The sequence below is a fragment of the Adiantum capillus-veneris genome, chromosome 8, assembly GCF_014529385.1.
Source record: "Adiantum capillus-veneris isolate H3 chromosome 8, ASM1452938v2, whole genome shotgun sequence".
NCBI classification, from domain to species: Eukaryota; Viridiplantae; Streptophyta; class Polypodiopsida; order Polypodiales; family Pteridaceae; genus Adiantum; species Adiantum capillus-veneris.
Genome location: NC_140938.1, coordinates 40333965 through 40406053, shown reverse-complemented (window position 1 = coordinate 40406053; position 72089 = coordinate 40333965). Strand labels below are relative to the sequence as shown.

The window sequence follows — 72089 nt, the reverse complement described above, 5'->3', positions numbered from 1 at the left end:
CAGACAACGAGTCAACGGACAATTCAAGCGGAAACGAAGAAACTATAACGGATGTCCGATTTTATGATTTTCCGAACCAAACTAAACAACGCCAGAAACGCTATAGAGCAAAGAGAAAAACAAAGTGGGTTAGAACCAATCCGATGCCTAGAATAAGAGGAAAAAATCAATTCCTAATGCTAGTAAAGGCGGAAGATTGTGTTAAGGACAAGGTTTCTGGAAGAATGAGAGGCAATGATCAAAAGAGCTTACGAAAAGACAAAAAAGGCTCAAGAAATCAAGTTCAAAGGAATGGAACGAAAACTGAAACAGAAAAATCAGAAAAGAACAAGCGCAACAGAGAACACACGGAGTCCAAGCTAGAACGTAGAAACAAGTACAGAGAGCTCAAGAAAACTCTGAAAGAAGTTTGGACGACAAAATTGAGAGTGGAGAGGACGAAAACGCCAAAATCAAGGAAAACATGGATGTTCCCTCTCACTATAGGAAATTCACAATAGAGGATAGGAAGGTGGTATTAACCCAACCTATTCGAGAGAGAAAGGAGAACGAATCTTATGACGGACCGGAGGATGCAAAAAAAGTTGATTTAGCAGCTCCAGGTGAGCCACCTAGACCGGTGTACATAGCCACAGATTTGTCTCCAGGCGAGGAAGAGAGACTTTTGAGTCTTCTCAGAGAGTATAGGGATGTGTTTGCATGGTCTTATAAGGACTTAAAGGGAGTTGACCCATCGATATGCCAACACACAATCCCACTGAAACAAGACGCAAAGCCTAGCAGACAGAGACCATACACATATAATGATACTTTTGCTAAGCGAATCAAAGAAGAGATAGATAAGCTAATGGAAGCTGAATTCATATACGAGATTGAACACACCGATTGGGTATCTCCAATTGTGGTGGTACCCAAGAAGAACGGAAAACTCCGAGTGTGTGTCAACTTAAAGAAAGTGAATGCTGCAACAATCAGGGACAATTATCCCTTGCCGATAACTGATCATGTTCTAGAGCGTGTATCAGGGAAAACAGCATACTCTTTCTTGATGGTTTTTCAGGATATAACCAGCTAGCCATAGCACTGGAAGATCAACATAAAACAGCTTTTGCAACGGAGTGGGGAATTTATGCTTATCGGGTTATGCCTTTTGGTCTAACCAATGCTCCCGCAACCTTCCAGAGGCTGATGACGCATGCTTTCAAAGAATACTTAAGGTTGTTTCTAGAAATATACATGGATGACTTATGTGTACATTCTCTTCTGAGAGATGAGCATCTAGAACACCTAAGAAAAGTATTTGAGAAATGTAGGACATATCGCATTTGTCTCAATCCTGAGAAATGTGTGTTTATGGTCCGACAGGGCAGAATTCTGGGACATATTGTCTCACAAAACGGAATATCCACGGATTTAGAGAAGATAAAAGTTATAGTGGATATGCCTAGACCAACCAATGCGAAACAAGTACAGAGCTTTATGGGACATTGCGGATATTATAGACGATTCATTTACATGTACGCTATAATAGGCCAACCACTTTACAGGCTAATAGTGAACTTTGAATGGACAGAGGAGTGTGAGGAATCGTTCAAGAAATTGAAAGAGGCACTCATTACTGCTCCAGTTTGAAATCACCAGATTGGGAGAAGATATTCCATGTGCATATAGATGCTTCGGCATATGCAATAGGATGCATTCTGGCTCAGCCAGAAGAAGGAAACATGGATTTTCCTATCTGTTACGCCAGTCGACAGCTCAACAATGCAGAGAAGAATTACACCACAACAGAGCGAGAAGGATTAGGAATGATATATGCTGTGAGAAATTTCGGCATTATCTTCTAGCCAACAAGTTTGTGTTTTTTACGGATCACCAAGCCTTGCTCTACCTAGTGAATAAACCATGCAATACCGGGAGAATAGTGAGATGGTTCATTATCTTACTGGAATTCGACTTCACGGTAGTAGTAAAGAAAGGAAAAACACATCTTAGAGCTGATCATCTTTCGCGATTGACGAATGGAGAAGACCCTATAGGAGTAGATGACGACATGCCAGACGCGTACTTGTTCAACATAGAAATGATACCGAAGTGGTCTCAAAATGTCGTTAACCTATTAACCTATGGAGGAGAGTTCGATAGAAGAGAATACAACCTGAAACATATTGCTATTCAGCAATCCAAGAATCTTCAATTGGTTGCAGGAAGGTTGTATCAATTGGGAAATGATCATGTTTTACGACTATGCATCAATCCTGAGGAATATAATATATATCTGCGCGAAGCACATGTTCAGGAATGTGCATTTCATTGTTCAAGAAGGAACACATATAGGAATTTGTTACAATTGGGAGTCTATTGGCCAGGAATGAAAGAAAGCGTACATGAATATGTCACTGTATGTATTGTATGTTCATCAAAACCGCCAGCAGAGTATTCGACATTATATCAGATAATGATCGCTCCAGAATGGAGTCAGTATATTGTTGAATATCTCACAAATAGAACTTTCCCAGAAGGAACGTCAAAAGCTCGTCAGAAATCTGTAGAGACAGAAGCTAGAGATTACGCTTTAATAGGAGATCAACTCTATAAGAGAGGTAAAGACAACCAGCTTAGGATTTGCGCATCAGAGTCTGAGTATGTGATAATCCTGGAGCAAGCTCATGGAGGAGTAGGTGGAGGCCATTTCTCAGGTGATAAGACAGCAAAACTTGTCTTAGCCGCAGGAATATGGTGGCCAACATTACATATGGACGCTGAGGAATACGTTAAACGGTGTGATGACTGTCAGCGGACCAAAGTACCACTTAAAAGAGATGATATGCCGCTTAGACCAATGATGGGGGCAAGAGCTTTTGCAAAATGGGGGATTGATTATGTCGGACCCATTTCACCTCCTGCATATAAGACTCATGCACAATACATCATTGTGGCTACAGACTATCTAACAAAGTGGGTCGAAGCAAAGGCAACTCAAAAAGCAGATGCCAGGACCACGGCACAATTTCTGTATGAATACGTCTTTGTACGATATGGATTGCCAATAGAAATTGTGAGTGATTGAGGCACACATTTTATAAATGAAGTGATAAAGATCCTTCTAGATGAATTCATGGTAATCCATAGGAAATCAGCCCCGTATCATCCACAAGCAAACGGACAAGCTGAAGCAACAAACAAAACCATATGCACGGTCCTTACGAAGATTGTATCTGAGTCGAGAACTGACTGGGACCAGAAGTTGCATTCAATATTATGGGCATATAGGGTAGCATATAAAACATCAATAGGAACGACCCCATATAACATGGTTTTTGGGCTAAATGCTATCTTACCAATAGAATTCTTGATTTCAACCTTAAGGGTGGCTAAGGATCTAGAGTGGACAGGGCACGAGCTTTCTGATAGAATAGATGACCTGGAAAAGCTAGATGAGCTTCGCCTAAAAGCAATAGCTTCTATCTACGCTCAAAAAAGGCGACAAAAGGAATTTTTTGATAAGCATGTGCGGACTAAAGAGTTTAAGGTTGGGGACTATGTCCTCGGTTACACTCTGAAAGCGCAAGCCGAGGCGAAGGAAAGAATGGAGAAAAGAAGACTACTGCGTCAGAAACAGCGCAATGAAGGAGCAATACGAATAAACGCAGTCAGTATAACAGAAATGGATAATGACAAAGAAGAACCCATCATTGAATGCAAAGTAGGAACCAACCAAATCAAAGCCAGAGCACTATTGGATTCAGGAGCTCAAGCTAACCTACTTTCACTCAGTTTGTATAGACAATTGACAAATGACACTAAACTACAAACTGCCAAGCAAGAGTTAAAGAGTTACTCTGAGAATTCAATCAAAACTGTCGGATGCACAATTTTACATATACAGATTAACCAATATGTGTATCCTCATATGTTTTACGTGGTTGAAGACCAAGCTACACAACATCCATTATTGCTAGGACAACCATGGCAGAAACAATACAATGCAATGATTGACTGGAGTTCTATGCAGTGCTTGACTGGAGTTCTAAATCAGTGCTTATCAAATACGAAGGTGAAAGTCAATCAGTTAAGTTCACCAAAGGAGCAGAGCCAACTCCAAAGGACGAATCCAAAGACAAAGGTAAACAACAACCCGAGAAAAAGAAGAAGCAATGGCGACCAAAAGTTTCTTTACAATCGGATTACTCTTCGACGAGGAATTCTCAACAGTGGATAAGGAAGACAAGCAATAATATAACAGCTCAACCTTGGGAAAAAACAGAGTCAAAGTTGGTATGGAGACCAAAAAAGGTTGTGCCAGAGAACACAAAGGTGGAAAACAGAGTCTTCAATACCAGACAACAGAGTGATTCCAGACAATCAAGGACAGTGAAACAGATCTGGATTCCAAAGAAGTTCATGACGGCACAAAGCTATAGCAAGCAAATTTGGATCCCAAAGATTTGTAAACAGGAACTCCCTTCAGTACAATCAACGGAAACTCCTAGGTATTTCAAGGCGAGGAAATCACCACAAAGGACAAAGCAGGTTTGGGTCGCAAAGAGTTTGTGGCAAGCACAAGCGAAGCGGAAGCAGATTTGGATTGTGCAAAAGAACAACAAGGTAAAGATGAATCCATCTACTGATTCTACTACCGAAGTATCACCAACCCAAAACCCGACCATCAATCCTTCAATCAAACAAAGAGCAGCTTTATTGGAAAGGCTGTTGTATCATCGCTCTGCAATTGCATTGGGAACTTATGACCAAAACAACTACAATGCTTCGCCCACAGACACTTCATAGTCGTCCGGGAGGACTCAGACTAGGAAGGGGGGAGGTATACAGGTATACAGGAGTTACAAAGCAGCTACAAGCGCCAAAAACAAAGAAAAAACAAAAATTATATTACAAGGACAGTGTCTTACATGATTTTGCAATTTTTATGTTTGATTGCGGATATTGATAATATTTATGCCCTTATATACCTTGTTTTGCAACAAGAAGAGATCAAATGATGAATTTGGGTCTCTAGCCGTGTAAATATCACTAAATAAGAGTGTTTTTGGAGCAAAAAGTGAAAAAAAGTGGTAATCCAAGACCAGAAATCACAAATAAGTGTATATTCATATACACAGGGTTACCAGCTATTTATCGTGTATGTTTGGAATTTTTTGGCTTCAATTTGCTATTTTCCTTTATTTTTTATGATTTTCTTGATAAAAGTAAAAGAAAAATAAAAAAAGCAGGTGAAATGAGATCGAAAAAAAGAAAAGAATAGACGGTGATGGTCCTAATGACAAGGGCAACCCATGGTAAAAATTGGGTACAATTCTGAAAAAGTTACGGAAAGCCCGAAATGACAGAATTTTGGCAAAGTGGACAGATTTCTCAGAAAGGAGTTCAAATTGAGAAATTTCAAATCCTAAAGTGCATTTCACGACGAGATAGGAGCACATGTCAAATTTGGTAACAAGTGATCCGGGAAGTCCGAAGTTAAGTATTTTTCACTTCACTTTCAAGCTCATTTCCACTATTACCTTCTTGGAGAGAGCAAAGAGCACACAGGAGCATCCGACCTTCTACCGCCTTCTACGACTGCTACGAGAGCTCAGAGGACACCAGACATGAGAGGTAGACTCGTTGCCATAAGCTTTTGATGCTTATCGTTAACTTTTGTCGCGAAAACTGACCAAAACCAAGAAACAAGAGCAGACGGGGAATGGGGAGGAACGCTAGGTAGGGGAACAAAGGCCTAGCCAAACCTTGCAAGAACTTAGAGGTGGGTTACCCTAACATAGAAGATGGGTTTCTAACACTCAAAGCTCGAGAAAGAACGACTTGAAAAACCCTAGGTCAACAGAGCCTGTAAGAGGCAAACAAAAAAAAGTTGTCGAAACGACACAAAACTTCTCAGGAAGCTTAACAACATCGAGGGCAATGCAACCATGGAGTATCTCCGGGTTTGGATCACCAAAAGTAGGTCGGAACAACCGATTCGGCTGCGGACACACAAAGCGTCATTTTGGCATAACGGCTAAAATTGACGACGAAATGACATGAAACTTCACAAGCAGCTTCAAATATACATGGATGACTTATGTTGGCAAGCAAAACCCAAAAGAAAGCTGATTCACTTACCGATGGTGAAAAAGACGCTTTCGGGCAACCAAATGGAGAAAGATGGAGAACGGGGAGCCAAAGTCAAGCTCAACCAAATAGGTGGCTTCACAACATATCCAATGAGCTGGAAATGCAACTCTCGAGAAGAAAAGTTGAAGAAATTCAACTCCAAGGCAAAAAGACGACTTCGGAGACTGAAATGCCTATAAGGGGGCTTTTTAGCTAAACTAATGACTTTTTAAGTTGAAAACTAGTAAGCAGAGCTTAGGGCACTAGCACAAAGCATTCTTTGCACAAAAAGACCAACATTTCAAGAAAAGACATCATACGCGTATGATGTCTCACAGCATGATTTTCACATCCATTTCAACATTTGAGTGCATAGCCTCATTCCACATGTTAATCACATCCTATGAACCAAGTATCATGAGAATTGGAGTTAGAAAACCCAAGGAAAACCAAAAAGACGCAAAGTAGGCCATAAAATTGATTTTTGGTCCTAATTTTGTCAAAATAACTCCAAACTCATTGAAACTTTGTAGGATTGTTGATTAACACATCTATAAGCTATCTGGAACCAAAAAGCACCATTTTGACACAAAAGATATCATACGCGTATGATGTCTATTTGCACTTACAGAGCCAAAACTGCTCATTTGACATCATACATCCATTATATATATCTAATACATGCTACATATGAAATTTGGAACCATTTGGTCAAGTGGATCACCCCATTAGCCCAATTGAGGGAAAATCCTTCATCCAAAGCCTATTTTAGCCCAAATCCAACATACTCAAGTCCAAACCAAGATTTGAGTAGAGACAGTCCTTCATTAGTACATGGGGAGTCCACAGAATCAATCCCATGAAAAATTGATGAAAAAGACATCATACGCGTATGATGTCTCCAGAGCCATTTTTAGCCCAAAATCTATCCAAAATTCATAAATCCACTGAATAAGCCTATCTAAAGCCATATCCAAGCTTATAGAGAAATTTGGTCCAAAAATACACTAAAAGACATCATACGCGTATGATGTCTCACTATGTGATTTTGGCACCTCAGGGCTTCAACCACCAAACAGAAGTGATCTACATGCCATTTGAAGGTGAATCACCAAGTTTTATCCAATTTGGATCATAAAATCCAATTCCCTCTCAAAATTTTGCCAAGAGCCTGATCTGGACTAAACTGGCCAAAACTTGACCAAATGGGATCCAAACTCAAATCCAAGCATATGATACTCATGTATACACTATCAACTACAAGCACAACCAATATGAAGTCATTTTGACACAAAAGACATCATACACGTATGATGTCTCCAGCATGATTCTGAGCCCAATTTGCATATTTTTTCACCTACCCTGCATCCTTAGGCCCTGAATAGCTCATGTTTCAATTTTCAAGTCATTTGGATAGTTAAAAGCTTCATTTCGGCTTTCAGTACTAAAAAGACGCTAAATTCTGAAATTGGAGTTACAGGATCCATGGATTCCGCCAAGTAATCGGCAACGAAGAGAAAAAGACCGACAATCAAAGATGCTCTTGCAGAAGCGGAACCCTTTGACATTCCAGCAGAAACCCTCAAGCCAACCAAAACTTGGGTGGAGGAAGCAGTATTGGAGAAAGAGGGAATAAAGATCTACCAGGGGACTTTCAGAGATCCTCAAGGGCAAGCGGTGGATATACCGATGATCCCACGAGAATTGGTGGATTATAGCAGGTCAGAGAACATCAGCAGGTACCTGGAAAGGGCAGACTTGCACAGATTCTTCACCTCGAGACCATCAGGTGTAGATACAAGAAGAGTGTATGAGTTGGCAACCTCCATTCAGAAGGATGGGAAAGCCACATTGACAGCAATAGATGGAGAGAAAGTAGAGGTACAGATCACTCCACAGCTCATTGCGGATGCATTGAAGCTGAACAACAAAGGGAGCTCTGTCAGGGAAATAAGGGAGGCTATAGAGGTTTATGGGTCCAAGAAACAAAATGCAACTTATGGAGATATGGCAGACCAAAGAGCGGCAACCCTTTGCCGACTGTACAACCAATTTCTCCATATTTGCAGTAAAAGACCGCAAAAGTATACGACACCGCCCCATGCCATTGCAACTACCATCACATGGGCATTGAAGAGCAATATGCCAAAAGAGGTGAATTATGCTCAACACATCCACGAGCAAGTAATTGCCATGCACAACGAGAAGCCAAAGTATATAGGAGGAGCTGAAGTTCTGACAAGAATAGCTTATGAAGCTATTGGAGCCAGAGATCAATGGCCAAAGGTTCCCTCCCAGAATGAGTGGCTTAGAGAAGCCGATGAGGAGGAAGAACCGCCTGAAGTATCCAAGAGGGCGTCCACAAGAGCACGCAGGAAACTAGAAATAGTTTCAGAACCTGAAGAGAATGTGGATGAGCCGATTATGAAGAAAGCAAAGAAGAAGGTTGCTCCCAAGCAAACCAAAAGTCAGAAAGCGGCAAGAATGGAAAGACTGGTGGAGCAGTTTAGAGCGGAAAGAGCTCTAAAGGGGGACTTTGAAGAAAAGTGGGTTCCAGACCCCACTAAAGTCGGAACTAGCTCAGCCAGGCCACATGTTGATCAATATGATCAATATATTAGAGCTTATGAGGAGTCAGAGGCTATACTGGAGCAGCAACCTGTCGAGCCATACACTGAAGAGGAAGTACAGCTTTTAAAAGCTGAGCTGAAAAAGGACGACAAGGGGAAGAAGAAAGTAGATGAGTCTACTGAACCTCAAGAGAAAGACGGGCAAGCAAACAAAGGGAAAGCCAAGATGACTGAGGACAATCAGCCCTCCTTTACTGATGTACCCAGCCCGAAGAAGACGGAAATCATTGTGGAAGAGACCACAGTAGAGATGGACACGGCTGGTATGGAAAAGCCGGAGGCCGGGACCAAGGAAAAGGAGATAGATCCAATTTAGCAAAAGAAAAACGATTATGAGGATCTGGTAACGATAGGGTACACTGAAGAAGAGGCCCTTGAGGCGGTTTATGGGATCACCCTACAAAAACGAGATGATCGGAGAGGGACAGAGGAAAATACAAAGAGTACAAAAGAAAGTGATGAAAAACTGGACGAGCAGAACGTACTAGAAGAGCCGAAGCCAGTGGAGGTGGTGGCCAAAAAAGCTTTAGAGTTGACAGATGAAGATGAAAAAGACATGCACATGGTGCATGAACTGCTCAACAAGATCAAAGAAAGATCCAAGGCAAAGGAAGTGGAGATTGAGACAGCCAAACAAAGGGAAGCCGAGTTGCAGAGGAAATTAGAGGATGCTATGATTGAATCTGAAAGTCATAAAGCATCACTCTACGACGCGGAAAACGAGAGAGACGGCTTGATACTCCAGCTAGCCGAGGCTTCAAGAGAAGTAATAAATGCACAGGAAGCAAGGGAGCGGATGGAAGACGACTTGGAGGCGGCTAAAGATGAGCTCATTGAGCTGAGGGAAAGAGTCGAGCTCCAAGAAAGAACAATCACTAGACTCAGGACTACTCCTAGAGCTAGCAGAGCAGGAACCGATTAAGAGGGAGCTCTTGTACCAGCTCTGGAAGACCAGGTCCGAAGCTTACAAAGAGAGCTAAGATTAGAGCAAGTGCAAAGGTTGCACATTGCGGAGGGATCATTGGCAGCAGAGGAGAGGCTCACTTTAGAAAATCAAACACTAAGAACAGAGAATGAGACCCTCCGCAAACAGCTCCAAGATCTACAAGAGCAACAAAGAAGAGAGACAGAGACACCACAAGAAGAATCAGGTGGAGCAGCCATAGAGCTACTAGAAACTGGAGAGGCAACCACAATTGAAGATCCAGCCCCAGTTCAAGAGGTGACCTCAACTTCAGGAATCTCTGAAGAAGAAGAACAAAGGCTCCATGACCAAATAGAAAAGTCAACAGAGGAGAGTGCCAAGGCGGAAATGGAATGGGAGAGGAGACTCCTAATTTCCATTAGACTTCAGGGACTAAACACAAAAGTGCTCCATGAAGAGTGGATGCAACCCAGCCTACCTTTCCCTTTGATGAAGTTTGAAGTGATAAAAACAAAAAAGAGAATAGAGGAGGAGCAGTATGTCGCTCTTTACGAAGGCGACATCACAAAGGAGGAACATTCAAAGAAGATAGTAGATTCACAACCTAGATGGAGGAAAGGTTGGCTGAACAAATACCCAGCCTACCTCATCTACTTGGTGGAGGTACCAAAGGAGATTCGGGAGAATGCAACCTTCTGCCCTGTGCCAAGAGTCAGAAACTGGAAAGAGCATGGCAAGATTGCAGAAAAGAAGCCAAATTGGCTTAATTATCCCAGGATGCCAAGACCAAAGGCAGGAGAGAGAATAGGTAAAACCTACATGGTGAAAACCCTAACGGGCACCATCAAGCTCTTTATTGGCTCTCCTAACCTTTCGTGTCAGATGCTCAAGAAAATCTGCAGGACTCTCTTAGCTTGCATTGAAGTGTTCGAGCCAGATAAAGCCACGACCTCGAGTCTACTATCGACGGCCGACACAGTGACTGATATGATATATGATCTTTCATTGCAGCCTTCTCCAAAAGTGTTGCACCTCCTATACCAGAGGATTATGTTTTTGCCTAGCTTCCACATGCAAACATTCGAAGAATCTTTCTACACCGGCTTTTTCACCCACGAAAGCAAAATATTCGGCCCAACCTTGACCATCGGCAACCTACGATACGAATCACATTTGCAGATGCTCAAGACGACAGGAATTTATTGACCAAGCATAAAAGTCATGTCAGGGACGACATGAACGCGGAGGGGGGGAGTGTTCAGCCAGCAGAGAATCACACCCACATTTTTGCTCACACTCATCATTTTTGTAACCATTGATTGTAATAAATGTCTTTCCGACATTGATTTTGATTGGAGCCATTCATTAAGTAACGGGACTCAATTGAGTTTCCAGCTTGTAATTTCGAAGTAATTTCACTTGCCGATGTAATTAGTTAGAGATGTTCTCACCTCCAAGGCTGAGGTATATAAGCCAAAGTTTTGTAACCTAAAGGAGATTCAGTTTTAATCAAAGTGAGTTTTTGAGCGCCGTGACTTTGTCTGAGAGAGAGTGAGAGAGAGAGAGTCTTATCTACTTGCTACGCGAGCTACGGAGCCGCCATTGGAGAAGCGACACCGCCATTGTGTTAGCAACGGTGAGAGCTACGCACTGATACCAAGAGTGCGCGCTATCGGCTTCTATGTGTGGTAAGTTCCTACGAGCTTCGGTGTGAGTTTTCTTCCAACTCGTGTGTCGGAATAGAGCGTGCAGCATATCTATAGAACCACAACGAGTAGAGCTACACATTGGTACCATTGGGGTCAAGTTTCGATCACCAATATTTTTCGGCCTGTCTTCATACGCGTTTACCGCACGGAGTGGTTATGGGTTGATTTTGCAGTTCAAGTCTTTAGGGTGTTGTTCTTACCTAGTGCATAGACTTTCCCTTGAGTTTGAGATCGATTCAATGATTCTAGATCCTGTTTCGTATAGCATTCGTTCGTAGTACGGATTTCAGTCACTTGCGTATTTTAGAACTTAGATTTGATTTCCTTAGTAGTGATTGTCATTAGAAGGTCGAGTAGGTGATTTGACACCCACCTAGTTGTTTCCATGCGCCTGCGGGTCAAGCTTCGTCCTCGTCTGACAAATTCTGTTGTTGGTTGAGTTCTCGCTATTTAGCTTCCGCTAGCGGCGTAACCGCCTTAACAATATGCTTTGTGAGACACAGACATGCTTCTGTGTCTCTTTTTTGTACAGACAGTTATTGTTCAGACAGTTATTGTTTCCCTTATGGTTATGATTATTGTCATTGTCATTGTATAGACATGGTTATTTCTCCTATTCTTGTATAGACATAGTTATGGTTCAGGTTTTGTTAATGGTTATGTTTAACTTTCTGGTTATGCTTATGGTTATTGTTAATTTTGTTTATGGTTATGGTTATCTGCATTATGGTTATGCTTTTAAGTTATGGTTATGGTTCGTTATGGTTATGCTTTTAAGTTATGGTTATGGTTCGTTATGATTATGCTTTTCAGTTGGTACGGTACTTGTCTTTCATTGGCCTTAAATCTCATGTGAGATCCTACATGGATAGCATGTAGGAGGCGTATACATGATATGGTTTTTTTTTAAAGTTTATGTAAAAACAAAGGAAACCCTGTTGAAATTTTTGCACGCGGGAGCATGGTTGATTTTGGTGCTGCTCGCTTTCTTGGGCAAAGGGCAGGAAGTCTGGCTGTGGTTGTGTCCATCTTTTAACTAGGCACAGGCCAGGCTACCTGCCCTCTGCCCAAGAATTTTTTTTTCTGTTATGGTCATCGCTATCTGCGTCTATATCTGCGTCACAAATAGCGACTGGTTCACAGGGACGCGGATATCGACGCACATAGTGACGCAGTGCGTCGATATCTGCGTCGATGACACCTTTTTTTGTTGTAGTGTAATTTGGGTAGTGTTTCTAAACAAGTGATTTACAATGAGAGGATTGCAAGCAAAGGCCAACCAAATATGTACTTTGGAGCATGTTGTAAATTATTGCCCCAATGCATTATTGAGACAAGTTGGTAACATCATCACGACTACAAACTACTTAACAAAGATCTATAACGTAGCACAAGAGATAAAGCATGGGTCTTAACAAGCATAGTCAACAAAGATAGATTGATACACAAAGGAAGCTTAACAATAGAGATATGTAGCTAATGATGTTATATTCTATGTGAGAGAGAAATCCGCTAAAGTGGGCGAGGAGTAGGATCTTGATGGGCTAGCTTGTACAAAAGTTTGAGAATTCTCCCACAAGGGTCCCTTCATTAGCCTCAAGATCGGTGCTTCAAAGTGTCATTGTTGATCCCACTACCTCGGGGTCTTGTGGGACTTATATATATATATATATATATATATATATATAGAGAGAGAGAGAGAGAGAGAGAGAGAGCTTTGATGCCATTGGGCACACTCAAAGTGGGGGTGGCTAACCACGAGACTAATTGACACCCTTTTCCCAATAGGGATCAACGGTGTGCATGTAAGCTGTATCCAGGGCCGTCCAATGGACAAGGGGAATGATTTTAAAGAATCTAAAGCCACCCAGGTGGGGCACTTTGGGTTCGAACTCACTACCTCGAGCTTGTTGATCCAATGCCTTACCAATAAGCTATTCACGACTTGATAAGTGATGCATAAATGAAACTTTTAAAGAAAATCTCAGATTTTGAAGTTTTCGTGGGTCACTCAAGGATCACACTCCATATGTAGCTCACATGGTGATCACGTTGTGATTATAACAAAATCACAATGTGATCACATCACATAATGATCAGGTTGTGATCACAATCGAGCACATCCACTATCTGATGATGGCGTAGGAGAGTGCCGACCGAGCCTTTGGATAGGGACCATTGAATCCCAATGGGGCCCTTAGTCGAGTGGGGTGCCCATCCAACGTTTACCCTTCCACTGACAGCGAGACGCCTTTCAACTAGGGCTCTAGAAAAGATAGGTTCGCTTTATCCAAAGCCTGTTCAAAATGAAAAAATAGCCGGCTCAAGTTTGGGCAAGAAGGTTCTCGGGCCGGTTCAAATTATGAAACTTTTAGTTATAATATGAGATTTTTAGTGTGATTATCCCTCTCAAATTTAGAGTTAGCCTGTTCATATGCGTGTGAAAAGGTTCCAAAGCCTTGTCCAAAGCCGGATCCACAAAAAATGTTTCCCGAGCCCTGCTTTCAACTGTTTTTCAAAATTGTCATTTTCTTGCGAGAGAGAGAGAGAGAGAGAGAGAGAGAGATGGGGGTGGTGGTAGTGCAGGTGGGGCAAGGAGGCAACCAGTTTGGGCTTAGCTTGTTCGAGGCGCTGTTCTCTCTCACCACCTCCCTCGTCCCTGACTTCTTCAGGGAGCCCCGTCGTTCAGCTGACCTTCCTCGTGCACGTGCGGTCCTCGTCGACACCGAACCCAAGGTCACTTTGCTTCTGAAGCCCTTTTCATTGCATGCGAATGGATTTTGAAAGCCTTTTGTTTTGCCTCTTTGAGAGTGGCTCTCTGTGCATGAAAGAAAGCTTTTTGTTACGTAGGTTGTTGCTGGTGTTAAGAGGCGTTCAGCTGCAGGATTTTGGACATATGGTTTGCATAGCTCATTCACGCAGGAGTCTGGTTCAGGAAACAATTGGGCTAAAGGGTTCTGCAAACTTGGTCCATCGTGTCAAGATTCCGTCATGGATATCGTGCGGCGAGAGGTGAATAATATTCATCGAGTCCCGTGCTGCATCAACTAGAAACCTTGCCCATTTATTTATTTGTTTGCTTTTGCTAATTGGTTAAAATGGGGTCAGATTACTTAGTGTATTGTATGTTAGTGTGTGTAGATAATGGATATATATTATCTATATGTGTCGTATCCATATGTGTTCCTGCACACATATGGATACACCACACCAGCTAATGTCACTCCATTGTTGTCTACTATGGATAGTCACACAAATGGCATTCAGTCCGGCCTAAAACAACTTGTTTTCTTGTTTGTTTCATCACCTTTACGTACTCTTTGGCACTAATGACGTGAGTAGGGATGTCATAGCTGTTGCTTAGGCTATACATGGTAAAGGTGACAATCGTATTTTTCCTGTTTGGACAAGCAATGAAGTGAAGGTCGCATGTTGCCAACTTTTCATCATGTACTAGTTTGTTTATGTTTTGATAAATTATAGGTTAGTATGAAGTAGTTTCTCATTTTAGTCTTTAGCATACATTAGGATTTAAGAATTTGTTCTTTTGTCATTGCATAGAATTCCCTCAGCTCCATCAAAGCTTATTGGGACTTGTATAGATGGAGGCAGGGAATGGATCTAGCTAACCTTGGCAAGGGTCTAGTAGTTTTTCCAGATTTCCAAGACTATTGCATGATTTCTAACAACATATTATAGAGATTGATAGTAGTCTTGGTGTTGTTTTAAGCAAGGGTAGTGCGTTGTCCAATGATGTTTAGACCCCACAGTTAGGTTGATTCTTTACCCCTCTCGTGTGAAGAATCCGCCTCGATTAATCTCTCTCCTTACTATACACGGAGGAGATATACAACACATAATTTTTTATTGGCATGGCGGGACACTAGTTTGTATACGTGAGATCCGGGCCATTAGGTGCTAGGAGGTTAAGAGGCTGAGAGAGCTAGGAGGAGAGAAGCAAAGAAGAGAAGAAGGTGGCAAAGACTCATGAGAGGATCCTCCATAGGATCCACCTCTTCAGGCTTGCTCTCCTTTGGCAGAGAAACCACCTACTTCTTAACTTGAAAGGGGCCTTGAGAATAATGTTGCTCCTTCATGGAGTTCTGATAGAGATGATGTTACTCATGATGTGCTCATTTCATAGCATGAAGAGAGCTTTCCCCTCTTGAATCACAAAAGGAAAAACTGCCTATTGGCTTGTTTTTTATACTTTTTCTAAACATGGGCCAACTTATTCTTCCTTAATCTGAAGAAGAACTACTTGCAATTCGAGTACAAGCTAATTTGCTAATGCAACCTTGTGTTGCAAAGCAAAGTTTGTAGAGATTAACGGATTGTGACCATAAGCTACTCGAAAAGAAGTCATTTCTATTGCCAATGAGATTTGTTGTAAGCAAATTTCACTAAAGGTGAGTATTTATCCCAAGAAGAAAGGTGAATCTAGATGTAGTGTCGCAAAATTTTCTCCAAAATTCAATTCACGCTTCTTGTCTGTCCATCAATTTGTGGATGATAAGCTTTAACTAAACAAGAGTTTTGTATTCATCATGACCATCAACATCACATAATACATCATCTCAAAACATACGGGAATACAATCACATGAGGGCTATTGATGTGTACAATGATGTATACAATGGTGATCACCCCATGAACTCTCTCATGGGTCTCTGCAACATGGCCTCAATGTCCTCCATAGTTAGCTTTCTTGACTTCTCAATGTTGCTCAACAATGCTCCATAGCCTCCGATGTAGACCTCTTCTACGATGCGAAGATCCTTGCATCCTACAGCGACTTGAGCGGCCAAGGTGGGTAACATGTGGTGGGCCATCCAGAGGAGTCCCTCTGTAAAAAGTAGTGAACTGCCTCTGTATGGATCCTCTATTTGTAGGTCCTCTACTCCTAAGGGTAGTCTCCTTGAGTCTATGGATCTCCAGCAAGTAGAGACCTAGGCACCTCTGATCATAGTAATCCATGATGCGGGATAAGGGGCCAAAGCTCTCTCTGAATAAGCAATGAAAATGCTCACGGATCTCATAGTATGCTGTTGTGCATTGGCAGATTTAATGTCTATCTGTCTCTGGCTCTCTCTAGAAAATCTGGCATAATCTCTCCTCTGGGGGTTATACCTCTGTATCCGCAAGTCTTTATCTCCAACCGGTGAGATGAGGTGTGTAGTTGACCAATAACACATCTAATGCCATGAGATAGGTGGGTGTCCATATACCTGGGACGTAAGATAAACCCATCATTTGTTGTGCGGAGGAGATGGTCTCGGTCAAAAGCAAGACTTGTGTTGTTGGTCATGTGATTGGTTTCAACGCGGCTGGCTGGTCTGCCTCGCCCTCTAGCAAGCCAAGTCATGGTGATGTAACATGCTTAAACACCCAAGCAAGAAAATCACTAGCAACACACGAGCATAAACTACAACAATTGAACTTGAAGAGAGAGAGAGAGAGAGAGAGAGAGAGAGAGAGAGAGAGAGAGAGAGAGAGAGAGAGAGAGAGAGAGAGAGAGAGAGAGAGAGAGAGAGATATGATATGATATGATATGATATATTAACGTCTTCAAAAGGCCAAAATGACCTATGAGACCAGCTGATACAAAGTGGTGAAACTAGTACAATGTCTGAATACAAAAGTACAAAGGTACTGAATGCAAAAAATAAAAAAGAGAAGTGAGTAGTGACAGTGAAAATGAAGTGTAGAGTAAGTTCTCAATGACACTCCGGATGGCGTGCTAGGATGTCCTTGATCCTCTGCTGAAGTCTCCGTCGATGGAGTGTGCTCCTGTGTCTCGGTCGTGATCGCCTCGATCTCCCAAGCTCAATCGCCCTGTCAATGAGGGTGCCTCTGGTATGCACGCGGGCACAACTCTGCGCTGGTGGCTGCTCTCCTGGCTTTCCCGATCCAAGGAAATCTGTGATTGGTCTCTGTGATTGTCGTGTCCCATGTTTCCTCAACAGACCATCCCTATGCCGCTGTAGCTCAAGTAGATATAAGCCAAGGCATCTCTGATCCTCATACTTCATGACTCTATCTAGGGGTCCAAAGCCCTCCCTGAATAAGCAATGGAAGCGCCCTCGTATCTCATAATACACAGTGCAGTGGCATATGTAATGTAACTCTGTCTCTGTCTCTGTCTCTGGCTCTGTACCGCATAATTTACATATCCTGCTCTCCGGTGGTATCCCTCTAAATCTGCCCGTCTCAATCTCCAAATGGTGCGAGGATGTGCGGATCTGACCTATAGCGCATCGCAAACTATAAGATAGATGAGTGTCCATGTAGCTCGGACGAATCACAAACCCATCTCTCGAGAGTTGGAGAAGATGCTCCTTGTAGAAAGCCATCTTCGTGCCCAACTCCTGCACTGGCTCTACCCATGTCCTCCTGGTGTCCAACTGTATAAGATCCTGACGAATAAGTCTAGTGATCTCCGTCCGTGTGACTGGTAGTGAAGGTGCATCCACGGAATATTGAAAAGGAGGCAGTCTATCTAGGTTGTAACCATGCCTCTGAAACCAAGAGGTCATCTGCGCATACCAACATGATGTGTCTCCTTGCGTCGCTAACTGTCTAGAAGACTCCAGAGCCAATCTAGCGTATCTGCCTCCACGTGTATCCCATAGGCTGTGCAAAAAGGACACTGATCTGGTAATAGCCTCAATCTCTATAGGAGGGGCTGCTAGCTCCGCTCGAATAATCGCATGTGGTACGGAGGACTTGGATCTAATCATCTGAGAGATCATAGATACCAAGGGCCTCTCCATGTTCCTCCACCTGCCATGATCCACAGATGGTCCCCACACCTGTACCCCATAAAGCATAGCTGAAGTAACCAAAGTATCAAAAAGCCATAGCTTTGTTCGTGGTTCCTGAAACTGAACCTGCGAACACATCCTCTCTAGCCCTCTGCTCTAGACAGTCTAGTCTCTGCTGCTCTCCTCAGAGCAAACCTCGGTCCCGAGAATACCACCCCAAGATATGTATATGCATCTGTGTATTCCACAGTGTCCTGACCATATACGAGTGTAGGTGCCGATCTCCTGACCCAATGCGGAGTAGTGTTAAACACCATAACCTTGGTTTTACCAAGGTTCATAGACAATCTACTATCCTCCGCAAAGCTGTGTCTCTGCATGCCCTCTGGTGACTCTGATATCAACACAATATCATCAGCATATAGTAACAAAGGGATCCATGTCCCTGCTAGCTGAGCACCTCTGTCGCCTTCTCTGTCAATGTAGTCAGAAACCTCATCTACATACATACCAAATAGTGTAGGGCACAGAGGACACCCCTGCTTCACACCAATAGTGGAATGCACAATGTCAGAAATCCCCTCATGAGTGCGTACATGGCCAATAAAGCCATGATCCCCCAAATGATCTCTGTGGGCACTCTCAACTCCTGTAACCTGCGCATCAATCTGGCTCTCGGAACTGTGTCGAATGCTTTGCGGAAATCCACAAAGCAACAATACATCCGTATCCCATGTGCCCTACCCTCCTCAATAATGGCTCTGAGTGTAAGAATATGGTCCAAGGTGGAAAAACCCCTCCTGAATCCAGCGTGTCCTACTACTCGTATGCCCTCATTTTCTGCCCATTTACTCAGTTGCTGCTCTAGGATGGACGCATACAACCGTGCTAATGTGTGCCCTACCATAATAGTACGGTAATTCCGTGGTACCTTGGGATCCCCTGCTCTAAAGAGATGTACAATAGTAGATAAACTCCAAGACCTGGGCAGTCCCTCACACATGACCCGGTTAAACAACCGCGCAAGAACCTCTGACAATAAATCTCTAGCATGTATCAAGTGCTCTGCCACCAAACCATCATGATCATATTCTCTCCTAGTCTTCATCCTGTCAATGGCCTTCTTCACCATCTCAGTGGTAAAGAAGGTATTGGTGTCTGGGCATGGCTCCGGGGAGTCTGGTAGAGGCGGTTGCCCCGGTATTGTATATAATGATGCTGCATACTGATCCCAAATTTCGGGAGAAGTAATCACTGGAGGGGGGGAGTGCTCATGGAAGAAACGCCAGGCCTCCCCTGAATCTCGACTCAAAAAGAGCTGATACAAATCACGTTCCAACTGGGCTAAAAAGGCCCGCTTCTTCCGTTGTACTAGACGCCGAAGAGCAATCCGAGACTGTTTATATGTGATCACCCAAGTTCAAGCTCGCGCTGAATCTGAGCTCTCATCTCTCTGCACTCATCATCATACCAACTATTTTGAGGTATGCTCCCAGAACGTCTTCTCTGATCTGGTCGAGTATGTGGGTATGCCTCTGTTGCTGCCCCATGCAAGATCTCAGTCAATAGAGTAGTAATCTCCTCCACAATATAAACTGGCTCGTCTGTCCACATCCGTCTGTAAATCTCCTCTACGTATACCGAGTCGGTCTTTGGTGTAAAAGCATATCGTGTGTGTGTAATCCTTTGTGGTGTCTGAGAAGCACTGTACTGGAAGGAGACTGAAAAAGTCAAAAGAGCATGGTCCACTGCTATTCCAACAGGTCTAGATCCCACACTAAGATCCTGAATACTAGAAATGAAGCTCGGTGAAGTCATGACATAATCCACTGTACTAGCCCCATGTCTGTGTGGAAAGCATGTAAATCCCCCAGAAGAAGGAAAAATCTCTATTCCATTAAGTGTGGCCAAACCATGCATAGCCGTCATCTCCATGAGATATCTCCCATACTCTGTATGCTCCCTATTTGTTGAGTGTCTGTCAAGCCCCATCTCCGAAATATCCACTTCTCTGAGTATCTCCTCTGAGGTATCATAGAATACCGTTTGGGAGTTGGCCGTCTTGGCATTAAAGTCTCCCAGGAGAATGATATCTCCATCTCTAGAAAACTCCCATATGTCATCATCAAGTATAGAGAAAGGAGATTGTCCTCTGGGTGAGGCATAGACTGAAGTACTAGGGGGAAAGTAACATATAGCAATATATAAGGAGAGAGAGAGAGAGAGAGAGAGAGAGAGAGAGAGAGAGAGAGAGAGAGTACTAGGGGGAAAGTAACATATAGCAATATATAAGGAGAGAGAGAGAGAGAGAGAGAGAGAGAGAGAGAGAGAGAGAGAGAGAGAGAGAGAGAGAGAGAGAGAGACCAAAGTTGACACAAAGTGGCGAAGTTCCACTTCCAAATGCACTAGCCCCAAAGACTGGTGCTCCTTGTGGTATTTCTTTCTTGAATTAATGCTTCATAAATGTACAAGGCTGGGATGCTTTTCTTTACAGTTGCTTCCAAGCTAATCTGCTGAAGAGAGACCCCAAGGCAATATTTTGTAGGATTACCTAGGCCCCTAAAAACAGTTCACCTAGATAGCTTTTTGACTGCCAAAAGCTTCATGTGAAGAGATCCTCTAGTTTCTCACGTGAAAATAGTCCTAGATCTGGTTGTACGGACTGCCATGTTGCACGATTTTCATTGGGCGGCTCTCTATTTGCAAATTGATATCTTGTTTTTTTTAAAAATGCGTGGCCAAGTTGGCCAACTTTAGTGGGGTCCCTAGGTGCCGATAGGGTCATGCCACGTCACCTCACTTATGACATACCCACCTCTTGAAGGAAGAGTAATTGCCCTCGATTACTCTTGCAAAATAGACAAAGGACATAAACTAGCTTGGCAGACATCGACCTCATGTACCCATGCACCAGACTACACACATCTGACACTTGCACAAAGACGACAGTCATTGATCAATCACTTTACATTCACATCATTATCTCCATGGAGATCTCAGATAAGAATCATTTGTAAGTTATTTAGCAATCGTATCCAAACCATGTTGATAGTAACTTAGGAGAATTCGATAAGTTCTCCTCCTCTATCCACTTTGCATCAAGAGCTGGATAATTCTTGAACTTGGCCAAATATCGACAAACAAGCTTACCTTTTACTTTCTGTAATGTACCCAATATTTTTCAATAAAAGTATTTCATTTACTTTACAAATATTTAAGGTTTGTATTTTATTACGTCAAGGAGCATTCTAATGGAACGATTGGATTGAAAATCGGACTTTAGGACTACTAATTATGACCCTTATTCACTTGAAAACAATAGGTTGATTGAAAACTTAAGCCTCAAGACTGTATATAAAAATAAGAGTTGACCTTTTAGGAAAGAGAGCAATTTTAAGAAAGGAGTAGTATTTTTAAGAAAGAAAGAGGAGGGAGTTAAGTTTAGAGTTCTTGTTTTGGAAGCCAAGCTTTTTTTAAAATTGGAGAACCGAAATCTTGCATCGAAATCCGTATCTGTAAAATAAGAAATAAAAAATAATAATTTTTTTTAAAAAAAAATTAATTAAAAAAATAAATATATAATAAAAATAATAAAAACAGCCACAAACGTGCACGAACTTATCTCTTTTTGCTTTCCCTCTATTCTTAGCTGGTCTTGAGAGCCTATATAAAGATTCCTCTCCCTTCACTTTGAAGACACACAACACAGAATTTCTCAGAAGCGGAAGCTCTCTTGCCATAATGTCGGAGTGACTCTCTCTCGCTCAATCTATCTCCATACCCCTTTCTATCATCGTCGTGTTGCCCTTCAGATTCTTGAGTTCTCTTTCTCTCTTTCCCTTTTCTCTACCTCGTTATGACGGCCCCGAAGCAAGTGACCCGAAGTTCGAAGAATGCTCATGGCGTTCCATCTCCACGGAAGGTGCAAAAGAAGATATCATCTACTCCAATCATAACTCAAGCGGTGAATCGTCCAGCCTCATATACAGGAGGTAATCGAACATGTCGCTAATTCGGTAAGACAAATTTATAATTCTGCATTGCTATTCATGTTGACATGTGAAGCTAAGAATAGGGATTCCCAAAAACTGTCCAAGAAACGTGATTCTATCACAAGAAACAAGCATATATTTTCATAGATTAGTAAAAGAACTGTTTGATAAATTGTCACTGCTTGTTGAATTGTTATTGCTTAATAAATTGCTATTGTTTGATAAGTTGTTACTGATTGATATGAAGAATTGGTTAATCATGTTTGAAGAATCATGTAAAGATAAGAATTGTTGAAAGAATATCTTTTGTTCCTCGCGGTTAGCGAGATGATTCAGTGATTAGCGGAGATTAAGCTGAGGTTATCGGCTCTCTTTTGTTCCTCGCGGTTAGCGGGATGCCTTGCAGATAGCGGGATGCTTGGCGGTTCGCAAGATGCCTCGCGGGTAGCGGAATACCTCGCGGTTAGCGAGATGGGAAGGTTGCGTAATTCACGATTAATTAATAAATTCTTTGCAAAGGCTTCGTTGGTTAGACAGAGAAAGTCTGCGGATAGCGGTAAACTCATAAGAAATTGGAACAGTTCTTTTTGTTGAAATATAAAACAGTTTTTATTAGGTCTTGTTTGAATTGTTTTGGTATTGTTTGAAGGGCTGTATGAAAGAACCTATGCGTGGAATTAAAAAAGAACACTGTTTGTATATGTAAAACAACGTTGTAGTAATTAGAAAACAAGCTAAAAAGTGAGTATGGGATGGAAAGTAGGGACTGGCTCATGTTGCCAGTCAAGGATGGGTGGTCTCGATTAGTTGAGAAACTCTCTACTCCCTCTTATTAAGAGAAGTGAAAGTAGAGACTCATTGTGGCAAGAGTCGAGATATCCCAAATCTACATGTCCTTGAAAACTATGGACTCAATTAGTCGGGTACTTTTCACAAGATTACTAGTTAGTTTAAACTAAGTCTCATATCATATTTATGGTTTATGGATGGCGGCCGCGCCTCTTAAATGTGGGAAAAAAGGCGTTTATGTATTCTAAATATGTCAATGGTATTTTCTCTTTATGTTAGGAAGTAGTTTTCATTAAAATCCATGATTTATCGACTTGACTTGTGGCGTGTGACCCTTATAACCACGTAAACGATGGATAGAGGACTTTCTCTCTTCTGTTGCTCGTATCTTTACTTTGTGGAAACGGAGTAGGGTGTCATCAACGGAATAGGAGAATAAAGGAAGGCCATTTATCAAGTCGTCCCAATCTTCCCGTGGTTGGGGACCTCACACTTTCGTTTTGCGCGAGGACCTATTCTATAACGAGAATTGCTTCTGTATCTTCCATTTCTGGTTTCTCCTTTCTCACCTCACCTTTGAAAGGTCTTAATAGACTCACATGAAAAGCATTGTGAATCCTCCAAGTATTTGGCAACTTCAGTCGAAAGGATACATCGTTTATCTCTTCTTGAATTTGGAAGGGCCCATAGTATTGCATACTAAGCTTTGGGAAAAGCCTCTTTTTACCCTTCCTCTTTTGACTAAAGTATTTGGCAACTTCAGTCAAAAGGATATATTATTTATCTTTTCTTGAATCTGGAAGGGCCCATAATATTGCATACTAAGCTTTGGGAAAAGCATCTCCTTACCCTTCCTCTTTCACAAGCATGCTTTCTCAAACTGAAGTAGCACCCAATCATTCTCCTTCAACTACAGTCGAAAGGATATATCATTTATCTTTTCTTGAATCTGGAAGGGCCCATAGTATTGCATACTAAGCTTTGGGAAAAGCATCTCCTTACCCTTCCTCTTTCACAAGCATGCTTTCTCAAACCAAAGTAGCACCCAATCATTCCTTTAACTACAAGTCGTGACGATGCTTGTGTGCTGCCTTCTTATGCCGTGCTTGAGACTTCTGCAAAGCCTCCTTTACTTGGCAAAGCAATCTTCAGATCCCGTGTGCATTGATCTCCTTCAAAGATCTTGTCCTTGGTGCACAGAATTGGTGGAATGTTTTTTGACACCCTCAACAATCTTAAATGTCGCCTTCCCCGTAGATGTGTGAACAGTGTTGTTGTAAGCAAACTTTAACAGGGGCAAATACTTCTCCCACTGAGTCTTGTTGTCATAGATATAAGACTTCAACAAGTCCAAAACCATTGAATTGGGTATCTTCGATTTCCCATCTGTGTGTGGATGAACGACAATGAGAATTTAAGCCGAGTGCTCATATTTTCCCACACTACTCTCCAAAACAAACTTGTGAATTGAGGGTCTCTATCTGACACTACAGAAGTAGGCATGCCATGTTGTCTGAAAATTTGCAAGACAAACAAGTTGGCCAAATGGTGGGCTTTCGCTGACTTCTTTACCGGTAGGAAGCGAGTCTGCTCGCTGAATCTGTCGATTATGGTTTAAATACCATCATGCCCACTTTGAGTCTTCGAGAGATATAAAATGAAGTTTATTGCTATACTCCTGCAAGGTCGGTAAAGGAATAGGTAGTCCTGAGTTGAGAGCCTTGGTTCTCGAGGATTCTGAGTAAGGAGTAGAGGTTCTAGGGATTAGAATTTTGCTTAGAGATTAGGAGGCCAAAGTTTCTGAGTTCTGTCGAGTCTGAGAGTTAGAATGGTATGTGGAAATATTTCCGGTTCATGTGCTTGTATGATGACTTTTCCACAATATTAAAGATACTCTTTAGAGGGGGGAGGAGGGGGGAGGGACCCACCTTTTGATCTCCAGCATTGTGTCGATCTTCCTTCTCTCTCTCTCTCTATGTATATATACATAGAGAGAGAGAGAGAGAGAGAGAGAGAGAGAGATACATATACCAGCTGGCTTGAGAGTATTTTTGATATTGATGTGCACTCCTGTTGTGGCACCTTTTGTTTATCCATTGCCTTCTGCTGTCAGATTTTACGAGTTGGTGGGCAATGCCTGACGTTAGAACTCTTGCAGATGTTCCTTGTCCTTTTTACCACTAGTGGCTTTTGGTGTTAGGGCGCGTCCGCACGGCGGGGGTAGATTCCCAGCCAGTCGTCATCATTTTGTCTTCATGCAGAACTGCAGCCAGCATAATTTTGCGTAGGTTCTTCAACGCAGCGGGGGTAGAAGAGCGATTTTCCAACTTTGCCGATTTCGGCAGAGTTGAGAACCTTGGGCGTAGTTTGCTGACGAAAGCAGGCTGGGGTTCTACCCCAGCCTGTGCGGATCTGCTCTTATAGGTTTTGGATATGGAGTAGCAAAGTAAGCTAGATGTGGGCTCCTCTACTAGTCTCTATCTCAAGATAGTGCAATGAAACTCTGAACTGTCCAAATGCCACCTGTGTAGCATGTGATAAGAAAGCTGGCACCCCAGACGCCACTTTCCCATTGGATAGCTCTGACACAGAGATGATGTTCCTCTAGCTGTGTTGATGACGCGAAATTAGGAGAGCTTTCTCACCTCTTGTATCTGATACAATGGTTTATGTTAGGAGATTTGAGAGGTTGAAAAACAAGGTGTAGCCTTGTTTTGTTCATTTTATGTCATTTCTGGATATTCGTCTGATTATTTTGTGTTTTAATCTTGGGGCATGTGCCCTCAAGATGCTCATTAATGGAAGATGTTTGAGAGAGAGAGAGAGAGAGAGAGCACTTAGCACTTCTGGTGGCTTCTTTTTTCCAGGTTGAAATGTGTGACATTTTTAGTGGTTTCATCACTTCACAAAGCTTAGCAGGAGGTACAGGTGCAGGTGTTGGTGAGTAAGAGGCCTGATTCTCTTCTCGACAGAAGTGCATTGTAATTGCATAGGTGTAGCTTGCATGTGTACAATGGAACTTGTTACAACATTAGGTGAAACTTTTCTCTGTTTTGCTTGGCTTTGGCATGATTTCTCATTGATAAGTGATCATGTCACTTTGAACAATGGAAACTTGCACGCATAAACACCACACACACTCACACACACACCCATGCACACATTTATACATCCACTTGTTAATCACATACTAGATAAATTCATACGCACATGGTCCATAAGAAAAACAGTGAAAGTAAAAGTAATGGCCCAGCAAGTATGTGATCATGCTGTGGCAGCCTGCTATTAGAAAGTGATTAAACCTTTTGTGTAATTAGGTTCCTATCTCTTGGAGGTCTTGAAAGATGAGTATCCATCGTGCCACATTTTGAGCCATTGCATCTGGCCAGCGGAAGGAGAAGTGATTGTTCAGTATTACAATGTACTGCTATCACTTGCTCACCTTCAAGATTTATCAGACGGACTCCTTTTGATGAAAAATGAGGCGTTGATGTCAACCTGCAAGAAGGTGTTGGGCATCCAACGACCATCATTTGATGACATGAATGAAGTGGGTGCTCGTGCCCTTGCGTCAGTTTTGTTGCCAGCATATCATCATTCAAGGCCAACTTTAGCAGGTCCCATGCAAAATTCGAGAAAAGGTAGGATTTCTTGATTTTGACAATTTCTTTTTTTAATGGCTTCTAACACATTTTTAGGTCTGTGTATTTTGAATTTGGCATCACAATGCCTGATTGCTTCTCGAATGTCACTGATATAAGGCATCCTGTAGGCATATGGTAGAGTAAGAATGCAATCCAATCTCGCCGACTGGCAATTGATTCCAACCATATTCACTCAGAAATTTCCTCTGTCAAGAAACAGATCGTTCATAATGGGTAGCCTGTTGATGGTCAACTTTCGACTCTTTTGACTTTTCTTGAATGCTACCCTTCCCTGCTCATTACTCCAGTGTTTTACTTGCTCACAAATATTAAGGTTCTAGAGTTAAAGCTTTTTATGATTCTGGCCTTCTTACTTTGTGAACGTCCTCGCTCACTTTTTTGCAAGTCAGCTTGCTCCTCTTGATTCGGTCATAGACCCTTCATTGACCTCTCTGCCCCTTAAGAAAAGAATAAAAGAGTATGTCCTAACGATTTTGAAAAAAGAGAAGAACAGACGAATCTTTCCAGATGCACCGTTGCGCGAAGCAGGAAGAGAGGGACAAAGCACAAGGTGGAGGCAGGGACGAGGACGGGGATGAAGCAGTAGGACGGGGATGCCTGGCCAGGTGCGAGGCGGCGGAACAGGGTGCGGGGAGGTGGACGAGGGGGAAGCAAAGAGCAGAATGAATTTTTTATTTATCTTATGTAGAGTTCTCTGAGAGCAACCAAATGATGAGGCTTAGTTGGTGTACGTTGACGGAAGCTAGAATTAACCTCCGAACGGTGGGGGTTCGAAACTAATGCAATGCTGTTTTGTTTGACTCAATAACTGAGGGTGCGAGGGTGAGGGTGTCGTTATTGAGTTGGGAGGAATCTGGCCACTTATTGAATATAATAGAGAACCTACCAGTATGAAAAGAATAAAAGAGTATATAAACAAGAGAAAGACTGGGTTTTTTCTATCAGTCTGCTGGGTTACTGTGGTCAGATCATTAGAATAACGATTGGTTAAAAAGATTATGATATTCATTGATGTCAAGTACATTATAGTCAGCCATTGGAAGCCTGATTGATTAGGAGACCACACACCCACCAGTGTGTGCATGTGTTTATGCAAGTGCTATGTATTTCTACTTTTTCGGGTAGTTGACAACTATTCAGGTTCTTGATTTTGCTTTATTCCAGCACAGATTGTCTTCTGAATCCTGTTAAATTGTTCGATTTACAAGTTGTCTAGTAAGGATGTGCCGGCATGGCTTAGTGCTTCTGTGGTGTTTCAAGATTCTTATTGTCAAAATGAGCAATAGTCTAGCTGCAGGCTTTACCTGAAGGTTTTTTTTGCATGATTTCAAGCTCAAGGTTTTCCTGACTTGTGATACCAAGCAAACTTTTATCGGTCTAGCAGCCGTCTGCAAGATCAAGAGCACTGACAGTCAGTTGCAACCAGTATCTTGTACTCGTTTTCGGCCTCTCTCTGATCTGCTGACTGGTCTTTGTGTGCATCCAAAGTACCGCATGTTGGGACTGCGTGCAACACCTCAGGTGCCTCAAAAATTATACTTTTAAGCAGGTTTCTTGATTGAATTTTCCTGTTGTTCAATGTTGAATGATTGGTTCCTTCGTTTTGTAAGACATGGTAAGGATAGGGTGTTCAGATCTCATGAATCGTTTCAGGCTTTAGCATATTGCTGGTAAGCCTTTGTAAGCAACTCGGGACATATGCATACATACAACACAATTAGTGGCATGACTGCTAGGATCACACTCACGCACATTTATACAACTAAACATGAGTTAACACCTTGTACGAATTACATATCCATGCCTCTCTTGTTTGTAATTATGCCCCCCCCCCCCCCCCCCCCCCCCCCCCCCCCCCCCCCCCCCCCCCCCCCGCAATCTGCGTGCCTGTGCGCCTTGCCCCCTCGCAACAGACCCTCATCAAAACCTCATCGCGTGCCTCAGTCTTTGGAGAGAGAGACGTCCGCCTGCCTGAGAGAGCCTGAGAGAGAGAGAGAGAGAAATGAAATGAAATGTTATATTAACGTCTTCAAAAGGCCAAAATGACCTATGAGACCAATCAGTTACAAAATAGTGAATCTAATACCATGTCTGGGTACAAAAGAACTAGAAGTGGAACAAAATACTACTACTACTACTACAATCTAAAACTACGTGGGTGTAGCAGCTGATACAATAGGTACCCGGTAAACTGGATGTAACAGTGTGAGAAACAAAGATGGAAGAAATGGTGAGGATCCATCCTCATCTGCACTCTGGATGTCGAGAGAGTATGGCTCGAATCTTCTGTTGTAGTCTCCGTCGATGCTGTGTAGCTCCTCTCCTCAGTCGCGGTCGTCTGTATCTCTGTAGCTCCAATGCTCGGTCGATGAGAGTGCCAGTAGTGGTCGAATGAGTGTGGGACGAGCTCTGCAGTGGTGGCTGCTCCTCTGGCTGTCCCATATCTAGTGAAAAGAAATCTGTAATGTGTCTCTGGGACTGCCTCTCTCTAGCTCTCCCCAGTAAAGTGTCTCTATACCTGTGTAACTCAAGTAGATATAGTCCAAGACATCTCTGATCCTCATAACTCATGACCCTAGATAGAGGACCAAAACCCTCTCTGAATAAGCAGTGGAAACGCCCCCGTATCTCATAGAACACTGTGCAATGACATATGTAGTGCAACTCTGTCTCTGGCTCTCTCTGGCATAATCGGCATATCCTGCTGTCTGCTGGTATCCCTCTGAATCTACCGGTCTCAATCTCGAGCTGATGTGAGGATGTGCGTATCTGACCAATGGCACAACGCAAACCATGAGACATATGTGTGTCCATGTAGCTGGGTCGAATCACAAACCCATCTCCTGTGAGGTGGAGAAGATGCTCTCTATAGAAAGCCATCTTTGTGCTCAACTCCTGAGGCGGCTCTATCCATGTCCTCCTAGTGTCGAGCTGGATCAGGTCCTGACGAATGAGTCTAGTGATCTCCACCCGTGTAAGAGACAGCGAGGGTGCCTGAAGAGAATACTGGAAAGGGGGCAACCTGTCCATGGTGAAGCCATGCGTCTGAAACCATGAAGTCATCTGTGCATACCAGCATGAAGTGTCCCCCTGTAGAGCTAACTGTCTGGAAGACTCAAGGGCCAATCTAGCATATCTGTCTCTAGTAGTATCCCATAGGCTGTGCACAAAGGACACTGATCTGGTAAGCGCCTCAATCTCCATGGGGGGGGCAGCTAGCTCTGCTCGAATGATCGCGTGAGGTACGGAGGCCTTGGCTCTAATCAATCGGGAGATCATAGATACCAAGGGCCTCTCCATACCTCTCCAACCATCCTGGCCTACAGAAGGTCCCCATACCTGTACCCCATACATCATAGCTGAGGCTACTAAAGTATCAAAGAGCCATAACTTTGTCCGAGGTTCCTGGAACTGAACCTGCGAACACATCCTCTCCAAGCCTCCCAAGGCCGCATAAGCTCTGGTCAGTCTAGTCTTTGCTGCTCTCCCCAAAGAAAACCTCGGCCCAGTGAAGACTATCCCAAGGTAAGTGTATGCATCTGTATACTCCACAATCTCTTGACCATACGTGAAGGTCGGTGCCGATCTCCTGATCCACTGCGGTGTGGTGTTAAACACCATGACCTTGGTTTTACCAAGGTTTACAGACAATCCACTATCCTCTGCAAAACTGTGTAATGCATCCAACTGTCGCTGCATACCCTCTGGTGAGTCAGAGATCAAGACAATATCATCAGCATATAACAACAATGGGATCCACGTCCCTGCCAGCTGGGCACCTCTATCACCCTCTATGAGAGAGAGATGAGGGAATCTATCTTTATCTTTTGTTTGCCGTGGTGCAGACATAATGTTTTTAATGTTTTCAAACCTAGGCCTTAAAAATTGACGTTAAAACCTAGGTTTTTGACCAATCTGGAGCATTTTAATTGTGATGTTTCCGGCGTTTCCCAACTCAGTGTGCTGGGTTTCATCGGGATTTATTTCCATTGTGTCCAGTCGCCACTTTCTTGGACGACCATTGCGAACATATTAAATTATAGCTTTTCTGAGCGAAATGGGCACACCGATCTTTATTCATGTGCTTGTTCTGAACTATTCTGCACAGCGTCCGGCTACTACTCTACTTATCATACTATCCGGACACACAAATTTCCAGATGGCACATTGCACCAGAAAATTTACGCGTCTATTTTAAATAATTAATTGGTACCAATAAATTCATAAATTCATTCGGTGAGAAAAAAAATCATTTTTATTTATCTGTAGCCGTAGCTATAAAAATGAGAGAGAGAGAGAGAGAACATACAAATGATGCCTCTTAATAAGAGGGTAGTGAAGCGTGGGCAATCTTGGATACGATAAAAATGTGACACGTGTCACTTAGGGAAAAAACAACTAGTAACTAAAGGGTAGTGCTCGCGACGGTAGAAGGCTTAGGAGAGCGAAACTCTCGTATGATAGCCTTCCACCCGCGGTAGACCGCCCATTGTCCTTTGCCTCGTGCTGCATGCACTTTCTTGAGTTCTTCGCCTTTGTTTCTGAGTTGCGATGGGGTGATAGTGTTGATGTGGCAGATTTCCGCAAAACGCACTGATAACGATGACGTGGTAGTTGTACGGATTTTTCAAAACGCGTTGGCAGATTTTGGGCATTGCTTTTGGACGGCAGATTTCCGCAAAACGCACTGATAACGATGACGTGGTAGTTGTACGGATTTTTGCAAAACGCGTTGGCAGATTTTGGGCATTGTTTTTGGACCAGATGCTTTTGAGTTTGAAGGCTTTTCATGTAAACTGCTTTTGGGGCCTAGGGTCTTTAAATATGAGGCCATGGACTCATTCTCTTGCATGGTTCTTGGAGAAGATGCAGAGTCTCGAGTACCGGCTTGTACTGTGTTGATGCAATAAAAAGAAATACCGAAAGGGGTGCCAAGTTTGGGGCTAATACTCTGGGGTGGAATTCCGCCACTCCGTGTCGCGTGTCGTCTCTCTCTCTCGCTCTCTCTCTCTCTCTCTCTCTCTCTCTCTCTCTCTCTGTGTGTCTCAATTCAGTTGTTATTGAAGTGCTAAAAGTCTATTTAGTCTGTTCTTCTCTATTGGCACGTGGTATGCAAAGTGATTTTTTGCTTCTAAAAGATGGGTCAATCATAGTCAAAAACTAGACAACTCAAAGCAAAAAAAACACCTAACTATTGTGAAGATTAAACCACTTGAAATTTCAGTTTTATGTATGAAACACAAGCAATCAATTATGACCCTATGCTAATGCAAGTTCATAAACCTACTAGCCTAAAAACTATGTGAGCAATCTTAATAAATCATTCAAGTCTATCATGTCTACGGCTATAAAAAAGATCATAATCTATTAGTACATTGTCATAGCTTTTTGAAGCTCATGGAAGTTTTGTTTTTGTCATTCATTGAAAAAAGTAAAACACATCACAAGGCTACCACCCCAAGGCAAGTCTAGGTCCGTCTTGTGACGGTGGTATCAGAACATCAGGCGTGTGCTTTTCTAAAAACATACCGGTCCTATAAAAGAGCAGACAGAGCAAATCGGTGCTTCCAAAGGCTATTGGAATTTTATTTGAAGAATCTTCGTGCTCTGACCCGGGACTTATTAGTCACTCCCACCCTTACTTCATCGTGCATCAGGCGCGCTCTCGTCTTCACCCCTCACGTCTTACAGGGTATGAGCCATAAAGAACCCAAGACATAGCGTTCATGGATTCAGTAGAATATTTGCAGTTTCTTATCAACGAACTTCATGATATTCTTTCGCGGCATCCTCAACAGAATCTTCCGATGCTGCAAAGTTTTCAACAATTTTTGAATTACATGTTACCTCCTCTGATGCCATAGGTGGTACCTCCTCCTATGGCACCAGAAAGTATGAGAGCTTCCAACCAGTAACCTTCCCAGCCGTCTGTTCCGATCGGGGGAGTCTTTAGGAATATGGTGCAACCATCTGACCTTGATCTAGTGCAACCGCCTTTGCCGCCACCATTGCCCCCACCTCCACCACCACCACCGCCACCAGGCTACAACGGTTGGAGCCCATATGGATACCCTTATTATCCATACCCGGAATATGTGCCTAACCAACCCAAAGATTTCAAGGATGGCGGCACGACAGTCAAATTTTTCACTTTTTCCGGGGTGAAAGATCGGAAGAAAGCATTGCAGTTCCTACAACAATTTGATAACATCTATGCTTTGGGGAACTATTGTTTTGGATGCTTTCAAACAGGACATAACTATTTTGGTTGTCCCCAACGCACTAACAGACCAGCAGAGCCGACGCTCGTGCCGATGGTCGACAAAAACCCAGGACCATCTCCAACCAAACAAGCTAAACCGGCCATTGGATTAGTATCAAACATCTATGGCATACGCCTTGAAAGTACAAATGAATTGTGTCGAGGATATGGCAAAGTCAACGGTTTGAAAGCCCTAATTTTCTTTGATCCAAGAGCTACAGAGAACTTCATCCATCCAAGATTCTTGAAGCAGATGGACTTTGATTATGATGCAGAGGGTGGAGAAATTGAAGCTAAGCTAGCCACAGGGCAAACCCAGAAAGTGGTACCGCTCGTTAGTGCTCTTCCAGTGACTATCCAAGATTATCATGGAAAAGCCAATTTCCACATTATGAAGTTAGGCAACTGTGACATTCTCTTGGGCATGCCTTGGCATGACCAGAATGATGTGACTCTCCAGGTTCGGAACCGAACCATCACGGTGATGCAAAAGGGCAAGCCATTCGTCCTCAAAGTTCGGTTGTCCGAACAAAACCCTGAATGAACTATCTAGTTGTTTTTATAGTTAGATACTTTTGAACTTTGTTTGAGAAAGTATTGTTTGAAACTTTGTTTGAAATGGATTGAATTTGTTTTAAACCTGTCTTGGTGCCGATTTGAATTGTCTGACTCTGGTTTTAATACTGGTTTTGATGATTGGTGATTTTTTACTCTCAGGCGAAGTAGTGAGAAACAATGTTTGAGAATGCTTGTTCATACTCATGGCCCGGATCCTTGTGGTTATTTGCGGGGGGAGTATTGAATGATTGAAAAGTGTTGTGTTTACTCACGGCCCGGACCTGGATGGTTATTTACGGGGTGAGTATTAAGAAGTCTGAGCAGTCCTTATTCTCAGCACCTCCAAACGACACAGGCTGTGGTCTGGGGGGCGTTTGGTTGTAAAAGGCCTCTATATTTCATGGCCCGGACCTTTTTAGGTTATTTGTGGGAGGAGTGATGAGGGAGTTGTTGAACAGCTCATGGCCCGGACCGGGATGGTTATTTGCAGGGGGAGTGTTCATCGGCGACTTTATGTTTCCATCAAAGTTAGAGGTCCGGGCAAAAACCCTATAGTTAGAACACTAACTTTGATGGAGCCATTACAAGCAACATGGGTAGCCTTGGGACAAGTGTCCCCCTTTCCCCTTTGAGAGAGAGGACTTGATAAATGCTAAAACAATTAGATAATTCATGTAATTTATCATTGGACCCCTTTGAAGCCTAGCCAATAGGCTTCAAGCAACACATGAAGGTAACATGGGTAGGGGCCTGACATGTGTCCTTGCTGCCTCTTCAAGATGGGCTTCCCTTGTGTGTGTGAGTGGGTGTTCTCTCTCTAGGCCCTAGGAAAAGGGCTCGCCCCCCCTCTTGTAGGAATGCTTTTGACTTTTAGGTGATCAAGCACCTTACTCACCAAGCATGACAAAGCACTTGAACTAGGGGGGGTTCCTGAAACCGGCCCGTAGGGCGGTAGGCGTTGGCTTTCACCCGAAAATCTTTACTTAAACACACACACAGAGCACTTTGCAAAGGAGACCTGTAACGAGAATTAACACTTCATCACACACACGGCTCGGAAGCTAGAATGCTCCGAGCAGACGCCGACAACTTGTAGGCCCCAAAATTGGCGCCCCTTTCGGTATTTCTTTATTCTTTAGGAGGGTAAATTACAAGGTAAGGTCCTGGGAATCCTTCACGTGTATCCACCTAGATACCATTTGATTTGGCCAAATTTCGGCAGCATAACAGCCCCAAAACTTGCGCGAAACCAATTCCCCTGCTGGAACTCGCTTGCACTGTCGTATACCCTCTGATTCCTGTCCAAAAACAGTAAATTCAGCACGCTGTATTTACTGGTTTTTGCCCTGTTTTCAGCCCCAAACAGTCCCCTAACTGTCCTTTGCCAGTGGGGCACGATTCCCAATGATCCTGGCGTCCGTATGGCTGAAAAACAGTGAATTTACAGCGCTGATTTTGCACCTGTACGGTGAGGTTATGACCCTCACCAGTGCCTGCTTTGGAGCAGCAGTTAGCTACCCCTGTTCTTGCTCAAGGAGGCTCTTGCCTCAGCACAAAAGCATGAACCCACACAACTGTACATCAGTCAAATGAGTAGCCCTCTTGTGGGGCATCACATAACTGCACGTAGGGGAGAGAGAGAGCAGTGTGTAGTGTGCAGGGCATCACTCCTAGCACCACACTGTACATGAGAGGGAAAGAAAGCACTCCATAGCTCTTAACCTGTGACAGGCTCTCAATGAAGCATCCCCCCAGCATAAATCGAGCGCCCTCTCTTCTGCCCTTGACCTGTAATGCATCTGTGAACAAATAGATGCAAAAAGGAGAAGATTTCCATGGCTGCCAAAACCTGTGTATCGCTGAAAACGCAGCAAAACAGCCCTGTAAACACGCATCTGATGCCTTCCAATGCTGAAAATGAGCTCCTTGGACCTAGGCAAAGTCATGGGAAGCTCAAAAATGGAGAGAAATGGCTGAAAATCCAAGTTAACAGCCTCCAAAACTGCTCTCAAAAGTCAGTTACGGGTTCTGTTCTCCCAAACTTGGTAAATTGACCACAAAGTGCCACTTGGCACTCATACATGCAATTTCCCCGCATTGGGCTTCCTGCTTAAAAATCTCTCAACTTGTGCATCAGTTGACTTTGCATCAGAGTACTAAAATGTTTCCTTGGTCATACCGAAGGTAATGACGCGAACACATTTCACGGCCCAGAATAGCAGTTCCCTAATTTTTAGGAGATGCTTCCGTCGGGCTCTCGCTGGTCTTTTGACCATCTATCCTCATTGGGACCGCATCCAAAAGTGCAATGTGGCCCAACTGTCGGATACTTTTTGTTGGTGATCCCACCTTGACTTTATGCCTTTATTGAGTTCACTTCCTAGTATCCACCAACTTGCTAAGTGCGACGGGGGGGACCTGTATGATCTTGCTCTGAGCCCTAGACATCCTCTTACTGTACGAATTCCAGTGCCGACCAACTTCCCGTCTGCGGGTGAAACTACCGTTCACATTGGCCATACAATGTCCGACCATTTGCAACTTCAAAAAGAGGGTCTCAAAAATTAAACAAAAATCATTGGAAAGAAACCAACAACTAAGGTTAGCAGTTGCCACGTCCTCGTGACATACCCCCCTCTTGAAATCGCAAACGTCCTCGATTGCATACCATAAATACATGCCATAGATGATCTTGTGTTGTTAGCACTCTTTTATCATCGCATGTATCCGCAAGAAAAACTGTCAAAACATATGTACAAATGACTTAATGAGACCTTCATACTTTTGTCAAACTGTACACTGCTGTTGCACCAAATCCATGAGTACATTTGATGTGCTAGCTCTATCATTACCCCTCCTTTGCAAACATTGGGTTGGGGCATACGTAGACTGTAACCCAAAGGCGTCAAGGTAAAGCTGCAATACATTTGGTGACTCTGACAGTTCATGCTCTTCCATCCACTTTGCATCCATAGGTGGATAGTTCTTGAACTTCACCATAGCATCTTGCAACCTGTCCCTTAACTTTTACGTATGCAACAGGCTCTTGCCTCTGCAAATGAGCATAATTCCACCAACACTGTGGCGTACTACCCACGACCAAGCAAGCTCAAATTTCAAGATGATTTACCAATGCGTCATAGAATCCAAGCAATCGCCTCAGAGAATTGGCAAGCAGCATGTCACCTGGCAGACCCACATCACTCCCGCAGGAGATCTAGTGGCCAATCTACCACCGTGAGACCTCTCCCTATCTCATCTTGGTTCATACTTGCAAACCCTAAAACGCAGCAGAAAATCAGCCCTAATTTGACCACTTTTTGGCAGGGCGAACATGCGGAATTTCTTGTTTGTCCTGTGAAGAGGAACCCTCTTCCATAATTCCATTCCCTTTGTCGGCCATAGTGTAATCCCGTATTCCTGCACTGTGTGTCTTTACCCTGAACAATCCAGGCTCACTCTTTGAGGAAAAAGTGATTGATATCCCGGCAATGGAACCATGAAACCGGCCCGTAGGGCGGTAGGCGTTGGCTTTCACCCGAAAATCTTTACTTAAACACACACACAGAGCACTTTGCAAAGGAGACCTGTAACGAGAATTAACACTTCATCACACACACGGCTCGGAAGCTAGAATGCTCCGAGCAGACGCCGACAACCTGTAGGCCCCAAAATTGGCGCCCCTTTCGGTATTTCTTTATTCTTTAGGAGGGTAAATTACAAGGTAAGGTCCTGGGAATCCTTCACGTGTATCCACCTAGATACCATTTGATTTGGCCAAATTTCGGCAGCATAACAGCCCCAAAACTTGCGCGAAACCAATTCCCCTGCTGGAACTCGCTTGCACTGTCGTATACCCTCTGATTCCTGTCCAAAAACAGTAAATTCAGCACGCTGTATTTACTGGTTTTTGCCCTGTTTTCAGCCCCAAACAGTCCCCTAACTGTCCTTTGCCAGTGGGGCACGATTCCCAATGATCCTGGCGTCCGTATGGCTGAAAAACAGTGAATTTACAGCGCTGATTTTGCACCTGTACGGTGAGGTTATGACCCTCACCAGTGCCTGCTTTGGAGCAGCAGTTAGCTACCCCTGTTCCTGCTCAAGGAGGCTCTTGCCTCAGCACAAAAGCATGAACCCACACAACTGTACATCAGTCAAATGAGTAGCCCTCTTGTGGGGCATCACATAACTGCACGTAGGGGAGAGAGAGAGCAGTGTGTAGTGTGCAGGGCATCACTCCTAGCACCACACTGTACATGAGAGGGAAAGAAAGCACTCCATAGCTCTTAACCTGTGACAGGCTCTCAATGAAGCATCCCCCCAGCATAAATCGAGCGCCCTCTCTTCTGCCCTTGACCTGTAATGCATCTGTGAACAAATAGATGCAAAAAGGAGAAGATTTCCATGGCTGCCAAAACCTGTGTATCGCTGAAAACGCAGCAAAACAGCCCTGTAAACACGCATCTGATGCCTTCCAATGCTGAAAATGAGCTCCTTGGACCTAGGCAAAGTCATGGGAAGCTCAAAAATGGAGAGAAATGGCTGAAAATCCAAGTTAACAGCCTCCAAAACTGCTCTCAAAAGTCAGTTACGGGTTCTGTTCTCCCAAACTTGGTAAATTGACCACAAAGTGCCACTTGGCACTCATACATGCAATTTCCCCGCATTGGGCTTCCTGCTTAAAAATCTCTCAACTTGTGCATCAGTTGACTTTGCATCAGAGTACTAAAATGTTTCCTTGGTCATACCGAAGGTAATGACGCGAACACATTTCACGGCCCAGAATAGCAGTTCCCTAATTTTTAGGAGATGCTTCCGTCGGGCTCTCGCTGGTCTTTTGACCATCTATCCTCATTGGGACCGCATCCAAAAGTGCAATGTGGCCCAACTGTCGGATACTTTCTGTTGGTGATCCCACCTTGACTTTATGCCTTTATTGAGTTCACTTCCTAGTATCCACCAACTTGCTAAGTGCGACGGGGGGGACCTGTATGATCTTGCTCTGAGCCTAGACATCCTCTTACTGTACGAATTCCAGTGCCGACCAACTTCCCGTCTGCGGGTGAAACTACCGTTCACATTGGCCATACAATGTCCGACCATTTGCAACTTCAAAAAGAGGGTCTCAAAAATTAAACAAAAATCATTGGAAAGAAACCAACAACTAAGGTTAGCAGTTGCCACGTCCTCGTGACAGTTCCCACAAGCATCTCAGGCAAGCTTCTCAAGGCACCTCAAGTACTTTAATCATGCAGCAAGTCAAGCACCTCAAGCATGGAGCCATTCAAGCACCTCAAGCATCTTAATCAAGCACCTCAAGCATGAAAAACACCTCAAGCATGACAAGCACCTCAAGCAGGACAAGCACCTCGAGCTTGGGCCGGGTTCCCACCTCAAGCTCAGCCCTAGCTTACTTAAGGTCAAAAGGACTTTTACACACATTTATTGGAGGTCTTCAATGAAGCTAACCCTAAGGTCTTATGCTCCATTGGTTAGCCTTGCTCTTTGATAGACCATCTCCCTTTTGGGCCCCTTGACATTGGCCCCGTGTTGAGATAGATCTAAAAGCACATACCTATATCTTAACACTTGTTCCCGTTTATTCTCCCACATTAAGTGATCAATTTAATATGAGAAAATCATTTGGGTTAGTTAGATATTAGATTTTATGACATTACCTCTCTCTTGAAATCATAGTCGTCCTCGACTATGAGGTAGAAGAGATAAAGTCTTAGTCATTAGTCAATCGTACTTAGCGGGTAAAGGATCCCTTTTTACCCTACGACATCTTTCCAAGATGGATGACTAATCCATTTGGTGCTTGGGAGACATAGCTGCCGCAAGCATGTCTGCTCTTTTAGTCCATTTCATTCTCCCATAGTAGAGTGACAAATTCTACTTGGTGTTTGAGAGACGTCGTCATCACAAACATGATTCTAAGCATGCATACTAGTTAAATTTGTGCACAATTAAAAAGAGGACTAGTCATATAAGACAAAAACATGAGTAGGGGCCTGACTTGAGAGAATCTTGCTATGAAGCGTCTATAGTATGCACACATACCAATAAAGCTTCTTAGCTCATGTAGATTCCTTGGGTTAGGCCATGATTTTATTACCTCTAACTTTGATGGATCCATGGCTCGATTAAGGCAAACGACGGGCAAAAATCCTACGGGCCATCAAAAGTATTATGCTAAACTAGCAAAAAGATACTATGGTCCTTTCCAAATCTTGAAGCCTATCAATGAGACGGCTTATCAACTCAAGTTGCCAAACCATTGGCTTATACACAATGCCTTTCATGTAAGCTTACTTAAGCCCTACAAAGGAGAGCCACCCATTGAACCAATTATTGAAGACCCTCCCGAAGTTGAAGACCAAGAAGAGGTGCTACAACCCGAAGCTATCCTTCGGCATGAAGACAAGGTACTACGACATGGTCAGATTATCCGACGGTATCTTATTAAGTTCAAAAATTATCCTTTTGAAGATGCTAAATGGATGCAAGGAGTACAACTTAAGGATAGTATGAACCTTGTCAATGCTTACAATGCTACATTAGAGTAAGCAAATGTACAAATTTCTTTTAAATAACTCATGTTTTTGTCTTATATGACTAGTCCTCTTTTTAATTGTGCACAAATTTAACTAGTATGCATGCTTAGAATCATGTTTGTGATGACGACGTCTCTCAAACACCAAGTAGAATTTGTCACTCGACTATGGGAGAATGAAATGGACTAAAAGAGCAGACATGCTTGCGGCAGCTATGTCTCCCAAGCACCAAATGGATTAGTCATCCATCTTGGAAAGATGTCGTAGGGTAAAAAGGGATCCTTTACCCACTAAGTACGATTGACTAATGACTAAGACTTTATCTCTTCTACCTCATAGTCGAGGACGACTATGATTTCAAGAGAGAGGTAATGTCATAAAATCTAATATCTAACTAACCCAAATGATTTTCTCATATTAAATTGATCACTTAATGTGGGAGAATAAACGGGAACAAGTGTTAAGATATAGGTATGTGCTTTTAGATCTATCTCAACACGGGGCCAATGTAAAGGGGCCCAAAAGGGAGATGGTCTATCAAAGAGCAAGGCTAACCAATGGAGCATAAGACCTTAGGGTTAGCTTCATTGAAGACCTCCAATAAATGTGTGTAAAAGTCCTTTTGACCTTAAGTAAGCTAGGGCTGAGCTTGAGGTGGGAACCCGGCCCAAGCTCGAGGTGCTTGTCCTGCTTGAGGTGTTTTTCATGCTTGAGGTGCTTGATTAAGATGCTTGAGGTGCTTGACTGGCTCCATGCTTGAGGTGCTTGACTTGCTGCATGATTAAAGTACTTGAGGTGCCTTGAGAAGCTTGCCTGAGATGCTTCTGGGAACCCCCCCTAGTTCAAGTGCTTTGTCATGCTTGGTGAGTAAGGTGCTTGATCACCTAAAAGTCAAAAGCATTCCTACAAGAGGGGAGGCGAGCCCTTTTCCTAGGGCCTAGAGAGAGAACACCCACTCACACACACAAGGGAAGCCCATCTTGAAGAGGCAGCAAGGACACATGTCAGGCCCCTACCCATGTTACCTTCATGTGTTGCTTGAAGCCTATTGGCTAGGCTTCAAAGGGGTCCAATGATAAATTACATGAATTATCTAATTGTTTTAGCATTTATCAAGTCCTCTCTCTCAAAGGGGAAAGGGGGACACTTGTCCCAAGGCTACCCATGTTGCTTGTAATGGCTCCTGCTTGTGATTGGCTAGGCCTGGAGGGGTCCAATGAGCTTCAGGCATGAGCTACAAGGGGGGGTCGACCCAAGCAAGCTAGGGGGGTGCCTAGGGGGTATACTCACCCACACACACTCACAAGCACTCTCATTGTGTGATATGCAAAGTGCAAGAGCTCCCTCTCCAAGCAAGTAGAGGTTGAGAGCCTACACCAACACTCTTGGCTATGGAGTGCAAATCCAACCAAGAGCCATGCTTCAATGCTTAAGCTTGCCATCTCCTTCTTCTTCATTACTATGCTATTATGTATGCTAGCAACAAGAGTATGATAAGTGAGGAACTAATTCTTTCTTCTACGAAATGTTTCTTCTTCCTCTTCCCTACCCTCATTCCCTGCTAGCTCTCTCCACCTTCGAAGGTGTTTGAGGTCTTGGGACTGAGGCTTGGGATAGTTAAAGCTTTCTTCAAGTTTATGTTATGTTTGTGGTGCATGAAGCCTTCCATCTTCATGGCATCACCTAGGTCACAAGGAACACAAAGACTGTATTGTAACAAGTCTCTCTTTATGGGAGAAATCATAATACAAATGCCTATTGGAGGGGGGACCGGCTCCACATAAATCCGGTCCTCAATTGTTGTCATGTTCTCTAAACTCTCTCTCTTGCAAAAGTATTGTCTATGCCAAGTTAACTAATTGCTATGATTATGTTGCTATCTTCAATTATGTCTACCCGCTATGCTCACAAAATCATTTCTTGAAAGTACTCTCATTAAATTCCGCTATTCTCAAATTGAATAGGCAAATTCCATTACATGCACAATCTCCAGGCTGCCTGTGGATGAAATCGCTAGGTCCTTGCAGATGCAAAAACGCTAGCCCTGCTGATGTGGGGTGTCTTGCTAAGAAGTTGCCTGTTGAGCAAGGTGCTCCTGCTGCCTCTTCTGACAGAAGGTGCTAGCACTAGGTTTGCTTATATACAAACTTAGCAAAATTGCCCTACCTACTTTCCAACAAAAGTCACTTAAAATAATAAGTGAAAAATATCAAAAATAGGGAAAATAGGTCTATGCACTGTAAAAATGCTCCTGATGGGTTCTGATGGAATCTGATGATCATGCTGTGTGCAACCAGAGGATATGCATCTAATCTAAGTGTCTGGACATGCACGGTCTGCGAACAGACTCACAAAAGTGCCAAATCACTTCCTATTCTAGATTGACTTGACTGAACTGAACCGTGATCATGCTGTAGCTTGTCCACGGACACATAGGGTTGGATGTGTCACGTGACAATAGTATCTGGAACCATCTTTACAGTGTGTGACTGCAGAAATTGCAAAAGCCATGCAAGTGTCCCTCATGCCACAAACCCATCATGAACTCCCACTCTGATCAGCAAAAAACAAACCGCTCTCCACACTAGCTTGGCACACGAGCAAACCCAAAAACAGCGCCTCGAGGATTCATGCTACAAAGTACATCGTTGGCAAGTCGGATCATGATCAATAATCTCACCCCAAGTGCCAACACGCAATCCTGCATGGATAATCATCCACATGAAATAGCATATCTGATGGCTGATCTTGATACTCCAAATGCATCGCCAAAATTGTCCCTAAAAGGCTCGAGAGATGCACTAATCTCGCCATACCTCTGACTGATGTGGATGGTGAGAAGGGTGTTGTGTCCTCAAGACGATCCTCCTCCCAAGGGATATAGTGTACTCAAAAAAGGAAAGAGGGGCCCCCTCAACCTCTAAAGAAGGCCATTGCCACTCACCAGTATCTTAGTCCAACTTCACCAGTGGCCATCCTTGCCAGAACAACCTCCAAAGCGGTGCTCCTCTGTGGTGAAAACAGGGTCAACACAAGAGCCCAACACGCTGCCAATGAGGATCTAGACGCTGATTAAGAAACACCTCACCCTAGATTGTTACCTAATGAGATTGGCTAGAAAGGGTTTCAAGTGCATATTGATCATGCGAGCAAACATATTATACACAGAGACATGAGAGTGATCGGTTTCCACTGTCGGAGGGACAATGTATCTCCGCCTTTCGGTATAAAAGAAATAAGTCCCGAACACCTTGAGGTAGCCATCTCTCCTGTGTCAGATATGTGTTGTAAACTTAAAAGCATGATAGGGCTGAGTGCATCCCAAAACTACAAAAAGAACTGTCTAGTCAACCCATCCTCTCAAGGACAAGAGGCACCATCTAGGCCAACCACCACGTCATGCATCTCTTGCATAGAGAAGGGGCTAGTTATGTATGGCACATAGTCTCTGTAACCACAAGCTCTACAGGAGACCAAACCTCTTCATCATCAGTAATCTGATCAGCAGTGAACAAATGCTCAAACTTATCTGAAGCTATGTCAAGGACCTCATCACTATCCCCGTGTAACCTATCTGCAAAATCACATAAGGCTTAACAGTAGCAAATTTGAATTTCTCAGTTTGAATGTGACTAAGTGTCTCTCTGCTGCACTCACCCAGAAACTCGTCTCTTGGAAAATCCTCGAGCTACCAGCATATGCAACTCAAACGGTCTTGTAACTCATGTTCCCTCTTGAACAGGCCTCGCCGCCTCTGCAGCTGTTTGTCTGCAAGCCTTGGAAGACATATTGATGGATGTAGCTAGATGGGACACGAGATCTACAAAACTAGTGCGTGTCCAAACATCTTGAATCAACTGAGGCAATGAAGCATCCTCTAACACCAAGTCAAGTATGCGCGATCCTAGAGGAAGTCTCAAATCTCAAATGCAAAGAAACTAGGGCATGATCAGAGAGCACTTTGCTAGGCCACACCCCACATAAAATCTATCTAGTCGCTCTTGCCAACGACCAAACTGACTTCTTAAACCCTACGAAAATTGCAATGGTTGTGGAGTGCGAGCTACATATGAAATATGACAAGCATCTGTACCAGAAATTGCAAAAATGAATTTGTCCCAAGCATCTCTCTCACATGGTGCTCATATGGTAAAGATGGGGCCTAACAACTCGCCAATCCTTAGTGGTCTTTACATTGCTGAAATCATTGCCAACGACCCAGGAATCCACAGTAGGCAATACATTTACAATGCTGCCAAAACTTTTCTCTCTCCTAAGCTGAGGTGGGGCATAGATGCAGATCACATCCACTAGAAATCATCAATCTCTAGAGTAATCCACATCGCTCTACCATGTACCAAAGTACCATGGTCATGTACACGATGGTGCCAACGGGGTCCCACATAAATGCATACACCAATACTAGAATACTAATGTCCAATCGCAGTTTCCCAAAATGTATGAGAATCCACGGGTAACAACTTGCACATCTACAATAATTGTCTATACATAATTTGTGCTCCTGCACAAGAAGTATATCCACATCTCTATCTACATGAGAGCGCAAATCTCTCTCAATCTCGGCCAAAGAAAGGGCACTATTTTGTGTTTCCCCTCAATGGAAGCAAAGGAGTTCTTGAAAAAGAGGCCAACTTTAAAGAAGACAAGTGTAGTTTTAAGAGATGATCTTACCTTGGCACAGCTAGCACACATGATGGAGGTCATGTTAGAGATCAAGGCGGCAAGGGAGAAGGAGAAGGTGGCTTTCTACAGAGGCGACTGTGTTGTGATTATGGAGAGCAAGGTAGGATCCGTACGTATGTATGGACCCGTATGATATGGTACGTCCGTACAGTACGGTGCCGCACTGTACAAGACCATTCTATACGGAAAAAATTTGTTGTAAAAAAACCTCAGCGTGTCGGTAAAATCTGGTTTGCCCTTCTTTAGCCTTATTCCAGTGCCTAATTTTGCAGACAAGTGAGCATAATATTCATCTACAGAGCCTTGCGCAGAGACTTCTCACGCGGTAAGTGACCCCGTCTCAACTCTCTCTCTCTCTCTCTCTCTCTCTCTCTCTCTCTCTCTCTCTCTCTCTCTCCCTTTGTCTCAGAGGTATTCTCTTACGAAAGCATGAGCATTTTTTTGTCGTTGCTTTCCAATGTGTAGGTGCACCATGCCTCGCAAACCCTATCCAATCTGGAACGCACACACGAATGTCATTGCGGTAGTGAATACAGGAGGGCAAGTTGGATTAGGATGGACTTGCATGTATTGTGGAAAGCAGAAGACAAGTACCTTGGCGTGTGTGTTGTGTCACAAGACGGAGCACCATGTGCGAACGGAAAAGAACAAACTGAACAGACTTTTGGCACTTCAATAACAACTGAATTGAAAGAGAGAGCACACGCAATACGAAGTGGCGGAATTCCACCCCAGAGAGTACTGGCTCCAACCCTTGGCGCCCTTTCGGTATTTCTTTATATTACTTGAACTCAGTACAATGCCGGTACTCGCGCTTTGCACCTTCACCTGGAAGAGTGCCAGAGAATGAGCCCTCTGCACATATTTAAAGGCCCTTGGCCTTCGAAAAGCAGTTTACATGAAAAGGTTCAAACTCAAAATCATCTAGCCCCAGATGCACTAGCGCCCAAAAAGCTGTCAGCGCGTTTTGCAAAAATCCATATAGGTGCCACGTCAACACAGCCAGCGTGGATTGCAGAAATCTGTCTGTACAGCTGTCACGTCATCAACTCACCACTTAAGAGATTGTGTGTGCGCGGTTCTGCTTTATTTTAATGCCTTTAGGTCCCCTGGCCCCATCGAACAAGGTCCCATAAGTTGGTGGGAATTTTTCTTTAAAAATAGGACACTCGGCAAGACTTTGCAAATGGGTAAAACTTCTTTTGCTGCTTTTGCTTCTTCACTGAGGGTTCAGGCTTCTCGGCCAGGATTTGCCGGTTGGCTCCGTTCTTCAGTGGCTTGACACGTAAGTAGTTTGTGACATCCTCCCTTCTTGAAAGAAAGTAATTCTCCACGATTACAACATATTTGCAAAACAACACAAGTTAGCTAAAAAATTTTCGAGGGTCATTCGAGGGACAATGAATTTTCTCATTTCAAATCGGAGCTCTTGATTTCTTGGGTTGTTGGCTTTTCAAAAGAATCTCATCCAATAAGGAGTCTCATTCAAGATTGGAACTCTTGATATCATGGGTCGTTGGTTTCCTAGAAGTATCTCATCCAATAAGGAATATTCAATGGTTGGCACATCACAATGCAACACAAATGCTCACATATGCATGTTACAAGACATAGAAACATGAAGCCGCCGATGAACGCTTCCCCTGCACATAACCATCTTGGTCCGGGCCGTGAGCTGTTCAAACACTCCCTCCTCACTCGGCATAACCTAAAAAGGTCCGGGCCGGGAAATATAGAGGCCTTTTACAACCAAACACCCCCCAGACAGCAGCATGTGTCGTTTGGAGGTTCTAGAGCATACAATCAAACGCTCCCCAGACATTCCGTCTGCATCGTTCAAAGGTTTTCCAGCATACAACGAAACACTCCCTAGACATCCCTTCTGTGTCGTTCCGAGGTTCAGACAATACCAAAACAACATTTCTCACTACTCCATCGGGAAGTAAAATCACCAATCAATGAAACCAGTATTAAAACCAGAGTCAAACAGTTCAAATCAGCACCAAGGCAGGTTTAAAACAGATACCATCCATTTCAAACAATACTTCCTCAAACAGAGTTCAAAAGTATCTAACACAAAACAACTAGAAAATTCATTCAAGTTTTTGTTCAGACATCCGAATTTTGAGGACGACTGGCTTGTCCTTCTGTATCACGGTAATTGTACGGTTCCGCATCTGGAGTGTCGCGTCATTCTTGTCATGCCAAGGAGACCGTCACAGTTGCCCAACTTCATGATGTGAAAATTGGCTTTTCCGTGATATCCTTGGATGGTTACTGGAAGAGCACCAATGATTGGTACCACTTTCTGAGTTTGCCATGTAGCCAGCTCGGCTTCAATTTCTCCACCCTCTGCATCATAATTCACTAGGTTTCTTCGGCTTGCTTTCGGGTTCATGTCCTGTTTCTTGTGGCACGTGCTCTAGACTTTGCAGTGCGCTGGCTGTTGCACTCGACATGCGGGCTGCTTTGCTGACATTTCAACAATGAAGTTGTCTACCACCTCTTGGCAAGTGTCAACTATGACACCATGAGTTTCTTTGAGCCGAGCCACAATTATCCACAGTCAGAGCGTCAAGATCCATGTAGAGAGCAGGTGTGGGCACAAATGCCTTGTTTAGTTTAGAGTCACTACCGAGGCACTAGGTGGCCGAGTGCTGCTTTCAGCGGATCAGAGTTGTGGGCAGCAGTCAAAGCAGCATACCTAGGCGGGTATGGTCCTACATGGTTATCTAATCAAAGGACACTCCCATATTCTCAATGGGACAGCCTGGTAAAGACATGAATCAGAAATCGACTACGTAACATAAAAGAGATCACCAGAACTTACAATAGGAAGGGAAGCCAGTTGGCAAACCAAAAGGTGAGAGTGTGGTTCAGGAATATAGATGGTGATCGTGCGGTGTGGAATGGGAATAGAGAGAGGGGGGCAATTAACTGCACAATGCAAAGTCGTCCAGCAGGTGTAGGGACAGCACGATGCAGGGCCCGTTTTTTGCTAGGGGAAAAGAGGGGAGCATCCCACCAATTAAAAGACTAAAAAGTGTATCAAGGGGAATATCCCACACCGAAAGAGAGTTTTTAAGAGGTTTTCTTTAAATAAAAAGTAACCATTGGGTCAAGCTATTGCATCAAGATCAGGAATGCTGCCCGTGTAAAGGCGATTTACTACAAGTAGGTAGCTACCAGGTAAGGTAAAGTTTCTAAGCTTAAGGCCAGTGTAAAGGTGTGAACACTTAACTGGTAGTGAATAATCCATTGGTAGGTTAATTGTCCTAGATAAGCCCAATCACCAGCAATAGTAAAATGGTGTGTGTGAGAGAGAGAGAGAGAGAGAGAGAGAGAGAGAGAGAGAGAGAGAGAGAGAGAAAGAGAGAGAGAGAGAGAGAGAGAGAGAGAGAGAGAGAGAGAGAGAGAGAGAGAGAGAGAGAGAGAGAGAGAGAGAGAGAGAGATATGATATGATATGATATATTAACGTCTTCAAAAGGCCAAAATGACCTATGAGACCATCAGATACAAAGCGGTGAATCTAATACAATGTCTGAAGGACAAGTACAAAAAATGAAAACTGAAAATGAAGTGTGAGTTATGAAATGTGAAATGTGAAAATGTAGAAAAGGCCCTCAATGGCAATCTGGGTGTCGTGCTAGAATGCCTCTGATCCTCTGCTGGAGTCTCCGTCGATGGAGTGTGCTCCTGTGTCTCGGTCGTGGTCGTCTCGATCTCCCGAGCTCAGTCGCCCTGTCAATGAGGGTGCCTCTGGTATGAATGCGGGTACAACCCTGTGCTGGTGGTTGGTCTCTTGGCTCCCTTGATCCAAAGAAGTCTGTGATCTGTCTCTGCGACTGTCGTACTCCATGTCTCCCCAACAGACTATCTCTATGTCGGTGTAGCTCAAGTAGATATAAGCCAAGGCATCTCTGGTCCTGATACCTCATGACTCTATCTAGGGGTCCAAAACCCTCCCTGAATAAGCAATGGAAGCGCCCTCGTATCTCATAATACACAATGTAGTGGCATATGTAGTGTAGCTCTCTCTCTGGCTCTCTACCGCATAGTTGACATATCCTAGACTCTGGTGGTATCCCTCTGAATCTACCCGTCTCAATCTCCAGCTGGTGTGAGGATGTGCGAATCTAACCAATAGCACATCGCAGACCATGAGGTAAATGAGTGTCCATGTAGTTTGGACGAGTCACAAACCCATCTCCTGAAAGTTGGAGAAGGTGCTCTTTGTAGAAAGCCATCTTCGTGCCCAACTCCTTTATCGGCTCTACCCATGTCCTCCTGGTGTCCAACTGTATAAGATCCTGACGAATGAGTCTAGTGATCTCCATCCGTGTGACTGGCAGGGAGGGTGCATCCAGGGAATACTGAAAGGGAGGCAATCTATCCATGCTGAGACCATGCCTCTGAAACCATGAGGTCATCTGTGCATACCAACATGATGCATCTCCCTGCATCGCTAACTGTCTAGAGGACTCAAGAGCCAGTCTAGTATATCTGCCTCTATGTGTATCCCATAGACTGTGCATAAAGGACACTGATCTGGTAAGAGCCTCAATCTCTATAGGAGGGGCGGCTACCTCCGCTCAAATAATCGCATGTGGTACAGAGGCCTTGGCTCTAATCATCCGGGATATCATAAATACCAAGGGTCTCTCCATGTTCCTCCAACTGTCATGATTCACAGATGGTCCCCAAACTTGGACCCCATAAAGCATAGCTGAAGCAACCAAAGTATCAAAGAGCCATAGTTTTGTTCGTGGTTCTTGAAACTGAACCTGCGAACACATCCTCTCTAGCCCTCCCAATGCCGCATAGGCTCTGGATAGTCTAGTCTCTGCTGCTCTCCTCAGGGTAAACCTCGGTCCCGTGAATACCACCCCCAGATATGTATATTCATCTGTTTACTCCACAGTGTCCTGGCCATAAATGAGTGTAGGTGCCGATCTCTTGAGTCTTGACCCATTGTGATGTGGTGTTAAACACCATAACCTTGGTTTTACCAAGGTTCACAGACAGTCCACTATCCTCTGCAAAGTTGTGCAATGCATCCAAATGTCTTTGCATGCCCTCTGGCGACTCTGACATCAACACAATATCATCAGCATATAATAATAAAGGGATCCATGTCCCTGCCAGCTGAGCGCCTCTGTCACCCTCTCTGTCAATGTAGTCAGAGACCTCATCTACATACATACCAAAAAGTGTAGGGTACAGAGGACACCCCTGTTTCACTCCAATAGTGGAATGAACAATGTCAGAAATCCCCTCAGGAGTGCGTACCTGGCCAGTCACTGAGCCGTATAAAGCCATGATCCCCCATATGACCTCTGTGGGTACTCCCAACTTCAGTAGCCTGTGCATCAATCTGGCCCTCGGCACTGTGTCAAATGCCTTGCGGAAGTCCACAAAGCAACAATACATCCGTCTGCAGTGTGCCCGACCCTCCTCAATAATGGCTCTGAGTGTAAGAATATAGTCTAGAGTGGAGAAACTCCTCTTGAATCCAGCCTGTCCTGCTGCTCGTATGCCCTCATTTTCTGCCCATTTACTCAGTTGCTGTTCAAGAATGGATGCATACAACCGTGCCAATGTGTGCCCTATCATAATAGTATGGTAGTTCCCTGGCACCGTGGGGTCCCCTGCCTTGAAAAGAGGTACAATAGTAGATAATCTCCAGGACTTGGGTAGTCTCTCACACATGACACGGTTAAACAACCGCGCAAGAATCTCTGACAGTAAATCTTTAGCATGTATCAAGTGCTCTGCCACCAAACCATCATGATCATATGCTCTCCTAGTCCTCATCCTGTCAATGGCGTTCTTCACCATCTCAGTGGTAAAGAGGTACTAGTGGCTGCACATGGCTCTAGAGGGTCTGGTAATGGTGGTTGCCCAGGTACTGTATATAATGATGCTGCATATTGACCCCAAATCTCGGGAGAGGTAATCACTGGAGGAGGTGAGTGCTCATGGAAGAGACGCCAGGCCTCACCTGAATCTCGGCTCAAAAAGAGCTGATACAAATCACGTTCCATCTGGGCTAAAAAGGCCCGCTTCTTCCGAGACTGTCTATATGTAATGACTCCAAGTATAAGCTCGCTCTGAATCTGAACTCTCATCTCTTTGCACTCCTCATCATACCAACTATTCTGAGGCATGTTCCCAGAACGTCTTCTCTGATCAGGTTGAGTGTGTGGGTATGCCTCTGCTGCTGCCCCATGCAAGATCTCCGTCAATAAAGAGAGAGAGAGAGAGAGAGAGAGAGAGAGAGAGAGAGAGAGAGAATGAGTTTAAAACAAACTTGCATTGCTTTGCAGATACCAACAAGCTTTGACAGTGTTTTGAGTGACTCCTGGAAGTCACATTTTAAGCAATTAAAACAGACGCTTTACATCGAACCCAGCAAGACCATTGAATCAGAGTCCTCACTTCGCACCAGCAGAAGTAAGCTGGAGCACAATCTACAGCGGAAGGTCGATAGATGCGTTGCTAATCTCCTTGTCCTGAGGGGTAAGGATGCTTCTGAGGCAGACATTTCGTTATTTGATGATAAGGCTTTGTATCCATCATGGTCAAAGGACCCACTAAAGCTTGCTTCCAGTTCAATTCCTTTGGGAAGGTACGACAAGTTTGCCAGCTTATTGAGCAATTGTCATTCTGCTATAGCTCCTGCCGGGCATGCACTTTCAAGGGCACAGACCATGTATGCTTCTAAGGCCTACATACATCACTATGCCAAATATGGATTAAGCCTAGATGACTTTGGAACATCCTTTGCTGCAGTTCAGGACGTTCTTTCTGATTACATGGATCTCTAATATAGCACTTCAATTATCCCCCAAAGACATGGAGGGCCCTTGCAAAATTAGCCATGTATCATTGTTGTAGGCAATGGGTGCGTACCATCAGGCAAGAGCCATGCATAGGATCATAAACTACCTCGATGTTGAAGCAATTTTTATGCAGATAAGTCGATCCTTCTAACCAAATCCCTTTTGCTATGTCTTCAAGGTGGAATGCGGCCAGTCCGCAAGCATAGGTCTCAATCAACCAACAAAAAATGAATTAGTCATCACAAAAGACAAGCCATCTCCTAAGTTGGAGCTTAACTAGCAAGATTGATTAGCTTGCTATTAACCCTTGCAAGGTAGTCTACTTGCATGATTCTGTACTATGTTCTTATTGAATGTTTTTTGCTTTCGTGAAGGCTCTTCGGGTCATGGTTAAAGCCCCAAAAGCTTTAGAACCATAATTGTGCATCTTGCATAAGCACCTTCTTTGATTGTTTATCGACTACAAGATCTAGGGAATGATATCATTAGAAAATTTTAACGTTTGGCAATGTTTTTCATCGAGAATATACCCTAACCTGATTTAAGTCTCACCTTGATGTAGTCGTATACACTTCAATTATTTGATGTCAATTGCATTACCTTCCATTCCATGGTTCTACTTCATGAAAAGAATATGATATTGTTAAAACATGCAAAAATTGTCTTTTGAGAAACCAAGTCCTTGTCAAACGCGAATGCATATTATGGAAAGATGAATGCATCATAACCCATTGCCATAATTGCGTAAAGATACTCTTATTTTGCAATAGACTCAAGAAATACACTTTAAGTTGGTCATGGTTGAGTTCCTAGCATGAATATTGCATAAAAAACTGCAGTCATTGATCCAGTAACAAAGGCAACATCTCACTTGAGTTACACAGGTATAGAGACACTTTACTGGGGAGAGCTAGAGAGAGGCAGTCCCAGAGACACATTACAGATTTCTTTTCACTAGATATGGGACAGCCAGAGGAGCAGCCACCACTGCAGAGCTCGTCCCACACTCATTCGACCACTACTGGCACTCTCATCGACCGAGCATTGGAGCTACAGAGATACAGACGACCGCGACTGAGGAGAGGAGCTACACAGCATCGACGGAGACTACAACAGAAGATTCGAGCCATACTCTCTCGACATCCAGAGTGCAGATGAGGATGGATCCTCACCATTTCTTCCATCTTTGTTTCTCACACTGTTACATCCAGTTTACCGGGTACCTATTGTATCAGCTGCTACACCCACGTAGTTTTAGATTGTAGTAGTAGTAGTAGTATTTTGTTCCACTTCTAGTTCTTTTGTACCCAGACATGGTATTAGATTCACTATTTTGTAACTGATTGGTCTCATAGGTCATTTTGGCCTTTTGAAGACGTTAATATAACATTTCATTTCATTTCATTTCTCTCTCTCTCTCTCTCTCTCTCTCTCTCTAATAACAAGTCTTGAGTTCAACTCTTCTCGTCTGATAGATATTTAAGGTCTCTTGGGGTAGTTTCCTACGACGTTAAAATTCTCTTCTTCTTCTTCTTCTTCTACATTGTGTTGTTGGAATTGCAATAAGCCACAATGGAGAAATGGTTGAAACACAAATCTACCGACCCTTGCTACATTAGTTAGAGAAACCAGAAGGGTGAAAAAGAGGGAGCTTTTGCCCATAAAAAAGTACGAGGAAGGTTTGGCTTTAGTTAATGACAAAGCCATCATCATGGCAATATTTTATTTGGAATGAATCTCAAAAAATTGGCCTCGATAATGTGTGTTTGTGTGTGTGGATAGAGAGACGAACGTTTGAATTCAGCTGCTCAAACCTTCAAGTTAGTCTGCTAAAGTCTCATAGTTCTCATTGTGTTAGTATTTGTACAAAAAGGTAATTTCTAGTCCAGAATTGTGGCAAGTATACAAAGCTTGGTTTGCTTGAGTTCTTAGGGTGAATTTGTATACAATAGTGAGCAAGTATATAAACGCAAGGTTTTTAGTGCATGTTAAATTCCAGTACGCCTTTTAACAGCCCCTACAAGCGCAGAAACAGATGGCACCCGAGTTGTCGGAAATGGGTGAAATTCGAGCCTGTCTATTAGAGGTTTTTGAAGGTGCACGGAATGCTTGGGAGGGGCAGGAACCCACTACTAAAGTGCTTATTCCTGTCCAAGCCCTCATGACCCAGTTGCTCAATATGCTTTAAATGCAGTTATTTTGTTCCTTCCATGCAAGATGCCTACTGCGCAAAACATGGGTCAGTGGGTAGACTTCTTGCTTAAACATCAAGCAGTTCGAGGCGTTTACTTCCAGCCAGAGGATTCTATGATGTTTTATTGGCAGACACTGATGCTCGTAATATGTTGCTTGAGTTATCTCCTTTGTTTTTTGGTACTCAGATGACACATGTATTGTCATGGGCTCTTACCAAGGACCACCAAAGCCTCATCCATCATAAGTGCCCTGTATGGGTGGAAATAGTTGACTTTCCATGCACTTAGCGACACTTTCTTCCTATGCTCGCTTCTAGAATGGGGGAAGTGATTTGTCCTTCCAAACTTGATGCAAATACAAATCGCTTTTGTGTGCTTTGGGATACTGATGTTCCCACCCCTGAAGGCATCACTGACAACTCGGGGGTTTCACTGAGAAACACCCTTTTAAGCTCAGATAGGGAAAATTTGTAAATTCATGTTTCCGCTGTGGAAAACGTTGGACATATGCAGTCTGAATGTCCTTAGTCTATTTTGTAACCTCCTACTTTTAACTATCCCTCAACTTGTGGTTTCGAATGAGAAAGAAGCCCCTTATTCTAGATCCCCCACTACTGCGGCTTCTATGTAGCCTGATGCTCTACCTTTGGATAAAGGCAAGGTCAAATTTGCGGCTTCTCCAAATCCTCCAGGTAAAGGAAAGCCTGTATTATCTATTTATGAGACCACGAATAAGGGGAAAAATGTGGATTCAGGTGAAGTATCTCCTTGGGTGAACCCCAAGAAGACACAACTCTCATCTCGCAATTATGTACCTCCTGAAGTGAAATCAGCGGGGCAAAAACCTCTTCCTTGTAATGATAATCGCACACTTGCAGATGCATGGAATAAGGTGGTGCACTCTTACAGAGATACAATGGTTCATGGGACCTCTTTATCACCTACAAGCTTTGCTTCCTTTGAGATAGACATGCTGAATATTGTGGTTGAGTCGTGGGCCATTGATGTTGATGTGCTTATGGGCACATCAACCTAGTCCCTTCCTTCCTTTGCATCTGTACGTATCTCTTGAATGCATAGTTGTGTTAAATGCATTTCATATATTGTGCATGGGTTATGTAACCCTCATAAGTGGAGATTAACCTGGCACTATGTACATACATGTAAGGCAGACATTGTGGTTTTGCAAGAACATAATCAACATGAGTATGCTGGCCAATGCTCGTATTTTGCGAGGTATTGGATAGCTTATGCTAGTTTATTAGGCTTTTCAGGTGTTTGGATTATGGTTAGGCATGAGTTGCCGCTAGTTTTGGGGTATAATGATCCAACAGGTTGTTGAATGGTGGTTTAATGTATGATCAATGGCCAGATCTACGAATGTGGTGGTGTATATGCACATACGGCCTTGGGCATGAGATGTCTTCTTATCCATGGCTTTCAAATGCGCTAGTTTGTGGTGAAGGCACTTACTTTAACAGATAACACCACAGGACATTTGCACATGCTGAGTACGGAATTGCAGGCATGGACAAATCTCATTACATACACATGGATGTTGGACTTGTGGATCCTTTTGCATCCCAATGTTTCAGGGTACATGTTTCATCATAATGCTCATTCTGCATATCGAGCAAGATTAGATCGGTGGTATGTCCTCAACATGCAACAATTTGATGAGTTTGTATGCGAAATGAGAATAGACCATTCTTTGATTCTATCTGATCATGCTCCCGTTGTGATGTTGTTGCGCTTTGGACAACTACACTATGACCAACCTCTTTCTAAGAAATGTCTGCTCCACATCAACAATGCATATCTTTCGCATGAAGCATTCCGTGGGATGATTTATCATGTTATTCCCCCTCTAGTCGCCCAAATGCATCTTGATCCTGATATTGCCTGGGTTCGCTTTGTTGCCCGTGTGCAAAGTGTAATTCAGGATTATGGAAAGCATTACATGTTTCAATTATGTGGTGATGTTGAAGATGCCAAGCATGTGTATCAACAGCTCCAACTCTTAGTAGACACATGTTTGTTGTCTGAAAATAAATCAACAGCTCTTTGTCATGCCCGAGTGTGTCTATAGCATAATGATAAACAAAAATTGGACAAATGGCTTGCCATCGAGCGTTTGTAAATAACGGATGTGCCTCGAAATAGTTTTCTAAGCACTTGCATCATTCAAGGGCTTCTCAAACTATTAAGCGAGACACGCTCCGACCAGGCGCTTGGACAACCTCAAAACGTGATCTTGTGGTGGATGCCATGGTTTTCCATTTTAGGAATGTTCTTGTCGCTCCCCTCGCGGCATCTGCTGAGGTTCTCATGCATGTCAACTTTTGTTGTCTACGGTGCATTCAATTATCTCGCCTCAAGATGCTTTAGCCATGGAGGTGGATTTTACAGAAAATGAATTGCGCTTAGCATTGCTTACTCTCGGACGATGGCATCCACCTGGTTGGGATGGCCTCACTATAGAATTTTTATCTCCTTTTGGGAGCCTTTGAAAGAACCTTTGCTCTACATGATGGATTGCATTGGCGGTGAATTACTCTTATGCCAGTTATATATAAAATCTTGGCCAAAATGATTGTCACACCTTGTCAAGGATCCTCTTATGTAAGGTATCCATTCTGCATAGTATGGGTTCATTCCTCGTCGCGCCAAATTTTGGGTAATCTGGCTAATGTATTGATTGGAATGGAATATTCCAACTATACACGGAATTAAAGGCATTTGATATGGTGCTCTAGGATTTCATTGCCGCCACAATGTGCGCACTTGGATTTGGTCCAAAGTTGACCAATGTTGTATGCTTTTTGTACGTTCACAGTACGTCTTTAGGCCTTCTTGATGGTGAGTTGTGATTGAACCTTGGCCTCTTGGATGCTCTGTCAAACAGGTTTGTCTACTTAGGACCTTGTTGTATGCCATTGCCACTCACCCTTTATTATTGCATTTGGATCACTTGACTTCGCTTGGTTGTCTTCACAGGCTGAAATTACCCAATGGCACTGACTTTACATGACAACCTATGTTGATGATTCCTTGTTCATGCCCCGCAATAACCAGGAGGATGTGCGACAAATTTTGCAGGCATTGGATATATTTGGTCTGGCAGTAGGCCTTAGGGTCAGCTTTCAAAAATCCAAACTCTTGCCTCTTGGTGTTTGTGACTGGCATCATCTTTTGTGGCTTGGCGAAATTATTGATCTACATGTAGTGGTTAGACACTTAGGATATCCTATTAGCTGGCACGTAATTAATACCCAGCAAGGTGATTGGGTCATGCAACGATTGAATGGCAAATTGCACTATTGGAAATAGTCTACATGGCTCTACATGTTTGACTTTGTATTGTCTAAAGCATCATGATGGAATATGTTCAGTTTTACTTGATGCTGTTGCACTGGCCTTGCTATTGCTTATGTTAGATATTGTATCTCACTTGTGGCGCACTAGTTCTCATAAGAACGGTCTCCGTTTGTTAGCAATGGAGAAAATTTGTACTCCGAAGCATCTTGGGGGGTTGAATATTTTGGACCTTTGGCGCCATGCATTGGCAAGTAAGGCTATGTTATTACCTACTCTTGCACAATAGTCTTAGCCATGGACAATATGGTTGCTGATTTATGTCAGCATGTTACCACTCCCGCCTTTGGTCATTGGCAGACTTCCCTTTGGAAGATTGTGTTTGGCAAGATGATCGGTCATATTCCTGGATGCTCGATCACCTCCATTTTTCTCTCTGCTTGGAAAGTTGTTATAGATCATCTCTCTTAGCATGGCAGGCAGCAAGCACAAGCTTAGCCCTGGCTTTCACCCAAGGAGCACGGTTCTGTTGTCTTGAATGCTTTGTTTTTTACTCACATCTATGCCATCACGCCGTTGTTTGTTGTCCTCTTGAGCCTTGGCACTATAGCTTCTGCCATCGACAATTTTGCACCAACGGCAAATGTTTTCAACCTTAATCATTCAATTGATCACATTTTTAAATGCAATAAAAGCCGTCTTATTCACATTAAGAGGTTATTCACATTAAGAAGCTAAGCTATAATAATTTTTCCTCGAGCACTATTAAAGGAGGAGCACTATCCACTTCTTCTTTCAGGTCATTTGCTTTTATTTTGTAGCCCAACTGTGTGACGGGTTAGGCATTGCCAAGAGAATATCTCTTCGGTAAGACCTCCCGAGTATCATGGGCAAAGACACTCTCACCGTATTTTATGGGAACGGGTTCCACACATGGCAAGCTAGAGTTAAGGGCTACTAAATGCGTAAAAACTTGTGGTCAATTGTTTGCTCTCTAGGAGAGAACGAGAGGATAGAGACTAGAGCTAGTGAAGCCAAATTTAAGGAGAAAGATGGACAAGCCCATTGGATAATAATCATGTACATTATTTGGATAAGTGTAAGACCTCCTATGAGGCATGGCTTAATTGAGAGAGGCATTTTGGTGCCAAAGCCAAAAGATGTAAAATAGATTTAAAAATGCAATTTTATGGTATTGCAGTCTTTAGACTTCATTTCACGTAGTCTTCATGGGTCATGGATGTATATCATGCAAGGCATGAATTCCTCATGGAAAGAGGTAAGAGGGCAATCCCATGGCTAGGATTATCCGTACACATATAAAGTGGCCACTCTAGTCAAATCTCAATTGCATATGAAGTAGACACCTATAGTAAACAAGAAAAGAGGAATTTTCTCAAGTGCGTATAAAGTGGATACTAGAGTAACAAGGTGAGGAGGCACAAAGGGCCTACACCTGCTAAGTTAAGGGGGAGATGAGATTTATGGAGAGTGTATTTAAATGAGTGCCTACAGTCACATGGAATTTTTGTTGGGTTTTAATGTAAAATTATATCATTCATAATCACAAATGGTTTATATATTAAAAAAATCTTCACGTAAATAACAAGGTGAAAAGTGCACATTATTATTTGAAAACAACATAAAATGAAAGGGAAAAAATAAAAACATTACACGTTGCACATTATCATTCGAAAACAAAACAAAATGAAAAAAATGAAATAAAAACACAATGAAAAACTAAAACAAAAGAATACTTTTATACACTCATAACAAAGAAATAGATTTAATAAACATAGAAAATAATAAAACAATTTAATGAAATGAATCTTTGTGAAGTACTTAAATGAAAGGACTCTTTACAAATCAAAATATTAAAAAAATATTGATCAATAATTCATATCATGGATCAAATTTCTATAAATATTTTTAAATATTTGTTCTCTAAATCTTTTTTAGCATGCCAAATAGTGATTCACATCATGGATCAAATTTCTATGAATACGTTTTAATCCTTTGTTCTCTGAACTTTTTGAGCATGCCAAAAAAATGAATGCAGATTTGAGAAATAGCATTTGAAAAGATATGATGTTTTCCGGGGCCTCTTCAAGACCTCTGCGACCAAGTGACCCGTTGGTGCTCACGGATGTACTTTGTCACCTCGCACAGGAGTTGTGCGATTTGCCAAAAGAAAGAAGAGACTTCTGAGGTTTTCATTAGGGACACCTATCAAACAATCAACATTGAACGACCTTCACCCATATGGATACTAAGGCATTTACCATGCCAAAAAAGGCAAGCAAACGAGAAGGGTCAATGGACAAGACTTCCATCTTTGGCTATGTCTCTTGAGAGCTCAATAGTGGGGGAAAATTTATGGTTCAACATAAAATCATTTGCTTCACACCGCCATCCTTTTTGCATAGTGAGCCCCACATTCTTTCAACAAATGTTTTGGCAACTTGTTACCATACTATTTAAGTGACTTCGAAACCCAACTTTGTCATTGCCACCAAGGTTAATTTTTAGCCGTTTTCTAGTTTCCATGTTTTAAGATAAAAATGTAAGACTCTACAAAAAATACTATGATATAGCCCCAAATTTAAAGGGTACGGGTGCCCATAAAAATTAGCCATGATGGTCAAATCTCTTAGCACTATATACATCGTCTTTCCTATGAATCATAATCCTTAGAGATATCCGTCCACAACATTGAAGGAAGATTCACATAGCCTTTGGGATATTCTTTTAATTATTTTGAATGTTGATAATAGCTCAATAATAATTCTAACTAGCAATTCCAAATTTTTATCAAAGGCAATGCCCTCGTTTTCTATAGACGACCTTGTTTTTTAAGACAACATCTCCTTTATTCTCTCCTATAAAACATTAAAAATGTTTGCACACCCCAGCCCAACTTGGGATTTTACAATTTAAGCCGGTTAAATATACACTTCAGGCAACTTGGAGGGTTTGAACTCTGCACCTCCGTCTGCCGGGGTGCAAGAAAAAAATGTAAACCCTAACGCTATAAACAGGTTTTGTGGTGCGACAACGAAGTTCTTTCGGGAGCCATTTTTGCGCACAGGCAGTCGCAGAGAGCTAGGTTTCCATAGTCGCTTAGAGCAGCCAATCCTCAAGGCCTAGCAGCTATGAAGACGATCTTGGCTTCGCAAACCATGGACATCCCAGATGGGGTGAAGGTGGAGATCAAGGCCAAGCAGATCCGTGTCACAGGCCCCCGCGGCCAGCTCACCCGCAACTTCAAGCACCTCAACCTCGACCTGCAGATGATCGAAGACGGCAAGAAGCTCAAGGTCGAGGCCTGGTTTGGCTCCCGCAAGACCATGGCTGCCATTCGCACTGCCCTCAGCCATGTGCAGAATCTCATCACCGGTGTCACAAAGGGTTACCGCTACAAAATGCGTTTTGTGTATGCCCACTTTCCGATCAACGCCATTATCTCCTCTTCCAATAATAACATTGAGATTCGGAACTTCCTGGGTGAGAAGCGGGTATGTACTTCTGCCCCTGGTGCATGCAATGAGATGAATTTGTCTTTACACCTAGTAGCTAGTAGGCAGAGAACAGGAAGAGCAAGCAGTTGAATAGTTTGTCTCTGCTTATCTGCAAGTAGAGATTTTCTAATGGGATTCTTTTGAAGGCTCAACGATTTCCTATGATTCTATTGTGTTTGTCTATGGGGAATCTGGTTTGATACACTGCTTGGATTATAGTTTTAATGAATTCAAGATCGTAGCTGTCCGTGTAATGTTGTTACCAACCTACATGGTTCGGAGACGAGCAAAAGAGCTTATATCATGTGTTTAAGAAATTGTGGAGTAGGGCAGTGTGTCAAATAGTTTCAGGCTGGGCTCCTTGGAAATAAGAGGGTATAGAGTAATTTAAGACTGCTTATCCCAGGGTTGCTGGAAATTTTGATTGATCTTATGTCTGTGTTTGTGTCGCCTCAGATACCCAGCTTCAGTATGTAAGGCAGTCTGTAACCTTGTGGCTTGGGTCTGTAGATGCCCATCTCTTTGACTTGGGCATGAACACTTGGACTATATCAATTGTTTAGAGCAACACAAGGAATGTATGTGAAAGGATGCATTGCGTCGGTCTGAAATAATTTATTTATGGTTCTCCCTTTGATGGCGTTGCCATATTTTTTGTGCAGGTGAGGAAGGTGGATATGTTGGAGGGCGTTATTGTTACGCGAGCGGAGAAGGTTAAGGATGAACTGATCTTAGAAGGCAATGACATTGAGCTTGTTTCACGATCATGTGCCCTGATCAACCAGGTTCAGTTGGATGTTTTACTTTGCTTATTGTGTGCTGCTGAATTGTGCTGGCTACATTGAACTGGTTTCTGACAAGGTATTATTTGTCTGCAGAAATGCCATGTGAAGAAGAAAGATATTCGTAAATTTTTGGATGGTATTTATGTCAGTGAGAAGGGAACGATTTCTGAGGAGTGAGCAGCAGTTGCTGGTGTAGCAGGCGAATCTAGGGGGACACTTCACCATGAGTCTAGTTATGAAGCCAATACTTGTCCTTTTTGTAACGGCACCAAGGGATTGCGTATTCAAAAAGCCTCTTCCTTGGTGTTTTTGTAGGGAGAAATGCTGTTTGAGTAGTAAGTTAAATACCTTGATTTTGAAGAGAAAAAATCTGAGTTTTTTATTTGGGTTTTCAATGAATGTTTTTTTTTTCATGTGGAATATTCAGGTTTCTTTGACTTCTGAGTAATCAATTACATCTGTGCTTGATGTGACTATTGAAGCCTTGGTAAATTCCCTTCTGTCTCCGCAGCTTGTTATTCTTTATCAGATGTTTCAGGGTGCAGAAAATGTAGCTTAGCATCTTCGTCTGGTATTTCCCTCTTGCTACCAGTCAACAGCATATTTTTGAGGTTATTTGCTAGTCCTGTAATGAAGTTGACTTTTGTATGTCGGTAGTTATGCATGTTGGGAGGTCAATATTGAGCTTACGAAGCATCTTTGTTGTAGACCTGACTGGTATTTTCTTTGCTGCTGGTGGGTGGGGTGTGGGTAGAGAGTATAGGGTGGTTCTGTAACCCTGCCGAAAGTGATCCATTGTCAGAGTTTCACAGATATAGCTGTTAAGGTTAACTCGGTTAATCTGCTTGGACTAAGTGCTGCCCATTACCAGTACATTTTTGTGGGCCATGAGTAAGCGCCATCATGTCATGACTTGTATGCAGTGTGCTTATATGCTTTCCCTTCCTGTATCTTTTGATGATGATGGTTCATTGAGTTTTGTGGGCCCTCATTTTGAAATTTGTACTGTTTCAACAGGTTGGCATTATGTTCCTTGAATGTTTTTGCGCCTTGTCTGGCTCTTTTTTTACCAAGCTCAATTTTGTTGGGTGCTTAATCATCCCCCCCTCCCCCCCCCCCCCCCCCCCCAAAACAATATTTTACCTCGCCCCTAGGTGCTTTTGAGTTGGGTAAGCCCCTTGAATAATACGCTCATGAAGTTGAGGCAGGTTAGCTGTTGTAGGTGATAACAGTCCTCTTTTTCATATGATTGTCATTAGTGTGGATTGTACGGTTGTTACAGTAAAGTGATTGAAATAGGAAATGCCTAGTCCCGACAATGGAAGATCTCATTAAATGTTTCGTTCGTCTTTACAGCAGAATAGTGTGGGAGATATTGATGTGCTTGCAAGCAAGCAGTGTTTGCTCGGAGATTATCTGTAGCCTCAAGAACCACGTGTGGTTGTTCGCTGGCTCTTGCAGAGCATGTTTCAGTGGGCTAACCATTTTGCCAAAACTCTCTGTGGCGAGAGCATTACCAATTTTCACATCCAAAACTTACAGGTCGCAAATGTAAAGTCTTCAGTGGGCATTAGGTAGTGGGGTATGTGCATTGGCTGTGCAATAAGGTTGCAATTTAGCTGTGCTTTGGCTGCTCAATAAGGTTGCAATTTAGCTGTGCATTGGCTGCTCAATAAGGTTGCAATTTAGCTGTGTTATTATTATAATCGGTACTCACTAAATGCGACTTGGGTAGGCAAATTTGGAGAATGCCCGTCTGCTCAAGAGTCTGTCAAATCTTGAGTGTCCGTGTAGAGGGCCATTTTTGCATTGCCATTTCGTTGACATCCTTAATGTGCGAGCGTTTCATCTTGATACAACTGTGTTGATGAGAGCACGACAGAAAGTCACCAAAAGCCTCTTACCACTGGTCTTATTTTCTCATAGGCTACTGGTTCCTGCTAATGCGCAGAGAGAGAGAGAGAGAGAGAGAGAGAGAGAGAGAGAGAGAGAGAGAGAGAGAGAGAGAGAGAGAGAGAGAGAGAGAGAGAGAGAGAAGTCGGTTTCCACACTCGAGAAGGCTGTAGAGGGAGGACAGTAGGAGTTGGTTTGAAGAGCGAAATGGCCACACGTCGTGGGGAAAGGGTGCAGAGATAGTCAAGCGTCGACGCCTTTTGTTTGCCCCATACCCTGCAGTTGGACGCCCCTATGTCGTCTACCTTGCGATTAAAACCAACATCTTTAACAGATTCTCCTCCTTTTTCTTACAAATGTGCCCACATACAGGTCTCCTAACTGCCTAGACAAGAATTTTTACTGATGAACTCAATTAATGGCCAACAAGTGAATTGCATCTGATGAGCCCGATAGTATGTGCCTACGATCTTTTAAAAAGAAAGCAGGAGGCGAATCACTTTAGATGCGTTAAGGGCCACATTCAAATGTGCAAATCTGTCAGGGGGAACAGCAGCTGGAAGCAAGTTCTGGAACTTTTTTATTAAGTATAGAGGTCGTATACAGACAACAAAACCAACATGAGGAGTTGGTTAACTAAATGCCCTTGAATTGTGTGGATTAGAGTTTGAATGTAAGTTCTCTTATTGTACACTGCTATCAGAAGAGGCGATGAACGGAAGGAATCTGGGAAGATTCTGGTGCAATAAAGTAAAGAACCCCACCTGTTTGTACCTAGTTCTTTAATCTTCTATTGTGGGGAGGGCCTATCGTCTCCAAAATAAGCTGCCAAATTGGGAAGGTGCATGTTAACTTTTTTGGTAAAATTAAAGGGCATTGTGAAAATTTGGGTATCTTGGGGAATTTTCACAAATTTCAGGGGCACTAGTTTTTCTAAAGCAGATATGATGGGGTCAACTTGCTTCATGTATAAGAGAGTGCTTTTTTTAAATTGAAATCTTTGTATTGAACAAGATATGCATGCTCTATTTCGCTCGACTATCACCTGCAAAATGTTTAGAATCTCAAATGTTAACTGGAAGGAGACCTGCTTACTAACAGATGTTATTAACAAATCAAAAGAGGTCCACAGTGAGATGGGTAGGTATTTAGAGTTCCTCAATTTTATGGCATTGGACTCTTGTCTATCAAAACCCTTTGCTTCAAAACATTACGAAGTCTGTTTTGAGCGACCGCAAATGTGTGTAGAGCAATCAACGAATTAATCATGTTGATAAGTACAGTATATTCCCCTCAATACCTCTCTCAATGTAGAGTGTTGTAGGCATTGCTTGTGACTAGAAAACTTAAATGCAAAGCATCCCTCTATAAATACTTATCGATCTCGATTGTTGGTTGGTATGGTGAGGTTGCTTGTGACTAGAGCTTCAAGACAATGACTAATTATGATAGAAAAGCTCAGCAATTGAAGCAATTGCATGTGAAAGGGGTAAGGGAGCAAACACCAAAGGGTTGCTTAGGGTTGTTGCACACAATATTGAAGCAACAGGGAGCTTCAAGGCACACGGTTTGAGTAGCATCGCAACATTTGCACCTTGCACACATCTCAAAAGGTGAAGGGGAGCTCATTTTCCTCCTCTTATTAGTAATGCTTCCATGTCTCCTTGCATTGAATGTGTAGCTGAGCTTGTCATCCACTGGAAAAAGTTCTGTCGTAGTGCCATTAGCTAGCTTCGTGCAAGTGCCTTGTGAGGCACTCCTCCTTGTTATCAGCAGCTTGTCCTCCTGTGCTCCACCATTGCAAAATGTCACATAATGGCAGATGAGTACCAAGGGCTAATGCTTGTGCCGAAAGAGCCAAAGCTAGCAAAAGACTATATTTTGTGTGAACCAAATTTGCCAGGAAAGCTTTGAGATAATGGAAAAATAAAGCACAAGAATGCAAGAAATTCCACCCATACAGTTTCTACACTCCAATGCAGCTAGGGAAAGTAGCCATCTTAGCTATGGGGCTGAAAGTCTCCTCGCAATCAATTCCATAAGTCCGTGCATAACCCCAACCCATGTAATCTGTGCATAGCCTCAAGCAAAGCATATCATCATCTCAAGCGAAAGCCAAACACGGATTTGTAGAGTCCATAGATAAAAATCGAAGAGCATAAGTTGCTGTATTGTGTACGTGAAAGAGAAGTCGAACTTACAAGCTGTGGACATTGAGGTTACTCTGTTGGAATAGAGTTAGTAACATAACACATTTTACCTGTATGCTGATCAAGGCATGTGCTGGCTCTCCTGCTGCAATGAAGGTTTGAAAAGATATACAAATCATGAAGAAGAAGATGATGATCAGAGGCAAGCAATCCATGTGTGTGTGTGAGAGAGAGAGAGAGAGAGAGAGAGAGAGGTGACTAGCGCTGCTACATTTGACGAGTAGAAGTTTTCTTCTATGCTGAACCTCGGAGCTTGTCTGGAGAGAGAGAGAGAGAGTGTGTGTGTGTGTGTGTGTGTGAGAGTGAGAAAGAGGGAGAGAGAGAGAGAGAGATGCCTGTGGCCATTAACATGTGCCCATTTCAAGGTTTCGCTACCCTCCTCGTCCTCGAGAAAATCTTTTTGTTTGGGCACTTTCCCAAGGTCTTATGCAGTCCAACCTCACGGAACCTTTCCTTTCACCCACTCCTAGGAGGAGCACACATAGCCTATATCTTCAAAAGGGACACTCACATGCACCCCACTCCACACCTAATCACTGTTTAAAAGAAAGAAAGCTTCTCTCTCTCTCTCTCTCTCTCTCTCTCTCTCTCTCTCTCTCTCTCAGCATGTCTTGAGTTCAAGACTCGTTGAATTGACCTTTGAGGTCTTGTGAGATTGTTTCTTCTCTTCTCTATACACACACACGTCTTCTCTTCTCTCCCTTCTCCCACACTAACTAGTCATGGAGCTTCTTTTGCAAGTTTGATCTTGAGTAGGCACATTATATCAACAAATGAGTTATATGGACAGAGAATCTTGAGGGGTTGAATGTCTTTCATTCAGTAGGCAACATAGGCATAGTATATCAATAAGTGAGGGCTTGCCTAACCATAACCATAACCATAACCATAACCATAACCTGTTTTTGTCATACTATAACCATAAGAGCCATACCATCGGTTCAACATACTATAACCATAAGAGCCATACCATAGGTTCAACCTGTAGCTCTTGTTGTCTTACCTTCAAAGGTGTTGGCAAATACTAGAGTAAAATGGAACTCTTTTCATTAAGAAAGAGTACTGGTATATTAGAACAAGTTTATAAATGAATTGTAGCCCTTTTTTTTGGTTTTTTAATGATTTGATTCTTGTTGAAATGTATTATTTTGCATTGTCCTCAAATATTCCACTCTCAGACATAACCTTAGGGACATTCTTAAAGTAAGTAGCAAGGGTTATTATACATGATTACATACTTCACACCTGAAGTAAAAGCATTTTATGAGTAATATTTTCAATAATACTTTTGTTTTCTCGCTTCGCATGTTAATTGACAAATCATCAAGGATTGCCATATTTTGCGCATTTGGAATGTTGACCTCCAACAAGATTGTCATCATTAACAGAGCTCCCAAGATACTAAAATTTTGACCTCCAACAAGACTGTCATCATTAAGAGAGCTCCCAAGATACTAAAGATTGTCCTCATATAAACTCAAAGAAGATGTCAAATTTTGGGCCGGAAACAAGTGGAGAGGTGCAAGAGAAAATGACTTACTCTAGTATTTAACCTACCATGACCACACCATGAACCAGGCTAAAGTGTCAGGCCAAGGGCCACCCTGGAGGTCAAGGATCAGTCGGGGGCCAAGGGCCGGCTGCTAATGGAGACGGGATCCTAGGGGCAAGGCCTATAAAAGGAGGTTGGGCGGAGGATCGAGGAAGGCAGTCCCAGGGTTTTACATTGGTACGAGAGCTCGTTGGAAGAGAGAGCCATGGAGGAGGGAAGGAGAAGGGTCGAATTGCTTTGCATGGTTTTGCATGCGCTCTCTCTCTCTCTCTCTCTCTCTCTCATGAAGCATGGAAGAACCTCAATCTCGTCGTGGACTTCAGGGAAGCACAGGCGGGAAACACGCCTAAGATGGGCTAAGTCTGCTTGTCGAGTCCAAGGACGTGAGAAGCGCCCCTTTGTTGGGCTGATTCGGCTTGGCGACCCGTGAGAAGCGCCTCTCTGTTGGGCTGATTAGGCTTGGCGACCTGCACCAAATCGGTGGCGGATGACACCAAAAGGGATCGCCTTGGCAGTGGGAGCAAAGTTCGTCTCTGCATGCTAGGCCGAAACGGATTCTACGAAGCAGCACAAGCTACAGTTGGTCGTCTGCGCGTCGATTGAGGAAGCCATGGAAGCTTCACACAAAGAAAAAAGGTTATTTAGGTTATTTACAAGCGGTTTATCCCACGACTGTGGCAAAGCCTTGGCGGCACGGGTTGTCTTCTCGTGCGAGCCATCCATGCCTTGGTACAACATCCACATGCAAGGCATACTATTGCATGATATGCAGAAAATTACAGTGGCACGGATTGACTCTCGGTAATTGCATACAATTTCAGAGCTATGCACAGCGGTTCGTCTTCCTTCGGCTAGGAAGCCCAAAGTTGGAGAACTATGAGGACGCATCAATCATGTCGACTTCGGCTTGTAGGAAAATTATGCAAGGCATGCTTAATTTTTCTCTGCACACCATAACAAACGTCGGCAAGTGCACTATAGCAAGGCTACATCACCGAGGGATATGCGTTAGAGTCAATCCCTCACGGTCTTGGTAATGAAGTTCCACCACAATTACACTTGATATATTGCACCGACGGCCAAAGTAAAAGCTTCAATGTGTTCAAGGTTGCACTACGACCACGATTCGAGTCAACAAATTTGGAAGCTTTGATAGAAACAAGGGAGGCAACCTTCTATGCTTCCAGAAGAGAAACTCTCTATGAGGTGCTTTCTGTTTCCAACATAGTACATCTTGCTATAGAATCGGATTAGGCAAGGCCTTTAACATCAGGCAGTAGAACATCCCTTGACAACCTATAGATGTCTTATTACGACGGCAAGGCTGGTTGGCAGGAGTACGTAAAAAGGGTATGTATGCTGCCGTGACTTTTATTTTATTTTCCATGCTTGTGCAATTTCAACACTCAAGGCACAAGCACGGCTTGTGAGCATTAGCAAAAGCATGATATTTTTGTTTTTGACCACACGGTGCACAACACCCACTCACAGTCAAGCAAGGCTTGAGTGAGAAATGATCTTGTTTAAAAGCATGGCTTCTTCCCATGCTTGTCAAAGGTCAGACATGGTAATGCTTCAAAATCTCATGTAGATTGGCACGACCTATTTCTAGCCTTGCTGAAGAAGGCATACGTACTCCGCAAGGCCGACCATCAACTACAATTCCGTGAAGAGCGACGCTCCGTCTATGAATCCTCGAAAAAACAATCATCAAGCCAAGCAGATCCAAGAGTATGTATCAGCTATGAGCATCAGAATTGCATGAGAACTTATGTGCAGCAAGGCTTCCCTTTCGTATTTGGTATCAGAGTTTCCACAGTTTGGAATATGCTCTTAGCTTACAAACTTGGGAAAACTTGCCAAGATGTTTGCAGGCTTTTACATCCCATGAGGGTGCATATGATACATACGCTTACTCACTCGAGTAGTACATATGACTATGAGCTAGATTCAAGCGAAATACCAAAAACCTGGCCACAACTGGGCGACAAGGTTAGTCAAGTTCAAGTTATGTTTGTTTTTGAAAAGATCTCTCTGCTGTGAAAAGCAACGTGCTTGGGCAGACTCCCTAAGAAGCCATAGTACAAAGCAAAGTGCTTTGCCTGTCTTCATGTGACGTACAACTTCTCTTATGTACCAAGGTATTATTGATTGATTTGAGATCAATGATAATGACACACATCTTTGGCATTATATGGATATAAGTTCATAGTACGTAACAGCGCACTGTGATGTATCCATGCCAATGTAAGCGTGCACGGCACGTACATCAACAACTCACATGGTTGAGACTATCATTCAAGCCACGGGCTTATTATTCTATTTTTTGCTATGTATGCACGACGTACTAGTCTGCTAGACGTATGACACTCCATCATTGTATATGCTTCCGCTATAACATTAAACTCTGTCAAGGACAAGGTAAGTAAATGATATCTAAAAACATTTTTTATGTTATTCATAGGCAAAGTGCTGTCTTTCAAGTTACCCTTTTATAGTCACGCTCCCATACAAGGTCAGTGGGTCAAGATGTGACTTATGGTACCTCTCTCTACGAGAGCGTGGTACAAGTACATAGTTGTATGCTTATAGGATAAGCTAAGCCTCTCTTTACGAGGGCGTGTAGTTGTATGCTTATAGGATCAGCTAAGACACAAACATGGTCTACACGGGATCATATGCAAGGGGCATACAACATATTCGAATAAGTGGTCTTCCTCAGCCCAGCATTCTCTCTCTCTCTCTCTCTCCAACTTCTATGTGGGAAAGGTGAAACTCGGCATGATTTTATTGAAATTTTTCTATGTCCATACGGTAATAGGAAGGGCTACGAGCCAATAGGAAGGGCTAAGCGCCATCTAGTGCCACCTATTTTGGAATGGTTCAGAGCTATAGGTTTGTAATCAATGATTGCTTTCAAGATTGAACAATTCTATTCAGTTGAGTACCCCTCAATTCTAATGGACAAGCAAGAATCTTGCCCTTATCAAAATTTTTGGGTGTTATTTTAGCACTATACACTTTGCATGTGAAAATTAACTTGAGTTTTTGAACGTCTTAATCTCTACCAAGGTGTATACATGGCGCCAACATTTTCGACGGCACGGATGTTCACAAAAACCCAAGATTATGGATTTTTGGGTTCAAAAAAGATTTAGTTGTGAATAGGATTCCAACTTCATTGGAACTCCTAATTTATCTCTAGCACTAGAGTGTCTATATGAGTCCAGTTTTGGGATAAGACCTAGCTTGTGATTACTAAATCACTTATTAAGTGTGATGGTCCATTCTTGGAATCTTCACACTTGCACTTTCAAGGAAAGAAGTCCATCAACTGCCAAGGGCTCGTGGATAATTTCAACTTCCAAATTGACTTAAGATAATATTGGCTGCTAGTTGAGCAATTTTCCTATAACGTTTAACCAAGGGGTTTGACAATGCTGATTTTACCCAAGGGGTCTGGTTTGCAAAGGCAACACCCAAGGTTACATGTGCGATACTATTTGCATTTCACTAATTTCCAATTAGTGTTCCTAGGCCTTTGCCGGCGGGAAATTTGGGCATGTGCTTTTTACTCCGGATAAGTGGACACTATGTTTAACCTACAAGTACACATCTGTTTTGGTTTTGTTTCTTTCGGTTTGCTTTTCTACCTAGGATGCATAAACTATGTTTGCTCTTCCGAGGAATGACAACGTCATGTAAGAGCCAAGCAATTTGGGATGTGGTGTCCAAAATAAGTTTCTGCATTATGCAGTTATAGACCCACTTGTAGGGTTTATTTGGCACATGTTGTAAGAACTAGGAACTAGACTCTAGGATCCTCCTCCCAACCTCTCTTTATATAGGCGGGCTCCTAGCCCCTTGCCCTATACGGATCCCCTGTCCACACTGCCTAGCCCGACCCTTGGCCGTAGTCCATGACTATCCTAGTTCTTAGGGTACAAGACCCTTGTCCTGACATTACTCCCCCCTTAAAGAAGAGTTTTCGTCCTCGAAAACAAAAGTGGGAAACTTCTTCTTAAGAACACTAATGTTTTCCCAAGTGGCACCTTCTTCAGGTCGGTCTTTCCACTTGATTAAGGATTGTTGTCGTACATAATGGCGTGTACGTAACTCATGGTAATCCATAATACGTTCATGTTCATGCGGTAACGTAGGAGGTTCAATGTAATCGACCAAAACCTGTTGGTCAATGACGTTGTCGTCCCCATGTAATCGCTTTCGTAGACGACTTACATGAAACACCGGATGAATGCGAGAGTGTGATGGTAGGAGTAGTTTGTAGGCACGATCACCAACTCGCTTGAGTATTTTGAAAGGCCCACAATATCGAGGAGATAATTTAGGTGTCTGTCCAGTTTTCAGACTTTCTGAATGTTCTGGTACCCGTAAAAATACTTCCTCCCCTTCTTCGATAGGTAACTTGCCGACGTTTCTCATCAGCATATTTCTTATACCGATCCTGTGCTTGTCGGACATTTTGACGAGCAAGTTTCAGCATATCCATGTGGTCTTGGAGAAAATCCTTAACCTGTTGGAGTTTTTCCGTTGCCAACCCCACCGTAACTGGTGACCTAGGTTGAAACCCGTACATGAGCATGAAAGGACTGAAGCCTGTTGTGACATGCTTAGAGTTGTTGTAGGCAAACTCGAGAATAGGTAAGTATTCTTCCCAGTCTGTCTATTTTTTGCTAACGTATGCTCTAAGCATATCCTCTAGCACCTGGTTAACCCGTTCCGTTTGACCATCTGTACTGAGGTTGAGTTGTGTACCCAATCGTTTAAATACAACTCTTCAAAAGTGGCTGTTAAACTTTGGATCACGGTCACTAACAATATTACTTGGCAACCCATACAATTTGTATAGATTGTCCACAAATAATCTTGCTAGTTCCAATGTCTTAACCATTGATTTGGTCGGAATAAACTTACAGAGTTTAGTCAACCTGTCTACGACCACCCATACTGAGTCATGACCTCGTATAGTGGTTGGTAATCCTACTATAAAATCCATGGAGATACTTTCCCATTTTCCATTGGGAATTTCCAAAGGATGTAAGAGTCCTCCTGCTTTTAGGCGCTCTGCTTTGTTAACTTGACATT

At 43.1% G+C, this 72089-nt stretch overlaps 2 protein-coding genes across 3 annotated transcripts; both read left to right on the top strand.

Moving 5' to 3' along the window:
- The first annotated feature begins 13905 nt into the window (after positions 1–13905).
- LOC147452018 (uncharacterized) lies at positions 13906–52696 on the top strand. 2 transcript variants are annotated; one of them, XR_015188856.1, is made up of 7 exons: positions 13906–14117; positions 14232–14393; positions 25794–25866; positions 26244–26567; positions 27976–28112; positions 51000–51829; positions 52400–52696. XR_015188856.1 is itself a non-coding variant. In XM_086517853.1 (6 exons), the coding sequence occupies exons 1-6, from the start codon at positions 13947–13949 to the stop codon at positions 51498–51500; spliced, it is 1368 nt and encodes a 455-aa protein (XP_086373979.1). In that variant the 5' UTR covers positions 13906–13946; the 3' UTR covers positions 51501–52374. The 2 variants fall into 2 exon arrangements, 1 of the variants encoding a protein (XP_086373979.1); XM_086517853.1 differs by lacking the exon at positions 52400–52696 and having other exon boundaries at positions 51000–52374.
- A 7368-nt stretch (positions 52697–60064) lies between these two features.
- Positions 60065–61710, top strand: LOC147452017 (large ribosomal subunit protein uL6-like). The gene is made up of 3 exons (XM_086517852.1): positions 60065–60540; positions 61206–61328; positions 61422–61710. Exons 1-3 carry the CDS (start codon positions 60178–60180, stop codon positions 61503–61505), a joined length of 570 nt encoding a protein of 189 aa, XP_086373978.1. The 5' UTR covers positions 60065–60177; the 3' UTR covers positions 61506–61710.
- The last annotated feature ends 10379 nt before the right edge of the window (positions 61711–72089 follow it).

Excerpts from the sequence above, each read along its gene's own strand:
- LOC147452017 (XM_086517852.1), top strand. The coding sequence starts at position 60,178 with ATGAAGACGATCTTGGCTTCGCAAACCATGGACATCCCAGATGGGGTG. Across the intron at positions 60,541-61,205 it reads ACTTCCTGGGTGAGAAGCGG|GTGAGGAAGGTGGATATGTT; the intron begins GTATGTACTTCT and ends TTTTTTGTGCAG. Across the intron at positions 61,329-61,421 it reads CATGTGCCCTGATCAACCAG|AAATGCCATGTGAAGAAGAA; the intron begins GTTCAGTTGGAT and ends ATTTGTCTGCAG.
- LOC147452018 (XM_086517853.1), top strand. The coding sequence starts at position 13,947 with ATGGGGGTGGTGGTAGTGCAGGTGGGGCAAGGAGGCAACCAGTTTGGG. Across the intron at positions 14,394-25,793 it reads TGGATATCGTGCGGCGAGAG|GTTGAAATGTGTGACATTTT; the intron begins GTGAATAATATT and ends TCTTTTTTCCAG. Across the intron at positions 28,113-50,999 it reads GACTGCGTGCAACACCTCAG|ATACCAACAAGCTTTGACAG; the intron begins GTGCCTCAAAAA and ends ATTGCTTTGCAG.